This window comes from Periophthalmus magnuspinnatus, chromosome 23 (genome assembly GCF_009829125.3).
Source record: "Periophthalmus magnuspinnatus isolate fPerMag1 chromosome 23, fPerMag1.2.pri, whole genome shotgun sequence".
NCBI classification, from domain to species: domain Eukaryota; kingdom Metazoa; phylum Chordata; class Actinopteri; order Gobiiformes; family Gobiidae; genus Periophthalmus; species Periophthalmus magnuspinnatus.
Window position 1 is genome coordinate 6,848,644 of NC_047148.1, and position 72,089 is coordinate 6,920,732.

Below are 72,089 nucleotides of genomic sequence, written 5' to 3' on the forward strand. Positions count from 1 at the left end.
GTGCATTTGTGGCACCAATGTATTCAGTTTTGTATGTCCTTGAAATGTATTCTATTGTTGGGAAGCAAAATAACCAAATTTATTTATTTATTTTTTTTTTTTCACATTTCAATTCAAGTGCGGCCAGTTTTTAAACTTAGACAATCATGAGATTTTGTATTTAAAGTTCCCGCATCATATATGTTTAACAAGCAAGTAGTCCTTTATAAATACATTTTATACAGTGTCGTTCTCTTCTTTCATATAGACTTGGTAGTGCTTTGCTCAAGGACACAACTGGAATCGTGTTGTGTCATTATTTATTTTTAATTTTGGGACCATATATCACATAGAGCTGGGAGAAATGGTCATAAAAACTGAATTATGATCTCATTCCTGTGGCAATATGCTGTCTTGGTAAAATCACTGTATTGTCATCACTAATGTTCTCTATGTTTAAACAAAAATAAATCTCCTATCGGTCAGCCTCACCAATGCCCTGAGTGACAGCTGGATTTAACCAGTTACAATCAAGTGTGAAAACTGAGAAGAAGCAGTTGACTTCAGTTACCTCTTCAACGATATACAGATACTAAGTGTGTATGAGTCGTGATAAAATTGAAATAGTGATCTGACTCTAAGAATCTGACTCTAAGAAAACTGCTCATCCAAGCTGCTTCTTCAGTTCTGGTCAGATTACTGGTGGACACTGCGTTATATCTATCTGAAGAGAGTCACTAACTACATTGAAACTAACACACCTATTTCTTTATTTTTTGTTGATTAGCCAGGTCTGTTGAGCTACACTAAGCGCTAAACTGTGCCTGAGTAATATTTTGCATAATTATTCAGGCCGCTAATGCGTGCTCTCACACCTATTAGCACATTGGCTATCACTACTGCTTTCCTTGTTTTGATTTAGGTCTAAAGATGGAGTTATAAATAGGAGTAAATGATGTCTAAGCTCCCTATTTCTGTTCAAAGATGGATTGTCTTGTCTAACAAAAATGGCCTCTTTAACTCCTCTCTCAAACATTTCTTTTCTTTGGCTAAGATCTGTTCGTCACTATCTTCAGAGGAGTAGTTAGTGGCTTTGAGATGGAGATGAACAGCAGACTGGGATCCCAAGGGGCTCTCACGGCGGTGTTGGTACATTCTCTTATGGAGTGGCTGTTTTGTTTCTCCGATATAACGCTCACTCCAGTCTTCACTACACTGAATGGGGTAGACCACATTGCTTTGTTTGTGGCTTGGAGTTTTTGTCCTTTGCGTGAACCAGTTTCTGTCTGTGTAGATTTGAAATAGACCAACCCAAAAATATCAACCTTGCAAAAAATAAACACAAATTTATCAGAATTTACAATAATTTAATATGGTCCACTGCATTGTGCCTGTATCTGTGTCTCAAAATTATTGGTTCACAATTCCCCCCATGCATTTGCATTTTTCATGTTTTTCTTTGAACATATACACAGCGAGAGGCATCAAATCTTCATACTTGTTCCTCTCCCTCCTGCCTCCACGCCCCACTAAACTCACTTCTGTTTGTTTTCCCCTGCTTGCTCTCTCCCTGTGTGTTGAATTTGAACATGCATGGCGTGCGATCTGATGCCCCCCTGTGTCCTAGCCTTTCCCTGCATGACTACATCAGTGGAGAAGCCTTTTTTTTAATCTCGCACCCCCACGTGCCAAATAACCAATCCTCTACGGACTCCCCACACGAAAGACATGGTAATTACACATACAAGTGCTGCCCCCTGTCTGCGTGTTGATTAAAAGTAGGGGTGCAGGTTGGTGTGTTGGTATTTCAAGGTCAGGTACACAGAGTAATCCCTGTGATTTAACCTGTTAAGCCTCGCTACACATCCTTAGCCATTTTCTGAATGATTAGCTGTGCCAACATTTACAAAGAGCTGGGATCACAGAGGGTGGAGTGTCAACAGAATTGCAATAGGTAGAGGAATATATATTAGAATATGCTATGGTTCCTTGGGTTCCTGCTCTTTTTATTTGCAGTCAAACTATAGACTGTATATATAAAATGACATGGCTAACCTGCTAGCTGCTGCGTTCCAAATAGGAAGTGAGAATGAGTGTACTTCCGGCTCCATCGACTCTGGCTCCAATTCATTTTGAAAGTTGCCCCTCTCTGCGTAACTGCGGCTATCGAGCTCGTCATTTAGGTGTTAAAATGTCCGTATTAAACCGCTCTACATGATCCTGATATTTTAATTTTGCTATTGTGTCTGTAAATCAAGATATGAACATTAATAACAGACAAATCAGACGCCTTCTTTCCTCCTAGTTGCTCCCGCTAGCGTTAGCAACAGGTCTGATTGACGGTGTTGCTAAGTGCCCGCTCCGTGATAAACCAGGGCAGGTTTATCGCTGGAAGGGGCACTACCTTCAACAACCTCGTTCCAGATTGGCTCTTTGGTTGCTATGATACCCACGGTAGGAATTCCAAATATGGAACTCGGCTCCATACAAGTTTAAGTTACTCTTTCTTGTGAGTATTTCTACAAGTGACAAAAGCTTTAATTATTTGAACATTTGTGCTGATTGTACTACTCCTTCAGATATGTATTGTGGTCTGTCCTTTGAATATTCAGTGTTTTGTCCTTTAAAATTGTTCCTGTGTGGGTTGGGTTTCCTCAAATATTTAGTTGTTTACTTTCTTGGAGCACTATTACTTTAAAATACCAGTCCATTTAGGTTATTTGAGTACAATTTTTACGCTTCTCTACCCAATACTGTTTATATATATACTGTAAAACTGCATGCGGACTGAATACATTTCAAAATCCCAGATCAAGATTTGAAAAAGGCCCTTCACCACGGTCGCCTTCTGCTTCTGACAGGTACCCTTAGTCACCATGAAGGATGTGTCAAATGCAGAGGACATATTTCCCTGTAAAGTAAGCGATAGTAGTAATCAACAACAATGACAAAAAAAGGCTTAAAATATTTAGCACTTGCAAGTATTCCACTTGAATATGTCTCTGAATAACCAAACCAACTGGCTTTGGTTACAAGTTTCTGGGAGTTCTCTCTTACAAAATGTCAGCTAGCCATTTTCAAACAGCAGTACCATGTTTTGGACATTAGTGACAGCACTGGGATATCCGTCAAAAAATCTAATATAGTCCTAAATGACCTGTCACACTATTGATCTGACCCAATCGGGAAACATGCAAAAGGTACAAGATGGAAAGGTAGCTATAGGGCTTGACGATAACATCCAAAATAAGAAATAGGTCAGTTGGTAGAGTGTTTGTCCACCGATCTGAAGGCTGGAAGTTCGGATCCCGCTCTCGATATAAACATCATTGGGAGAGTGATCAGGTCCTTGAGCAACCCCCAAGTGTCTGTGTGAATGTGTGTGTGAATGGGTGTGTGGTTCCTTGATGTAAAGCGGTTTGCGTGTCTTGAAAATGGAAAAGTGCTATATAAAATGTGGCTATTTAACATTTACCTTCTCTTTTTAGACCATTTGCCACACAATATAAATTATACAGTTATGGATCTTTGAAAACCTGTGCATTCATTATTGTTTTATATAAGATTGGCTCTATGTAGCACTCAGAAGTAATGTGTGTATTCAGGGGTATATGTCACTTTTGATATTATTATGAATGAACTTATAACTCAAAACAGCAGGAAGCAAACATGTATTTAAGTGAATGAATGAATTGTTCTGTCAGTGCATGCCAATGATGTTTTTATTGCTGATTTGTTTAGGACACATATAAAATATCTTCCTAAAGTATTAAGCTGGTATCCCACACAATCACAACACAATTTCAGGTGAGCTGTTCTAATGGCGATGGGCTGTTTACTTTTTTCTGCAGCACACCGACCTTTTCCTATTGCGGCATTTCTAAACATTACATAAATGTCTGGATGAGGATATTAGCTCAACCTGCGTCTACATCTTATCCCTGTCCAGAATACCCCCTGTGAAACTTGGCTCCATTTAACGTCTGTACTTTGTGAGTTTGTGCATTACCCGCCAAGATCTGGCTGGCCATCAGCGTCTATTTGATGTAGAAGGTCACCACGTCGGACGTCCGCTGCAGTTGGCACTCGATTCTCTCTCATCATCACCTCCATATGGAATGCTTTCAGGAAATAAAGACACGAAGATATGGCTATTAATATTTCTATGGACATTTCAAGTGCACACGACAGGTTTATATTACCTGTTTTGGTGGGCTATGTGTGGTAAATATTGATCGTACTTTTACATCTGTCAAGTTTGCAAATAAAAATAGAAAACAAAAAATGGAAAATACAGGGAGGAGGGCTGTGTTCTAAAATGCTAAATATCATCAACTGCCATTAATTTCATCTAAAATGCAGGGTGGACACATTTTTCTAACTGTTTTTACATTGATTTAATTTACGCTGTCATTTATTCTCATTAGCTTAATGTGAAGTCATTTAGTTCTGGCCCTTTTTACAAACCTCTACATATGTCATATCTGTTACCCATGTCCTACTAGGAAGTAAAATTATAACTGCCACCAAAATTACAAAACGAGAACATACTAGGAAAGATTTTTAGTCAAATCTTTAATATAATGATGTGAACTGTCTGAGGAATGAGTAGTTATATGCACTTTAAGCTGGCAGTTTGTGCTGAATGGGATGTCCACTTACCCAGTACTTAAAAGTACCACAGACGTAACATCCTCATTTCATTAAGCCAGGGGAGTCACTTAATTGATTGACAGGGCTAACAGTATTCTCCTTACAGGTTTTAGGTTAGCTTGTGGGAGGAGTTTGAGCCAGACATGGTGCTATTATTGATGTGGGTAGAGGAGGTTTGACCACAATCAATGCTCATAGCCTTTATAGTTAGCCAAAAATCAATTCAAAAATAAGATCACTTTCAAATGTGCAAGGTTGCAGAATGTAGAGCAAATATGAGACAGTGAATGGAGTGATTCAGAGGATTACTGTACTTACATGGACAAAACAAATAATAAACGCGTAATTAAATAGATTATCGAAAAGCATTATATATTTGTTCAGATAATGAAACTTGTTTTTATATTTATCATGCCTGGACTTCAAGACATCAACGATAAAAGCTTTTTGGTGAGATTCTTGTTTCTATATTTCTCCAGTTGTTCCCCTCGTTGTAAAGCAGAGGTCTCAAACTCGCAGCCCGGGGGCCAATTGCGGCCCGCAAGATGATAATTTGTGGCCCGCAGGACAACATATGAAAGTTTAATGTTAGTGTGGCATTACCATATTGCATGTAGAAGGTAAACCCCAAACAAACACGTGTCACTTGCACTTTGTACTCGCAAAAGATTCAACAAATAACGATGTATATCCATAAAAAAGTTTGAGAAGATTTTAACAAAGCTTTTTTTGGGGGAATACCTGATGCTGCCTCCAGATAATTCGAGTTCGAGACCCCTGTTGTATAGCTATGTACACTGAAAATATTTGTATTTGCTCAATTAGTGATTACAAATAGATACACAAAATAAAATAAATGACTAAATACATCCACAAAAGTAATATATTAGCCCTTTTAAACATATATGTACCCAAAACTAATCAGAACAAACCTAGAAGCAGTTCACCCTAAATGACATTGCCTGATATACTACACTAAGGTTTTATCGACTTTTCTTTCATAGCTCATTAACTTTACTCCAAAGCGCCGTCTTGCATCTAATTCATGTTACTAGCCTGTTATTGTAATATACATGGGGTTAAACGGGATCACGTGTAGATGCTATTCACAGCGCCACCTGTGCGTAAAATGTGCCACCTCTCGATTCGTGTGCCGGGCGTGGCTGTGTGTCTTCTCTGCCTTGGGGGGCTCTTCCAGCGGTGTAGTAGTAGTAGCTGCGGGGCTGTTGTAGATGCTCCGTGATGGATGAAGAATGACAGATCGGGGTTAGCCGCCAGGGGAGTCCATTTTCTTTTACGCGGCCCCATCCAGAGCTGAGAAAGAAGAGAGGCGAGGAAGAGTCACTACAAGGCGCCACAAGGAGGAGGCAGGCACAGGCAATCGGAGAGAGTGGCGACCGCTTTCCCCCTTCCAGGACCACCCCTCCCTCTCACTCCCTCTCTCTCCGTGTCACTCTCCACAGCTATCCACTGTGTGCATCAGTGGGCTTCACTCGCTGCTCGCCGCATTGACGCCACTACTCTCCCCGCCGCTGCTGGACACAAGCCGAACAAAGTGCAGGTTTTTCGGATGCTATTTTTATACCTGCGGATTGGATGGTGCCCTCAGAGTGGATATGCACCGTTTCCAATTTGGAGAAGAGGAAACAGCTGCAGTACGCGAGTGGGCTTTAAGTTTTACGTTGCAGCAGAGGAGTTGTGAACGCCGTGCCGTTTTAAACATGGGTGTAGACTGAAGGAGGACGCAGAGAGGATGCTCGTATGAGGATTTAAACCGTTCTTGCTCCAAATATACTCTCGGACCATGCAGTTTTTGCCGCTCAGGACGTTGTTTGTTTTACTGGCTTATGCGCAAGTCTTGGATTCCCTGTGGACCGATGGCGAAGTGCGGACTAAAGAAAGCGATAACGTGGGCATCCACTTGAGAACTTTCCACTGGTCCTCTCGGGAGAACCATCAAAACAAGGCAAGAGAGCACCACGCCACAGGTGCGGCAGCAGCAATTAGCAAAGCTGCGCCCAACTCCACGCGCCCTTGGGGAAAAGTAAAGGAGACGAGAAAACCAGCGCGCAACAACAGTAACAATAAACCCAACTTGAATAGGACAGTGACAACCGTAGAGGACGCGAACGCTGCTTCACACTGGGACCCAACGCGACAACATAATAACAAGAGGATAAAGTTGAATGGCGGGCTTAGTGGTTCAGCAGGTGGACACTACAATGCGCCTAAGCCCTCTTCACTGGTTATGGACGAAGAGGGAGGCGACAGGCGTAAAAGCGTCTCCAAAGAAGAAGGGCAGAAGAAAGGAGTGCCTAAAAAGGGAAAGACTCGACGAAACAAAAGCGAAATAGTCATGGCACAAGCGCACTCCGCGTCTTGGGAACCCATGCCCAAGCCGGTGGCGCTTACTTCCACGGATCTGCCCTCTGACCTCTTCACGAGGAGGAACGACTACTTCTACACTTTTAGGGGCGAGGATAATCCGTGGGATGCGACCCCCATGACACCTCCAAGTTCTCTGGATTTTGTGGATGAAATCAAAAACCCGTTTTGGCCCGTGACGAGTGAGACCTACGGGGCGTACGCGATCACGTGCGTCTCCGGGGTGATATTTTTAGTGGGGATAGCAGGGAACATCGCTATCCTGTGTATTGTGTGTCAGAACTACTACATGAAGAGCATTTCCAACTCCCTCTTGGCTAATTTGGCGGTGTGGGATTTTGTTCTCATCTTGTTCTGTCTGCCCATGGTGGTTTTCCATGAACTGACCAAGTCCTGGCTCCTGGGAGAATTCACGTGCAAAGTTGTGCCCTACGTGGAGGTAATACTAACACTAATCTCAGTTTCACTTTCAACTACACTGTCTATTGCGCATGCGTAAAGGATTATCAATTAGCAAAACTAGACAGTTGCACAAATAAAGGGGAATAAAGGCAAAGGGAGGCTACTCAAAGAAGGCAGGGCACTGGAGAGGAAAGGATATATAACCTATTCATGTGTAACCCTTAGTTGGTCCACTAAAGCCTGCTGTCATGATAAATACTATATTGACTTAATGTTCAATATATGAAAGATGGGGTAATCATTTTTGGGGGTCAATATTTATCGTGTATATGTTTTATTTGTAAAACTGGGAAATATTGGTTATATTCCTGTGCTACAAATGGGATTTGAGCTTTAGAAAGTTGAATTATGAACCATGACTCATAGATGCAAACTAATTTATTTATTGCTGCTCATGTGTTTTATTTATTATTATTAGTATTTTTTTTGTATTTTTTTTTTTTTGTATTTTTTTGTTTGTTTTTTTTTACAATATTGCACATTTAGAATAATTATTTGGTGATAATTCTGCTTTATGTTTTGGTTTCAATATTATCATTTATATTTACTTCAACAATATATCACACTTCAAAATAAGTTTTTGTGGCAGGCCTAGGCCCACTTACCCATGCTAACTCTATGGTAAATAGTTCAATTTCAACAAATTCACTGAGTCCATGTCATATGTGTAATTGTCCGTTTGAGCCCATTTCTCACTTTTTATAATACAAGAAGTAATGACTGATAAGAGGGAATGTTTCTACGTAGGCCTGTCACGATAATACATTTTTGAAGTTTGATATATTGCTGAAGTAAATATAGGCGATAAACGATAATACTGAAACAAATTTATGCCGCATAATAACCCAAGAGCAGATTTAAACCAAAAAAACTATTCTAAAAGTACAAAATTGTTCACAATCATGAGCTGCATTAAATAAATAGTAGAATGAATCACTTAAGTACTTAATTTGCATCTGTAATGAGTGATAGAAATTATTAATTAAACATTTTATGGCTTAATCTTATCAAAAAGGCCAAAAAAAAGCCAAAAATTTGCCAGTAGTGCAAATAAAATGTACACACGATAAATGTTCAGCCCAGACATATATTGTTCCAGCTTTCACGATAAGTCGATATAGTTATGACAAGCCTATTACTATGTACTAATTAATTCTCCACCATAGTTTTAAATGTTCTCAGTCACAATCATAGACGATCAGACATGTTTTGGTTTTTGAGCAGCAGAACATGTAATTTTACACTCTTTCGGCCCCTCTAAACGGATTAAGAGTTTCGGTTTAAAATCCACACTGGAGATATAGCTATAGGCTGCCACCACACTCTGCCAGTAAAGACACTTTGTTTGTCACTTAAACACTTACTATTGGAGACTACCTCACCTAGTCCTCAAGGCAAGCTAGACACAAACATACACAAACCCATTAGAACCACTTGTAAGGCAATAGCTCCCAATTACTCAAACACTGTCATTCAATCTCATGTGCCCACTCACTCAATCATAGTAAATGTCCTTACTTGTCCGACATGTTGTAGTAAATGACTGAACAGGTACTTTACTGTTTTTATTTTCACATTTTGCATATGAATTTTAATTGACACATCAATCAAGAAGGGTAGAAATTCGCTTTATACAACATCATTACATTGACAATTAACATGGCTCAGTGGGACCACACATAAAAGGACAAAGGATTAGAGGTGAGCGGTATCATGACTCCGCCCCTCAGTGATAACACAGCAGCAGGAGTGGAACCATATTTCAGGCTTTTAAGCTGGAGACTGTCATTAGTTTGCTATTTTTAGTCTTTTGTCTTCATTGTATTCTCTTTGAATGCCGAAAACAACCCAGACATCTTAATGAGATCAACCACTGCACATTATTCAGAAAATGCAGCTTCAAAAAGCACTAGTGAATAAAGAGTGACCTTAAATCACTTAAAGCACCACATACTTGAATACATTTTGAAAAATAATAAGCTACCGCCAGTCTCGACTCTCGATTATGTACTGATTTACATGCACATGCATATTCAGTGTAACTCAAAACACATTAAGGCATATCCCAAATTCTGAGTGGCTGTTGCAAGAATTTTAGAGAATGTATTTTGTTCTATTTTGGCCTATGCTACTTTACTAAATGGTTAATACACTATATACTACACAAATGAAGTACTTGGGATTCTTCTATTTGCCATTTCATTTGTGCAAAAAGTGAGCAGAAAAGATCACCAAATGCATTTATAAATTCTTCCCATTTAAGTTGGATATAAATATGTATTTATACTATACACAGGCTGTGCATCTGGTCCTTATAATTTCACCTCTTGATGAGTACATATGTTTTAATCATAAAGGGATCAGAGGGAAAGTGTCAACTCCCACTGTTACTCATGCTCCACCCAATAACCACAGGGTATTATTTAATAACTCTAATAACACAGACCACATGCCTCACACTGGGGTACAGACAATATGGACACTACACATATTGTGCTACATTTTCATAATTTGCATTTTGAAAGATGCAAAGTCCCTAATCTAATCACTAATATATGGTATAATATGGTTAAAAATAGCAAATAATGAGTGTATAAAGAGTATGGAGTTATTTTTTGCACTTTTGTGATTAGTTCTTGTGCATGGGATTCACCTTTTAGTGACACTTTGGAACATTTCAAAGCAATAACATTATCTAAGACTCTCCACCAGAAAAGTTACACAGTATGACATTCAATTCATCTCCATGGAAAAAATAAGGTGACACTGTTTGGTCAAGTTAGTCAGAATTGTGGAAAAGCAGCACTGCTCTTAGTAAGAATGGACGTTTTGAAGAGATCTTTGTTCAGTAAAAAGACATGTAATACAAGGTAGGTATATGAAATGCCATAATATAACATTCAGGCAAAGCACATCTCCATGGAGACCAGTGAATGACGTTCCTCCATCAGGAAATACATAGTGCACCCATTGATGGACTGATAGAATATACTGTAACTGTTATCTTTGGTAAAAATCGAGAAAGTGAGATGATTTTTTTGTCAATATCACCGGCCTAGCATCACATCTCAAGTGTATATATTTGTGTGGTTTGTTTGTGTAAGACTAGCCTCAGGCCTGGTGTCTCTATGGAGCATTCACTATAACACACGGATGCACTGATTCACCCAATAGACGTTCATTCTTCACTTAACCCAAAAATCGGGCACTGAAACTGCAGCGTTTGGCCCCAAAATGCCCCCCCTCACAAACAGGCCCTTGTGGGATTTGAACACAGTGAAAATGTGAGCTGAAGTTTACATAACCGAATCAGGCTATAGATAATGTTGGTCAGTGAGGAAGAAGTGTCTCACAGTACAATGTTCAAATGTTTTATTCATAAAGGAGAGGTCTGAGCTTGGAGAGTCTTTGCTTATTTTGGATTGATTCTTGCTACACTTCTAAATGAATATTCCCTGCCACACATTTAAAAAAACAAAACAAATTTACAGTAATGGGAAATTAGTTGCCAATTAAGGTAATTCACAACAGATTTGGCATCAAGCTAGCTTTTATATGTCTTTTTTTTTGTCTGGAGTGTTCAAACTGTTCAAAGCTTACAACAAGTAGGGCACCTGGCTTAAATGAACGAGTTGAAACCCAGAAGAATTAAACACTGATGGGGTTAGTGTCAACAACTTCTCAACCGCTGATGCACAGAGAGCTGAAAAACCCAAATAGCTGCTAATAATTTGTGTTTTCACCTGCCTCCTAATTACACTTTATAAAAACTAACAAAAGGAACAAGTGTGTAAGCTGAGAAGGAAATATTTAATTTGTCATGGAACATTCAGAGGTACAACACTGCCACACAATGATTAAAATGATTCAGGCCCATTACCTTTCGAGACAAACTGTTGAGGCCGAAAGTACAAGAAGCATTAAGTTTGATTAAGTGTTTGCTGTGGGGTTTTTTTTTTAATCCACTAAATGTAACCAGACTCTACTTAATGTGTGAGCAAGCCACTTCAGACAACACTGGCCATTAGGCGTGATATTATAAATCTACATTGGAGCGCAGTCTCATAGGAAGAAAGTGCGTATACACCTAGGTCGCTATCGTCTTTAATCACTGCGGCTAGTGTACGTTTCAGACTCTCTTGTAATATTTATGGTTTCCTATAGAGTTTTCGCATGCTATATAGGAAGCCATACGTTCTGTTCGCTCCGTGCTTCGTGTTCCATGGTTTGTGCAGCTTTGAAACATCTGGCCCGTGTAGAGCCTTGCGCAGCCTGCAGTCAGAACTATAGACTGTCCTTGATATGGTACAGTGGGCTTCACAAGAGACAGAGAGAGGCTAACTACTGAGGCAGAGAAGAAGGGAGCAGGAGAGAGAGGGGACGATTGAAACACGGGCACTTGCAGCTTCGAATCACACAGAAAGAAGAATACACAGTGGACTTGATAATGTATTTGTAATGTATTTTTTAGTCTGACATGTATATTTACTGGCAAATGTCATTAAAAATAATAATAATGTCTTCATTCACTCCAAACTCTGTGGTGGTAAGCTACTATTGTAGACATTATTTGCCCTTGGGTAGACTGATGGAAGTATCACCCCCTCCAAGCAACACCAATCACTCACACACACATATAGCATTCATACAAGGCAAAGTGGATGAAGTATGTGGTGACAGCTTTCATGAGAGTGACTGCTGCCCCACTGTAGCTCCTACATTCTCAGCGGTCTCCCATCCAGGTACTAACCAGGTGTCTGAAATGTGATGAGATCGGTAGTTGACAAGCAGATGCACTTGCACACACACACACACACACACATAATTGGAACTAAACATTGGATTGAACCCAGATCCAAACATAGATTAGAACAGGACCAAACCAAGACCTAATCTGGACTCAAACCATAATAGAGTTTGCCATGTGAATTGGTGGTTTTCAGATTGTAGAATGGGATGATGCCATACTCCCAGATGGTGGAAAGAGCCAGTTTCCCCTATTGATTACATTGTACTTTGCCATGAAATGTCTAAAAGGTAAATTCACAAATGTTGCACCTGGTAATTTTTGTTAGTGACTTGAATCAAGAACACTGTATTACAACAAAAAAACTATTATTTAACAATATTAAGTTTAGCTGCCCCCATCTGTATTGTATTATTGACCTATAGAATGCTCTGATGTCATCTGAAACCCAGCACTATGTCATATGTTAGCGGTTTTAACCAAAGTTACAGCATGGTTTGGATCCACTCATTCACCCTCGTTACTATAGACTTAAGAAAATAGCACCACCCTTGCCTCTCATATTGGATCTAGAGAAAAAGAGAAAAAAAATAAATCTTAATATTAGATGAATTCCAGTCATCAAGTTGCTGGTGAATATGAATGAAATGCTACATGTCGCTCACATTCAAATGACACAGCTCTGTAAATACCACAATACAATGCATTCCCTGTGTGTTACAATAAGAACTTCTGAAAAAAATAGGCATGTCATGTTGTAATACATCACTTATCCAATTATTTAAGTTCAAACTCAAGAAAAACATAGTTAGGCCTATCACAATAACCACTATATCAACTTATTGCCCATTACATGAAAGCTGGAACAATATATTTTTAGCGCAGTATTTACCATGGGCACTTTTTCTTTGCAATAGTGGGGAGATTTTTGTAATTTTTTTTGTGATACATTAAGATTTGAGCTGTAGAGGGTTCAGTAAGTCAATTTTTATGCCTAAATTTTGCTTCATTCTGCTATTTATTAATGGCATCAGTGGCATAAAGTAGTTTCAGTATTATTGTTTATCCTGGTATTTCTTTATAGCAATATATCATGCTTCAAAATGTGTTATCGTGACATGCCTAAACATCGTCAGAGTTTACATTCTGAAATCCTTTCCTGTGTGCTTGAGATTTATTTCACTCAGTGTACAAGTGTTACAAAAGGAACTTATTTTCAGCCTGCCTGCTCAGCTAGCCGGCATGCTGCTCCCTAGACAGTAATGTCGTGGTGCAGATGGGTGGGATGGCCCTCTGATTCCTGCCCACAGCTCTACTCTCTGTCTCCCCGTGTCTTCCTCTCTGCATCAGCTATCTCTGATTAGAAATGAGCCCCAGGGGAACCACTAGAGCACAGTTACATAGGCACTCTACTTACACTATCAAAACAATGCACCACTACATACTGGAGATGGTACAACTACACACAAATCTCACAAACTCACAATGTCATGGCCCATCTTAGGCAAATGAGAGTTAATTGCAAGATATGTAAATTGCACATAGTATGTAATTAGCAGTTTTCCATTATGCATGTTGGCGAGTCCATTCAGTCAGTAGTCCAGTCAGTTCTGTGGGTATAGATGGAGACATAGTTTTGAATGGTGCTGACAAGGCCATGCACAAGGGAGATGTCGATTCATTTAACAACTTGATAATTGTCACACAAAATGCACAGCTGTTAGAACTGCATTCGAAATGAATCTGACAGATATAGGAGCATTAAGCTTTTTAAATTGTGCCACAAACCAAGGCATTGTTTTTGTTTTGTGTCTATGTAGGCCTGTCATGGGAATTACTATATCGACTTATTACTCAGTATATGAAAGCTAGAACAATATATATTTTTGTTGGGTCTCAATATTTACAGTGAGTACTTTTTTTTTTTTTTTTTTTTTGCAAAAGTGGGGAATTTTGGAGTATTTTTGTTGTAGTACGATAAGCTTTGAGCTGTGGAGGGGTGAATTAGTGTCTTTTATACATAATTTGTTGCATCCCGGGTCTTTTAATGAAGCAGACTATTTAAAAATGGTTCACTGGGATTATCTTGCATTATTTAAATTTTAATTAGTGGCATGAAATAGTTTCAATATTATCGTTTGTCATGGTATTTCTCTAGCGACATATATTGTGCTTCAAAATGTGTTATTGTGACAGGTGTGTGTCTATGCAACATTTACATTTTAACCAAAATATAGGCTTTTCGATGTTGTGTTTTCAGTTCGGTCCAGTCATCCAAACACAGGGGCAGCGCCAGAGGAGGGGCTTGAGGGGATCCTAGCCTCCTTGAATGATCAATCCTCCCTCATAGCTCCCCCAAAGATTTTTGCCCCACTTTCATAGCACATCCAATCTAATAAAAATGTCCAAATGGCAACTAGAGAGTGTTCAAAATTAGAGTATAATAATAAGAAAAAAAATTATTCCGTATTAGATCAGTACAGGGGATAACTACATTTAAATTTGTCTTGTAGGTTGGGGGTGCGCTCCACTGTTCAAAGTAGGGTTTCAAACACATTTTCACCAAGGGCCACATCAGCAAAATGGCTGCCGTCAAAGGACCAGTAAAATAAATGTAACTACTTTTTAAACTTGTTAATTAACTGTTTCTGTATTTATTACTTATTTAGGTTACAAATTTTGCATATGCATTTGCAAAGATGTAAAAATTATGGCTGTGTAACCGCATATCTCCTGATAAAACGACATTTTAAGACCATCATACCTTTTAATTTATCCCGTTGAGAGCCACATTTGGCCCGTGGGCCTTGAGTTTGACACATGTGGTTTAAAGGCTCTAAATTAATTGATACTTATTAAGTGAGCACCCACACTAAAAACTTTAGCACCACCTTAGCTCCACCAACCAAAAATGTCTCTTGCCGCCTCTGTCCATACAGCTGCAACAAGTCGTGTGGATGGAAAATATTTATAAAAAAATCTGAAAATGTAGTATTTCTTGCTCTTATATTTCTAAATGTATAAATAAAAAGTTCAATAGTAAAATCATATATCTCCATCTTGAAAAATTGCACAAAAAAAAAAGTGTTTTATCAGTGACAACAATGTATAGTGAATTTTATCAAGAAGGAATGAAATAATATTTTGATAGCAGTAAAGTACATTTGGTTGGTGGAAATATTGATACTAAGACTCCGATGACGTTCTCAGTCCATGCTTTAGCTTCAGTCTGGCCTCAATGATTAGTGTTTTATAGCAGCCAGCCAACGTACACTTTCAGCAGAATATATTTTTTATGTCCAGGGGAAATGTGCCGGTATCGTGTATAATTAAATGGAGCAGAAATTTATTGTGTGAGAGAAATACTGCCCCAGACGCACTGAAAAAGACTGAGGACAAAAGAAGCCATATTGGAGTATTGAGAAGAATATATGAGTGTATTTGGCATATTTCAGTCTAACACATATGCTGTACCTTGTTTTGAACCATGAGTTTTAGTATGAATGGTTAGCTTCTGTTCTTTTAGTCCCTCCTCTCACTTTGATATTACAAACAACTATCAACCAACCGCATGCCTGATTGGATATATGATATGCAGCCAATCACAGTGAGGTAGCAGATATTCCATGCCCATAGAAGTATGCAAAAATTGTGATAAAATGTAACTATATATATATACAGTATATAATATACACAGTAGCTATTGGCTTTCTGTGCTTCACCCTTTGAGATATTGTTGCGAGTAGTTATGTTTTGCCATTATCTTTCTCCTCAATCACTCACTAGCGCTTTTAAAATTGGCGATCTGCTTGTAAATCACCGCTCACTCACAGGTGTATGTGCTATAAACATGCTGGTGCAACTGGCTGAATGAGCACTAAAACACGCCTGTCCGACTAAACAGGGACACACCCTCAAAGATGCCTCCCCTCTCACTCCCTCTCTCCCATCCACACACAAAGGCCAGCTGTTAGATGGATGGGGGCTGTCACAAGAGCAGCGTCTCCAGTGAGAATTATGGTCTGAGGAGCTGGCTCTGGCTCACACTTAGCATGGTAAAAGCCACCAGCTTGAGACACCTCTGTCTCTGTACTGGATTCAATGTTAAAGTCTTCATTGTCTGCGATGGTAGGCCTGTAGAATGCAGTGCACAAGGTTCACTGACATGTGGATAATGCTGACATGGGTTGGTAGGATTATTTTTTTTTTCTTTTTACCAAAAAGAATCCATTCAATAAAAGAGCAACTGGTTAGTTTTAGTATGTTACAGGTGCTGTGTCTGATTTTAGTCTTTAAAACAGAACAGAATGTGAAAACAGAACTAGTTCATTTTAAGCATGCTGTAGTGGTCTAAAGTTATTCCTCCCTTACTGTATGCATTCAGTGCGTTTTAATTATTCACCATGATGAGTTTATAAGCACTTTTCACAACTCTCAGAGACCAGTATGTGTTTGCCATGGGAGCAAATACCATGTTAACATGCACTTCATGATTATAGGTTTGTAAAGCCTGTGAAATAAAACATTCAATACCTTAAAGGGGCTCTATGCAAAGGGGCACAAAGTAATAACTCCTCAGAGACATGTTAGTGACAGTGTATCTTTAAATCTTTGCTGTACCTCATTAACATATTTCTAAAGATTAATTGAAACATGTTTTATTCATGATGCAGTGCAAGTGCACTATAACATGAGACTGGAAGACTATGCATGACCTGGTACAGCCCATTACCTCTAACAGAAGTGCAAGTCACAACTTGGCCACACAAACCTCCAACAGGCCCAATTAGAAGACAATTAATAATACACTACTTCAGTGGCACCAGCTCACTGGATCTTTAATCAGGAGGGTAATGGAGTGTTATTAAAAGTGCAGTAAGGGAAAACATGGTTCATACCAACTGAGCAGACAGACACCGACAACATAATGTGTTACACATGAAGGATTTCTGAAATCTATGTTCTATATTAAATACATGTATTAAATAATATTGAACCAATGTACAACAACCACAACAATGTGATCTGTAGTGTACTCATCAAATGTGATAAGTTATACTATTATAATAAGTACTAAGGGTAGTTTTTTAAGCACATTATACCTTGCACTTGATTAATATTTTGAAGTATTAGTTCTGAGTAAAAAAAAACAAAAAAACATTTCAATACAATAAGGTTGTTTAAATAAATTTTAATAAGACTTGATGGATACTGATATGTAACTTTACGGTAACAGAAGTACAAAACCGATTCATTCATTTGATTCACTGCAGTAGACAGTAAGCAAATTTATTTTTTTGTTTTCTTTAATAACAAAAGTGTGTGCAGTTAAAATTGTGACTGGACCAGAGCCTTTCCGAACCTGCAGCTTTTGTTGGGTATTTTCAGTCTGTGTTGGTCAGTATCTAGTTCCAGTTCTGCACAGAAAAAACTGATGAACTGGGACTGGGTGATGTACCTTTCTTAACAAAAGGAGTACATAGCTGTGAATGTATTTTCCTATCTGATGAAGTTGCCCAAATCTTGAAAGGGTATCCTGGGTTATCTATAAGCAGACAGCTGCACATGAATCCATTACTTTGAAGAAGATTCACTTCCTTAAACTGTTTGAAAGAGATGCAGGACTCCTTTAACCAAAATCTCACCAGCTGCAAACTTGTAGATAACTAGGAAATGCCATGACCGTGATGAAGTACTGTAAATTAATGTTCCACAACAATCCACATCCATAAACAACAATATTGTTGTTTTTTTCCCCACTGTTCAAATTATACCTATTCTAGAAATGACATGACATTTCACTTTTTTCATGTTTCAGGGAAATTTTAAAACCTCATAACCTGTGGCTGATGTTCATATTGTCAGACAGGGTCAAGCTGGTGTTTAGAGAAATGACACTTAAAAGCCTGTATTTCTTATGGTGGAAAATTAATATTGAAATCTTTGACCAAAACTAATCTGATCAAAATATATGATCCATCAATATAAGAAAAGAAAAGTCATAAACTGAGCCCTTCTTATGGCCATTGTTTTTTCTTATTATAACATTTCTGCTCTCTAGACCTCCCTCCCTCCTACATGTCTACAGTACAAAGGTCTAATTGTCCACCCAACCCTTACCCACACACCACAGTGATCAAAGCTGAAGTAGCACTCCTCTGTGACAGCCCTTACAGCCACATCCAGCCCTGTTGTTCCATCCATGAAATATTTACTGCATTCACTGCACCTGCCTCTGTCTGTGTGTTCACTCACATTGGAAGTACATAACACATGAGCAGCCAGTGTGTTTAAATGGGAAAACTGGGTCACATGTACCATAAGATATGCTGTAACTATGATACAGATAAATAAAAATAAATATAAATAATAAATAAAAATAGACTTTATAGCATCAAGGCCTTTAAATCTCTCAAACCTATCATCTTATTTATTAATTATATTATTAATTCTGGAGGACGATCTATCATAGAGAAGTTATTTGACTTTGACTAGAATGTTCCATAGTATGGCATTGAGCTTGCTGATGTTACCTGGTCAAGTTATAGGTCAGATCTGTGGAAAGGCGAGCCTAGTCAGAGGCTGATATTTAGGAATGTTTTTACAAGTTTTTTAAGTATTAAAAGTGCACCTTAAAGATTGTAGATCAGGGAGAGTTGGATAGACTATGCAAGAATAGTATTTGGAATGAATGCATGTAATTATCGAATGTTAGGTCTTCAGAAAATACAAGGCATTGTTAACAATGCTTTTTCTCCCAATTGTACATGGTTGTGTCTTGTTCTCTGCTGAAATAGTTGGCAGGATGTCATCTTGTGGAAGGTTTGAGCTACCATCAAACATCCATCAAACGAAAGCGCGTTCCTGTCAGATCCTGCGAAATGCAGCTTCCCCTGAGGCCCACTGTGCTTTTCCGCTTTTGTTCACACAAAAAAAATTGCAGTCAATAAGCACTATAAAACAAGAACATGCATATAGTTAACCTTTATAGGTTTTCAATGTACATCTACACTTACAAACCTGAGGTCTTTTGTAGTCTAAAAACCCAGTTAATCCGTGCCGTGATCAGTGCATACTGTTGTGCACTTTGGGCAAGTCACATCACCAATGATTCCTCAGTATGATTGTGGATTGTGATTGGTGTTAGTCAAAGAAACAGCTGACACAGATTGACAGCCACTGTTCTGTAACACTCCCAGGCAACTGTGGCTGTAATATTAGCCTAATACCATCAACTGTGGGTAGCGGATGAGTAATGCAATATAAGGATCTTGAAAAGTGATATATAAAATAAGAAATAAAAATTAAATTATCTTTATTAGTTTACAAAATGTAACTGTAGCTTGTCTGCCTCTCAAGGCCCATAGTTACCATAATGGTCTCCATTCACCCATGACTCCTGAGGAGAAACACAGACAGATGAATGATTGAATCACAGACAGGCTACGCTAACACAATTACAGGCCTGTACTGTGGCATCATGTCATGACTCACCAGGATCATTGTTAGCGCTCAGGGTCAGCTGCATGTTAGCCTGCTAGCCGCTCGTCTGGCCCAGATTTTCCAAATGGTCAGTCATCATTAGCCTGGTTAGCTGCTTCCTGTAAGTCATGGGGTCACTGAGCATGAGCTAGCAGCCCCTCTATAGTTATATTTCATCTATATACTTCCATGCAAGCTAAATGTGATTGGGGCTCTCAAACCAGATTCGCCAGGGCCATCTGGGAAGCTGGCGGCTGTAATTAAATCAGATATGAGGGATGGGAAGAAGGGACTAAAGATGTGCAAATGGGAATCAATGGTGAGAGCAGATCTGAAAAGGAAGAGATATAAGAAAGGTAGCCTGGGTGCTGCCAGGTTTAGCGCCTGAGGCAAATTCAGGAGAAAGAATGGTTCAAATGAGGACACCAGCCCATAGACTCAAAACCGCTGCTGTGGCTGCTGCTGTGGAGTAGGCTTGCTTACCAGTGCCCACTCTGCCAAAATGCTAATCCAAACACATGCTGCAGAAACAGGAGTCCTTTCCCTCCATTTGTCAACCTAGTGTGGAGGCGATAATGGGTAATTAGACACTGCATGCATGTTTTCAAAGCACAAAAAAGGTAAATAGAAACACTCACAATTAATTTTTGTTATTTGCTATTTCTGGCAATAGGGCAAAACAACAGATTGTAAAAGCCATAATGTGTTTATGTCCTTTACAAGTCGAGTCTTAAGTACAAATCATCTTTAGTCTGTGGATAAGACCTCACATGTGGTTTTGAATGCCATAAGATTATTCGTCATTTTTAACATATGTTTTGATATTTCAGTTTCATGAGTCGTCAAAAAATAAAATTTAAATAAAAACACATACGCAGATGGTGATTGATATGAAAAACGGTATCATATTTGAGCAACCTGTAGACCACATGTGTCAAACTCAAGGCCCGGGAACCCAAATGTGGCCCGCCATGTCATTTTATGTGGCCCGCGACAAGGTAAATTTAAATGTATGTCTTAAAATGTCAGTTTATCGGGAGTTACGCAGTTACACAGATATATTTTTTATATCTTTGCAAATTTGAGACAAACCATTTTGCTGATGTGGCCCTCGGTGAAATTGAATTTGACACCCCTGCTGTAGACCAAAAATTAAGTTGGACATTTCCTGATCAGTCTAAAAAATAACTCCAATACGGCCGCATGGAACTACTGGAGAAACTTATCATTTTGTGTTTAAATTGCAATATCTGTCAGAGAGAGAGAGAGAGAGAGAAAAAATAACACTTCCAAATATTGTCTAAAATTGCCCAAAATGCTGCTTTCTCATGATTTGGAGTCAGACAGGATGCAGCTCATCACCATAAGCAGCTTGCAGTCCTTTTAGCGCCTGATCATAACGACTTAAGAGCCCTGCGCCACTTGATAGCTCCTATTCTGACCACTTCTCCTTATCACTTGGCCAGCTGTTTAATAGAGGGGCTAGAGAGTCAAGCCTTATGTCTGCATCAAGTGTTTCCAAGATGGTGTTGTGTCTGTATAAAAGCACTCTATGCATAACAGTTAGTGTCATCCACATGAACTGAAGGAAAATAGCACTTCTTAAAGAAATTGGTCACATAATTTTGATTCAATCTTGTGTTACGTCTAAGCATTCAAGTGTACCATTAACACTTAAGCTATTTTGGTTTGTTTATGGAGATGTAATAAATGTGTTATACAACTTTTTGTTTCAATTATGGGAGGCAGTTTGGTTATTTTATGATTGAGTTCACATTTTTCCTGGCTTGCATTTTGTTTTATACTTGTTTAGTCCTGATGTAGATTTGGTTTGGTCTTGTTCTGTCTAAGCTGGTTTGGGCTAGTCCATGATTAGTTCCAGGTTTTGGTCCTAATTTTGAGGTAATATGAGTGGGAATGTATTGCGTAGGGCTGCAGTCCACCTATGACGTTCTTGTTATTTGCTTCTCCAATTGATACCTTGGTTATAGTTTAGGATATAGAGTTTCAGCTACTGCTTTTATTCATTTCGATTGTCTTTTCTCAACAGGTTGCCTCATTGGGTGTGACTACGTTCACTCTCTGTGCCCTCTGCATCGACCGCTTCCGTGCCGCCACCAACGTCCAGATGTACTACGAGATGATCGAGAACTGCACCTCCACCACTGCCAAATTAGCCGTCATCTGGATTGGCGCTCTGCTTTTGGCACTGCCCGAGCTCCTCATACGACAGCTGGTGGTGGAAGACACTGGCATTCCAGACGAGCCCCCGGTGGAGCGCTGCATCATCCGAATTTCCACCTCTTTACCGGACATGCTTTACGTTCTCGGTCTGACCTACGAAGGCGCTAGACTTTGGTGGTGTTTCGGTTGCTACTTTTGCTTGCCCACGTTGTTCACGATCGGTTGCTCATTGGTGACGGCGCGCAAGATCCGTCGCGCGGAGCAGGCTAGCGTGCGTAGCAACAAGAAGCAAATCCGATTGGAGAGTCAAATGAACTGCACCGTTGTGGCTTTGGCTATAGTCTATGGAGCGTGCGTGGTGCCAGAGAACATTTGTAATATAGTGTCTGCATACATGGCCGCTGGGGTCCCGGAGCATACCATGTCCGTGCTCCACCTTCTGTCCCAGCTTTTGCTCTTCTGTCGGGCCGCGGTTACTCCCGCCCTGTTACTTCTTCTATGTAGACCACTTGGAAGAGCCTTTTTAGACTGCTGCTGCTGCTGCTGCTGCAACCACTTGCCCTCCTCCGCGACGGGTAGCGATGACAACGAACATGAATGCACAACTGAACTAGAGTTGTCGCCTTTTAGCACTATCCGCAGGGAGCTGAGTAACTACACTCCAGCTGGCTCCAACTGCTAAGGGGCAGAGGGGGCAGGAGGGGTACAGATGTTACTGCGTAAGAAGGTGCCTCTGCCAGATGAGGGCACATAGCCTTAAATCGTCTGGTCAAATGAATGGGTGCATGAATGAGCAATGAGTAACCACATTCAAACAATATTATGGAACATTTACGGTGACTTTTGAACCCTTATATATAGGGAAAACTACACTCAGAGCTTGGAAACTTGGAGTACATATCTTTGCAATAAGACGCACAGGTTAACATCACAATCTTTACCACTTCTGCCAATACAAAACCAACAGTGGCATGGTCTTGTGTGTTCAATACAGATGCACTACTAGACTCTTGTTTGTGGTCAATTGTTCAAGTTGCTTTTTTCTCAAAATCGACCGAATCTCCCAAAGGATAATTGTACAGATTAAGTTGACAGAACTCGACGTTTACTGCTGTGCAATGTACATATAGTTTCAGTAATGTTACAGTGTGGTACTTTACATCTGTGGCCAGTAATCTAATATTTATGTACTGTAATTTAAATGGTACTGGTACTAATTATTGCCAATCAGCTAGTTATGTGTCATTGTTGGGGCAGCCTTGTACAATACTTCTAATGAAGCTCTCAGTTACACAGTGGCACTGCCTATACAATGGAAATCCTCCGTTTACAATTATATAGTTCCTGTAATGGTGCACACACGCTGAGCCTTTGTGACTGGGGACCTAGGCTTTGGATAATTAAACAGTGAAGTCTTGTGTTTGTAAGAGCAGACTGAGGAAACCAAGGGATTAAAGTGTGCTCTTTATAAATCTGTATTATGTCGAGGTGTGTCAATTCTGGGCTGGTCTCAGAAGAACTCAAATGGACTTAAAGGGGCTTTGTTATGTTTTATTTGTAGTTTGGGGTGTTCAAATATCCTCATACTAAATTTCTCCTCATACTGTTAACTGATGGCTGATGCAAAAATGAAATATACTTGTAAGGAATTGACTAATGTGGAAAATTTGAAACAGAGCTGTAAGTCGTCTGCATAATTGCAATACAAATCTAATGGGAACAGACTGCACATGGAGCGTGTTTATGAAAGGAACAGAGAATACAGGATTATTCAGACAGAAGATATTAAAAAGTAAAAACATACAGTAGAACATGAATGCATAATACAGCCCCTTTAACTGAGTTTCAATGTGCTAATAAATCCAGGTCAGAAATTATAGGTGTCGTACCTAATAACTGAATAGACATAATGGGCTGGAAGTGGAATAACAGCTAAAGTTGGACTGAACTTTAAGTAAGGGTAAATTAGTGAAGTCTAGAAGCCCGGTGTCCTGTTACATCTTACACTATGCCTTGTATATAGTGTACAGTTACTCTGGTGCTCGTGATGCTTGCACTGTAGACAACATATCCACTGGTTTCAAAACAAAATAAAAGAAACTGAACAGTGTTGATACTGGTCGCGATGACAGATTACACCACAGCACTCCAAGAAAATAATCAATTCAGTCCAAGGCTGAAAACGACACAGATGTATTTTTATGACGATCCTTTTCAGTTCTTCACTTGATCATTTTGTGTTTGGCATAATTTAATTTACAGCGCTGTGGTTGCTCAAGCCCAATCTTATTCATTAGGTAATTGCATTTTTATAGTAGCTTGGATCTCTTTCAAATTTGTTGGATCCATATTGCAGTAGTACTGTTCTGAAAATACAATCTATACATTCAGTTTACTTCAAATGTACTAGGGTTTTGTTGTTGTTGTTTTTTTGTTGTTTTTTTTTTTGTTTCAGGGCCAATCAAATGTGTCTTGTGCCATTTGGACCACACTTCAATCTCTTTCATTTTATGTAAAAACCAATGAAGTCTGAAAATGTGCACGTCTTTGTACAGTAAATCTGTTTTTATGTTGGAGTGGAAGCTAATTACTGCCACTGTGATTAAAAACAGTTTAGTAATGATATAAATCTATTTACTTTACGATTGCATCACACATAATCTGTTTTGTTTTTTTGTTTTTTTTTTGTTTGTTTTTTTATCACAGTGGCAGACAAAAATGCTATATATTTCAGACCTTGGTCAGGACAAGTTTAAATATTTTTTTGTTGCTATTTTCATTTTAATATTTAGTTTTAGTTATCATATTATTGCTTTATACTACACCATTTGGATGTTTGGCTGGACTAAACATAACCAGAGCATTGCAGGTAAAAAAAACACATGCCAATTTAATATATATATGTACGTTCCAAACTCTTTTGACCTTGGTCTGATCTTGTTGGTGACTGGTATACTGTACATACCACTGTAAATCTCCATAGGGTTCTGCACTGCCAAACACCTGTCTCTTCTCTTTGTTGTGCTCTTGTGGTAGTAGCACCTTTTGGTTGTCTCTCTCTGAAGTTTGTGGGTCAGCTTGCTCTATCTAAACAGCAAAAATGAAACAAATTATCTTACAACTGACAGCAAGCAATGCCAGTTTACAGCTGATAGCAAAAAAGTATGGATGCTAGTATTTTATGTCCCTTTTAGCTTGAGGCAGTCCTGTCTTTGTGTCTAACGACCTCTGTTTTATGAGAGGGGAGGGATCGGGGTGAGTGGTGAATCGGCAGTGGTGCCACCTGCTGTTCCAGGACTTAATAGAGGGAGCATAGCGGAGCAGAGGCACTGTGCTCCCTGCAGGCCGTGTGGCAATTCTTTTTATTACCAGGGAACTGTGGCCAATGTGTAAACCTGTCCACAAGCTAATTTATATTCCAATGCGCCGATCCACGATTTCAAAGCAGGTTTTGGAGTCAACTGAAAAAAGCAAAAAAACAAACCAAAAAAACATGTATGAAGCATAACATTATGACCACTCCCTCATATGCAACAACCTGCAATGTAGTTTGACTCACGCACTCTCTCTGATATCAATAACTTCAAAATAATATCTATTGGGTCAAGTTATGGTTATAGATTAGCGTTTTTGTTTTTGCAGAACATTATTTGTCAGATTCTGAATTCATGAAATAACTAGAAGGCTTACATATGCGTTTAGCTGCAAAAGTCACTCAAATGCCAATGCAAGGAAGGAGGAAATGAAATGATCCCACCTGGGGCTGCACGATATTGTATAACAGTGAAACGCGTGAGTACTGCAGAAAGACTTCAATATATTTTTTAATTTACTAGTGGGAAAAAAAGAATCATGGCTAACTAGGACAATGTGCAAAATCATTAATAAAACCAGCCTTATTTTAAAGTTTTCATAATCATAATCACATGAAGAACTTTGGTGTTATTGAGATTTGTGGCGATTTTGCTTATTGTGTTAGCCAATATTGTGATGCTGATACTTTTGCATTATATTCTGCAGTCCTAATCCCACCAATTAATACAGAGATCATTGGACTATAGAGAAGATGTCTGGTCATAATGTTATACGTGGTTGATGTACACAGTGCAGTGTTTTCTCCTTGTTTTCAATGGACCAATGGATACCAAACTGACCTTTGAACCCTACCTGTCTCTTCCTCCATCTTCCTAGGACTATAGCTCTTTCTAAATGGCTCAGTGTGTTCGTTAACGTGGTTCGAACTATTGATGACGTCTTGTAAATCGATTCGTGAGACATTTTCTTCTGAACTTTTGTGAACAAAAAGTGTCTGTATTTGATACCCAAACAATGTAAGCACATGACCACTGTCGTCTCCAAGTCTAGTCACTGGTTTCTAAATAGCTTTTTATATAGCCAAAAATGTCCCTTTTGTTTATGAGAGAACTCTATCTTGAGAACTGTATTAAAAACCTAAATGTACCATCACTTTGGAGTTTGTGTGCTATTTAAAGACTCAACATTTCTTTTGAACACAAACTCACAGCTCCTACGCCTTCATCTTAATCTTTGATCTCCCTTCACTCACATTTTACAGGCTGAAGAAGTCGCTCTATTCACAGCAACAGGAAAAAACTAGCCTTCGACCAGAGATGTTGCTATGGATACAGATAAAGGAGCATTTCAGCAACTTATATGATTTAGAAAGTGAAATAACGGTGATGAAGAAGAGAAAACCAATTATAGTTTGCAGCCACACTGGTTGATTCTGACCTACATGGCTTCTAAATATTAGTTTAATATTTGACATACAGCATATATAGAGAGTTTGAGAGCTGAATATGCGTTAGAAAAATGGTTCTATTGCTATAGGAATGTTGAAAGTGGAAGTTAGATGAACAAACAGTGTTAAAGGGCTTATACCATGCCATTTTTGAGCTATGTTATAATGTTGTTTACTCATCAAAAACATACCAGGAGTTGTGTTTTGTTTCGTTCACACATGTTTAATACACAAATCCTGCATATTTAGACTGTGTTCTTCACTCAAACAGAAAATACTCTGTTCCACCTTGTGATGTCATCATGTGGTAATACAGGAAGTGCTGCACTGTGGTTTTAAACTCCGTACTGATCCACTAGAGTCATTTGGATAGTTTTAGTCTTGGAATTTCCAATCTCTACTGAACTAGCAGTGAAAGGAAGCTGTAAACATGGAAACAACCACTTCATGACATCACAAGGTTGAACAGAGCATTTTGAACTTTGGAGATGTAGACATGTAGCCCTTGATTTTCAACCAGTATCCCAGGGAACGCAGTTGTGCCTTGGTGTGCATTGATGTGTATTGACAATATGTCCACTTTAGATACACACATGGATTGAATTGCATAAGTTTCCATTGTAGCATTGCACTAAAAACGATCAACATTGCAAAGATGTATTGTGACTCAAAAGTTGTAAAACACTTGTCTAAGCAAATGACAACCACCATGATCATGATGTTTAAAGGCAATAAAAAAATAAATAAAAAAATTGAATAGACTAGTTTCTTTGGCAACAATGCTCATTTTTCATGTCGCTGAAACCAATACAGGACCCCCTTCATCTGAAAGGAAACATGGAATCATGAGCCAAGAAAAGTTTTTATTTTAAACTGCACATTCGTAATTCTTAAACAACTCAACCACTTTGAATCTATCTTGCTTTTTTTTAATCCCATGGTGCCAGTACATCATGTTAGCATCCTGTGTAGTTTATCAGCTCACTTCCTTCCAGGGAACCAGATTAACAATTTGTCTGTGGCCCGTTTCCTCCTACCACATCTGAGATACATCAAAACGGTCTCCATTTTCCTTTCTCTCATAATGGCGGGTCCTCTGAAATATTCATGGCTGATGCATCACAGCTCTGTTCTCGGAGCTCTTCCCACACGTCCCACACACATACATATACATATAAGGCCCGATGAGGAGCGGCCTTTGTTTCTGCAATCCAAAGAGTTGCACAGTGCTGACGACAGTGAACCCCACGTCCTTGTTCTATTGCTCTGCATTTGAAAGAACGCCCAGTGTCTAAGGAGGGAGCTTCAAGGACTAAATAGCATCACGGAAACATGTGCAAAAGAAACAAAGCGCATCTCCAGGCAGGTTTTGGTAAGTATATAGCATTTTAACATGATGCAAATTTTAAGTTTATTGGGATAGCATAGTGCAAAAGCAGGTTCAAAAATGGTCATTCACCAGCTTGTCTCCATGGAAATGTTACTGATTTGCCTAGAATGTTCCACAGTACAGTATTAATCTTATATCTCCAGTGAGACAAACAGGTGATGCCATCAAGAGTTGTATTTGTATCTATATTTAGGGTCAATGCATTAAAAACAAGATAACACAAGCAGGCATAGCTCTAAATATGCCTATAAAATTGTATAAGATTCTACCCAAACTGAGCTCTGTCTGGACAGTAAAGAGGCCAGGCCTAGCTCAGTAAGTTTTTCATCAAAAAGTTGCATAGTGCAACTTTAAAGTGATCACTAGGAAGACCAAATAATTAAAGTGCCTTGGGCTCTTTGAAATGTCACCACAATAATAGATTCAAAATCCTTTCTCCACCCTGCTGCCATAAGATTCACAGCTAACAGTGTTTTCTATGCATACACTTTCCTCTGCACGCTCTTCAGACACTGACAGGTGATATGCCACTCAATACGGTAATTTCCCTCAAATATCTGGACCCCTGCCAGTGCACTCAATCAGTCCCAATCAGCAGCGAGCTCTCCAAATGCCGACTGAGACTTTCTGCCTTTCTGTTGTGTCTATAATTAGACAGTCTCAAATGATTATATTTCCCGTTTAACTTCTGAACACATGGAAGAGTCTGTGATAGAACACTGTGAAGTTATGCTCTGTAGCATTTTTGCAAATGGACAGTTTCTGAGACATAATTGATTAGATTTATAAAACGCTACAGTGCAGACCAACCAAGTATTGCATTATAATGACTGGTAGAAAATAGCAAATTATGTTGGAACATACAGTATAGGCATTATTTATAGGCATTTAGTATTCAAAAAGATGAGATATACTAAGAAATAATGAGCGAGTCATTTGACGGTTTAGAGCAAGCCCGACTCCTTGACTACTGTGTTAGGGGTTTTTTTTTTTTTTTTTAATAATACGCTGTTTCTTGTTCCTGGTTAGCAGTGAATAAAGCTTGTGTTAATAGGAAAAGATTCATTTATGAAGATGTAGGCAACTATATAGACTCAATCATCTGGAATAAACACATGGTCCACATTCATTAATATGAGGTTATAAGGTTATAAATTAAAATACACTGGTCTTGTAAAACTCCCCTCCAACCAATGATTCACTGCACACATCACATTTCTGAGAAAGGATGAAATGTCTTGCCCAAGGATTCAACAACAATAATATGCAGCGGACAGAGATGGGATTGAACCACCTACCTACTGCGTGCGTAGGCAGCTGCTCTCACCACAGAGACACTACACCTCAATATAACTCGTATTCCTTTGACATATAGTACACGTGCAGTATTTGATGGACTGTTGTTTCCTATGTGAAAAACAAGAGAACGTGTCAGACGATGCCACGGAAACAGGAATAACAAGGAGGTATAGGATTTCCACAGTGATGCGCAGGTGACAGCATGTATTTATTGTGTAAGACGGTAAGAGATACACCCTTTACTGTTGACTGGAGGTGACATAAACATACTGAAACCGGAGAAGCAATGAGGAGATAAGTGGTATAAATGAAGTAGGACCATGAGGTTATGAGCAGGAGGAGAAATGACATAATCTTTCACACCACTTAGACTAAATAGGCCATATGCTAAACAGGATTCACCCACTGCAGCTATGTGTGTAGGTTAAGTAGGTTATAAAATACAACGGAATCCTATGAATGTAGCTTTCGACTGCGTGTTACTGTCATTCAGTGGTGGAAGAAGTACTTAATTTTGTTGCTTGAGTAAATGGACTGGAGCAAAGAATACTCCAGTAGAAGTAAAAGTATCACATGAAAAAAAATCTACTTAAGTAAAAGTCTAAATGTACATAGAGAGTAAAAAAGTAAAAGTTTTGTTGCACATATGAGGTCTTATAAGGCTTCAAAGTATAATACAGTACAGATACAGTTCTTACATAATACAGTTATAAGAGCTACAGTTTAGAGTCCATAAAGCTTGTGTGAAATGGGGTTAAATGGACTTTTGTACCAACATACCAAGATCTGCAGCAACTATTCATAATACTAATAAATAAATCTATCATTTGCTTGAAATCTTCATGTCACTGTTTCTCTGACTTGCGCAAATAAACAGAGGCATGATTAAAGACAGACCAATATACTGGGCCGATATTTGAACATTTTAGCAGCTCGGCTATCAGCCTTAAATCTTCTCCATATGCCAATTTTGTTTGTCAATCTGCTTTATAAATATAGAGCTTTATATTAACACTTTAACACAAAGAGATAGCTGCATAAAATGTGACTACATGACTCTCTTATAGGTTTGAGGTTAAAAAAAAAAGGGCTTGGAGGGAGGGAGGTTGTAGTAAATTAAAATGAGATAATTTGGGGAAAATAATCAAACCCCAACCCAACATTTTGGCCAAAAATATCGGCATAGGTTATCAGCCATCAGGTGCTCTGAAAAAGTCCATGTTGGTCAGTCTAGACACGATGGTGAACTGGTTGTTCTAAATGAAGTTATCCATTTATACTGTGTTTAACCTGGATAGTCCCGCTGAAACGTGGATCCTCATTTGGGAAGTCCTGAACACTGAAGGGCCCTTTTCGTACACATTTTAAGTGAAAGTGGAAACTGGAGCACCTGGATGGAGATGATTCATATTCCACACATGATTGCACTGCAGAAGGACTTTCTTACTGTGAAGCTGAAGATCTAACCACTAGACAACCAGAGTAATGTGAGGCAAAAAAAAGACAGAGGCTCCAGGCCAGTCAAGTCTTTAAAGGGCCCTATGTTATAATCCTTCCTCATCAGAAACATACCTGGAGTTGTGTTTTGTTTCATTCACACGTTTAATACACAAATTCTGCATATTTAGGCTGCGTTTTTCTCTCAAACAGAAAACACACTGTCCCACCTTGTGATGTTACACCTTCCCTAGAATCATTTGGATAATTTCAGCCCTGGATTTGCTAAAAGGTAGCTGGGTATCTCAAACATGTGTGAATGAAACAAAACACATTTCCACATATGTTTTTAATACAGTAGAATTATAACATGTCTTAAAGTTCACAAGAGTCAATGCTGCATAATATGGGACCTTTAAAGACTTATAAATGAAAAGCATTACCACCGAATAAAGTCTATATCTGTGTGTTATCTGTATTTATTGTCCTTGTATAACGTTCATTGATCCAGAACAGACCAATCAATTGTATCATCGTTCCAGTCCATAACTTACCAAGCCTTGGATATGATTCACCCTCGTCTCCTCCGTCTTGTGCTGTGACTACACAAAATGATCCCTGATGTCTCACACAGATCTGACTTCTTCAGCTGAATAATCTTTTACAGAAGTGTATCCCTGTGCCATCTGCTGCTAACGCTCCACTTTTGCCTTGAGTTCATTTTGCTCCACGCCTCACTGCGCCCTCCTCAGACAACCACCATTAGACAAGATACAGAGAGATACACTCTGTTTCACACACTCTTCTTTTAAATTACACCAGTATTGTCGTTTTACTACACTTTTCGCTCTCAAAATTGAATCAAGGTGGAATTAACAATTTATAAATAAGACAATTGTCAGATGTATGGGCTGCAGATCTAATAACAGATTGTTGTAGATGTTGTGCCATGAAATCACAGTAAAGGTCCTATACAGGCATTAAGGCTTTTATTAGAACACGTCATAATCTACTACTTATTGGGCTCTCCCTGTATAAATAACGATAAATGTAATGACATGATCTCTAAAACATGACTATAGGGTTAGGGTTAGTTTATTTAGTTTATTTATCCAGGACCATAAACAGAAGCATTAATAAAAAAAAAAATAAAAAAAAACAACAACAGTGATTCTTTGTACCAGGCTATCCAGAATTATATCTCTATGTATGTTTTATACAGATTGATATCAGTCTGATCCCGACGTCCTCCTTTGCCTCTCAAACCCAGTCAAAAGTGATCGTGCAATCAGATCCATTTTTTGACACAAGTAAAACAAAGGAGTATAATTTATAAAATCAAACCTCATCACCTCAGAGTTTAGTGCTTCACCGATTGATTCTGCAGAAATCCACAATGTTTTTCAGCCCCCCGTGATATATTTTTTCTTAATTTTTTCCACTCTAGATGGACCATGCGTGTCCCCAGTTGGTTAATCCACCTGTCAATCATGCCCATTTGAAAACGAGCAGATTCATATCTTCATAAAGTATTGAATAAGTGTGTATTCTGAATCCCAGGCAACCAGACTATAGCTTTCAGAACCAATTTCCATCTGCAGTCCCTGGAATATGATGTTGACAGTTGTTATGCATTACTTTTATGAACAAAGCCTCTGCATAATCTTAAGAAGATTTGCTTTGAAAACATAAGTCTAATATAATTGACAGACTCAAGGTTTATAAAACAGTTTGTCTGCATGGCATAAAGTGTGTTCTACATATTCATTCCTGGTCTTCTCTCTGTAGTGGATGGTGTTTAGTAATGATGAGAATAGGGTGCATTCATTAAAACTAGGAAGTGTGAGCAGACCGGTCCGTCTGGCTGAGGCTTTCCTGCTGCTCTGTATGAATGGTTGCTAGGAGACCGGAGAGTTAAGTTTCACGTCTCTGCAACTTTCTCCTATTTTCAGCACCTGCTATGAGAAAAAAAAAACATCCCATACAATACAGACGACATGGAGGTGCAGCTGTGTCCCTCCGTATTTCACTATTGACTAAGAATGAAATGTTTAAAAAGAACTAGCAATAATATGTGGTAATGTCAGGTATAATAAATCTTGTTAAATGCAAATTTTTGTTGTAATATAGCAAGTTCCACGATGTCGTTACTAACAGAAATAAACAACTTTGACATTTGTCAGTTTAACTTTTAGATAGAAATCGATCGACATTGCTTAGTATTTAGAGGAACTAATGGACAATAAGATCTGCCAATATCTTTGTGCCGATATGTAAGGCTGATTTTGATTATTTTACCCAAATTCTGTCAGTTAAATTTCCTAAACCTTTAAGAGAGCTGTGTAGTCACATGTGGAAATGATCTCTTTGCAAAGTGTTCAAATAAAGCTTTATGTGGATTCTTCAGACAGCAGGTCAGTTTGTGCTTGAAATTTAAGCTAATAAGGCAATTTGTTAAAAAGCACAAATATCGGCCCAATATATTGCCCAACCGATATCGGCATATATGTACTTTTAGATATGTCATGATGTAGAAATACAATGTTATCATTAGGAACCATTGGATCTTGCCCACCACATGGGAGTGTGATATCAGATGCTAGAAAAAGGGGTTAAGATGGTTGCACCTTCTAAGCTTTAGTTCCAAAAAGTACTTCTACAATGAATGCTAAAATATTCTGTGAAATGCATATAAATTTGTCAAAAATGTGCAATTAACTCAATAATATATATTCATTATAAAATGTCAAAATCACATCTCTCTCTTGTTGAAATTGTGTCTCGTCCCATCCCTAGTTTTTATCTAAGACTCACAGCTGCAGTTTATGAACACATTTCAAGCCCAAACTGACTTTTGAGTTTCAATATTAGACTATTTACTGAAGCGGACTTTTCATTTTGAAGATTGAGTGTTATTGGAAACATAATATTGGCTTTTTTCTCTGGGGTTTTTGCTTGGCTGTAGTTTTACCAGCATCTGTCTGCCTCACACTTCTCCATTCATTCCTGATGGTCTCAGCCTTCTCTCATACATTTTAATAGCAGCAGTTTTGATCCAAGTGGCCACAAAACATTCAGAAGCATCCATGGGTGTGGAATAAATGCATAATTTAACAACACCAGTCAACTACTGCTCAACGCACTGGAAAAGACAAGATAAATATTGGGCTTTTGACAGAGCAGGAAGGCAGAGGAGAAGCGTGCCGAGTCGTATGTGGTGAGCATGTTTTTACAAAATTGGTGACTAGGGAGGTTCAATACAACTTGCAGTTTAGGGGTAGATAAAATTGAAACATTCACAAAGTGAAACTATAAATATTTAAGCTTGGGTAAAATGTTTCTTGTAAAGCATTTATTGAAATACTCCCAGTGGAAAGATCACACCCAAAAGGCAAGTGAATGTTTCCTGGGATAGACAAAATCTGTGGCTTTCCTTGGCAATGAAGACCCCAATGGAATTTATCCCAACAACATAAAACAGGACATGCTCCACAGATACTACTAGCACCATGTGTAACTACAAAAAGGAAAACATTCAGACGCCAAGTTGGTGTGATGTAAAGTCAGAAAAGAACACTTATGTGAGTTAGTACTTAGACTAAACATTTTATATAGCGCTTTTCCAACTTCAAGGCACTCAAAGCGCATTACATCAAGGAAATACTCACCCCTTCACACACACATTAATACACCAGTGTACGCAGACATTGAGGAAGGGAGGGGGGGCGGGATTTGAACTGCCAACCTTTGGATCAGTGGACAAACATTCTACCAACTTAGCTACTGTCACCCATGCATCTGATACGAGGCATCACAAACCTGCAGCCAGACGAGAGCCCACCTTTTTATAACTTCAACACCATGTTCCAAATGTGGATTAATATTGTATTTGTCTAATATTTAATAATCTACACACCGAAAGGCTTCAAATGTCACTTAATGTAAACAGAGACCTTCTTGCCTCGGTGCCAAAAGTCTGACAGCCATACAGCATCTACCCAAATTAGGTTTAAATTCTTGTAAAAACATCCTTTCCCTTGCCCTGAGGTGAACTGTGCTGCATGCTTGGAATTGATTTTTCTTTCTCCCTTTTTTCTTTTTTTTTTTTTTTTTGATAACCAATCAAGATGCAGCTCCTATCTGCAGAGATTCAATCTAAAGCCAGAATAGTTTGTCTGAGGTATCTGAGCTGGCCCCTCCCTCACACAGGAAGACTTTGAAGTTGGTAAATTGAGTTTTTGGGCAGTAACACCTTTAGAGACTTTACACTTTATTACCCTCCTAAATCTTGCCTCCCTTTGCCTCCAGTGTCTGTTAACAGCATACCAATGTGATAATGTCCTTCACTCTGTCAACTCCTTAGTTATTTTTGTGCCTTTTTTAGAATTATAAAACATCTTTCATCTGAAAACATTTGACATTGCATTCACTCCCCACACTCTAGTTTTAGTAAGCAAACTTTGCATCTGCTGCCCTGGGGCAAACTGAGGGAAGCAAGGCTGCCAATCTGCGCCAATAGCTCTTGTAACACCAATCACTCAAACACACTACATGTACACGGGGCAGGCAAGGGTGACAAAGGACACAACAGCCATATGCACGGGTCAAACCTGCAAACTGCATATAGTCAGTAGTGGTGAAGGTAATGAAGTACAGGTAGCAAAGTACTGTACTCAAGAAACATTTTTAGGTATTTGAACTTTACTTCAGTACATATTGCAGTGGATATTGTTTACTTTTACTTCACTACATTTGACAGTAGGTATCTGTACTATCTACTCCACTACATTTTTTAACTGGACTGAATAGTAAAAAGTACTTTTCATATGGTTTGAGGGGTTATTTTTTACCATATTTGCAGTAACATCCTGACTAAAGTTTGAGTTCAAGCTTCGGCTTTGAGCAAACAAAATTAAACACACAAAATTCATAACAAAAATGAAGAAATTGATTTGTATTGCCACTGTTGACTGTTGTATCATTTTTTTTTATATCTCTGCTTTATTTTAATAAATTACCAATACTTGAAATACTTTAACTTTTTTATTGTTAAAGTACATTTTTAAACAGATACTTAAATACTTTTACTTAAGTAGTTTTTTTTTGTCAATTACACCTTTATATTCACCACACTGCAATATTGTTCTTCACATATATGTTTCTCGGCTGGCCTGGGAACACCTTGGGGTCCCCCTGGAGGAGCTGGAGGACGTGCCTGGGGTGATGGAAGTCTGGGAGACCCTGCTTAGACTGCTGCCCCCGCAACCCGGCCACAAATAAGCGGAAGAAAATGGATGGATGGATAAATACAAAATCAATATTTACAATAAGACAACACGCACAACACACACAACAGACACGAGGAGGTGGAATAGCAGTGGAGGATGCACATTCACCTTACTTTATATTCAGACTCTCATTTTAATTATGTAATTATGTAAATGATTGATATTGATAAATGTGATCAACATTATGAGCCTATGTATAAGCATCAGCATCCACATAGGGGGTGTTTTTTTGTTTGTTTTTTTGTTGGTTTTTTTATTAACTTTTCTGTTTTGGTTGTTTGTTTTGTTTTTTTTAGTAAAGTAGCATCCTGTCTATTCCACTAATCATCCATTAACTGCAGTAATCTCTTGACGTTTGTTTATAAAGGTCAATATCGACAATGTGCCCCATAAAAGTGCTTTTACCAAACCTGCAAAAGGTCATCACAAACCAAATTTATGCTGAGTGCAAAAGCGATGCAATAATATTTGACTGTTTCTGGGTAGTGAGAACCATCCCTGCACTTCCTGTCTGTGGAAAAACACAAAACAACTGCTCCCTCCATGACTTTTTTGTGCATTTGATGGAAAATTGTTCTGTTGCTGCCTGCACAGATGAACCTTTGTCTATAGCACCGGAGATTTTCCCAGTCACTTTCTGCTCTTCATCTTTATGTATAGGGCTGAGGCGGTGGGTCGAAACCTCATCCTCAGCCTGTTTTTAGTGTGCAGAGGGCACGTGCCACTGCTGTGTAAGCTCTACGCAGAACGCCATGTCCTTTCATTGTCCCTTTGTTGGGATAAACACTCGATTCCTGTCCCCAATTGCTCCTCCAGGACGACAAATAAAGCCAAAGACTTAGGTGTTAGTGTGGTTTAAAGGATGTTCCAGGCTCAAAGCGGTTCTGTTTAGCTGCGCATATGACTGAAAGGTTTTTATTCTACACTCTTCTATTTTAATGGTAATTTTACAATGATTATTTATGTTTTGATTTGTTTGTATTGTGAATTTAAAGCTTATGGTTTGGAGGAGAGTCCAAACTTGAGGGAAAATGTGACTATTTTGGGGTTAAATCTAAGTCTTGTTATGTTCATGAAATCAATATTGAAAGTACATTTTATTGTCGATCAATATTTTTTGCCATATAACACAGCTCCAACAAAAGATATGACCAAAATCAGTCTTTATATACAAGAATTGACCGTGGGGATGCTTATGCCGACAAGCTACTACTATACAGTTATAAACGCCAGGCTTATTTCCATCTTCTTGCCACATTACATCATCCTTAGAGACTTAGAGCAAATTTGTTAACATAAGAGAACCTGAGAGTGAGTTGCCGTGTCTGCTACTGCCCTGTGAAGACCAGGATTGTAACGTCACACCTCAAACACACCCTTTTAAGATTCCAAATACTTGATTCAGGTATTCTGACACTATACTTTGAGAAATCTATTTACCTGTAGTGACCCACCAGTTTATTGGGTTATTTCACAACTCTTTCCATAGTTTTGAAAGATTGTTTTGGGTAATGCATCTATACTCCAGCTGAAAGAAATAGGGCAAATCTGTAAATCTGTGTAAGTCTATGTCAGACAAGTCTCGGCAATCAAAAATCACCAGTACAATAAACAACCTTACTTACAATTACCTACATCAAATGCTGAACGCTAAGAATGTGGAAATTATGGTCATGGATTTGCATACCCCTTTTGATGATTTGGTTTTCCATCAGGTACATCTTATTCAAACAAAGCTCTAGTTGTCTGTAGTTTATTTCTGTCCATGTTTATCCCGAACTGAAGTGGCACTTGTTCCAACACAAAAAGAGGTATTTTTCCAATACACTAACTCACAAAACCACTCATATGGAAGAGAGTATTCTGGAATAATTGCATACATTTGTGCACGGTGCAATTAAGTTTGTTGCTATGGATACAAAAAATAAAAGAACATTAAAAGCTATCTAGCATGTGGCACTTGGATGTTGTATAGTTTTTTGTTTTTTTAGTCAACTAATGAAGATATATGTGGTCTATTAGAAACATGATGGGCAAATACATTCACACTAATGTAGTAAAATCTTTTGGTAACACTTTATAATACTGCACTGTTTACAACCAAGTCAACATCAGGACAAAAATGCGCTCCAGCCATGATCAAATATTGGCAAGTGTGAACGTACCCTTCGATTTTAAAGACGATTTGAGGAAATGTATCTTTTTTTTTAAATGGAAACGTGTATATTTTTAGATTCACAGAGAACATCTTAAAGGCCTTGTAACATAGTAGTAGCATTTCTTCTTCCAGGGACCAAAACGTCTCTTGCATCCACTTATTTTTAACCTTTACTTGAATGTTACACTCTAGATTACTCAAGACACTGCCCCACCTCAACACAGCACTATATTAATCACTCCATTGAACATAATTTAATCTTCTAGGACTGACATTTGTACTATATATTAAAATTGTGGTGGCGTGTGCTATGGGGACGTGCGCACACTCTTAACCCTCCCTAAAGCAATGGTCTGTTTTGGCTCATATTTGTTGGTGGTCTGTTTCTGGGTCAGTGGGAGAACTGTAACGGCTGGCTGAGCTTCAGACGTGATCACTGGGGGGGTTTTCATGTGAACCTGTCCGTGTGTGCGCAAGTGTGAGGGCATCCAAGCAAAAAAGCAGCACCTCAAAGCTCCACATACAAACTCAAACATTGCCCTGATGCACAGAACAGAGCCTATAGAAATAACTGACTGTAGCTTTACCTGACCGACTGAGAGCTGCCCCTGTATGAAAAGCTGAAAGATTGGCTCCGTTTTGGTCGTGGCATGCCCCAGGGCACTGCATGAACAATGGATCTGCACTCTTTACGGTTGTTACTAAGGAAAGAAGCGATGAAAAAAAAAGATTTAACATTTTACATTTTTACTGTTGCCTTGCCAACCAAAACCACACACTTTTACAAAACTTATGGACATTATAGTCTGAATCCATATCCTGTCCTCTCTGATTTCCGATGGGCGTGACTGAAAGGCGAGAATGGACCGTCCCAAATAAGGTCTTTATGGTTTATTTCCAAACCCTACGGCATTTGAACAAGCAGTACGAGGGATTTGTCTGACATTTTTTATTCTAGCATATCTTAGCAACAAAGCCTTGAAATGAAATTTACATTATTTATTGATTGACATGGCTGAGACCAGGATAGTTCTTTCTTCTGAATTAATGTTAGTAGCGGTAGAAGTAAATGCTCACATTTTTCTACAGCACTTTTCCACCTTCTAGGCACTCAAAGCTCTTTACATCAAGGAGCATCTCACCCACTCACACACACATTCACACACCAGTGTTCGCAGACACTGGTGTGTGAATGTGTCTGCTCAACCAATCATGTTTATGTCAAGCGTGGGTTTCGGACCGCCAACGTTTGGATCAATAGATGAACGCTCTGCCAACTGAGCTACTGTCGCCCCCAAGTAAGAAGCAGTAGTACCAGCAGTAGCATTGGTATTAGTATTGACAGCCTGAAATAAGTGAAGGTACTTAGAAATTAAATTACACATTCAATTACCTTGTGGATAAGTATTTCTTCCGCCAATGACTCCATAGTGAAACAACCCATACAAATATCAGTGGTCAAACAGAGTCCCAAAGAACTGCTCACACTTTATTTCATGCTACTGCAGTTCATTGGGCTCTTTATTGAATCTGACTGATCCGTTCTGACACAGTAAGTATGTTATGATAATATACTCCAAAGGTCTCTGCACATCTCATGTTTTCAATGAAGGTAATGAAGCCAGAACAAGACCATTTCTGCAGCCTTCTCTGAGCACCGTTTTGAATTATGTATAAAACAGACAGCATAGGTTAAATGACTGGGTGCTGCCACAGTTTATTTGCTTTGATGCTCTTTTATGGCTCGTCTTTATTGCTTTGCCTACAATATGGCATTAAATGTATCAATCTCCAATACCAATACAAGCAGGTGACCCCACCAGGCCGAGTTACAGATGCGATCTGTGGAGAGGCATGCCTGCTTACTGAAAGAATGCATAATATTTTTTGTCAATAAAACACACACTCGCACACATGTAATAATAAAAGCAAAATGCCATTCCGTGGAACATTCCAGACAAAGCAATGACAACTGCATAAAGACAAGAGGATAGTGAACTCCAAACACAGTCTAATGTTAACTTCTAATAAATGACTTTATAACATCAAAGACACCAGTCAGACTCGGAGAAAATTTGTCTGAGGCTAATTGGGCGATTTTGCGACTGGACTAAAAAGCGATTGTCTAGACCAATTCTTCAAAGTATTAGTGTTAGCATGTTTTTGCTGAGAGTTGAGTTAAAGTGAGAGCCTTTGTGGTGTTGCTCCAATTACTGAGTCTTGGTCCAGATTAAAAGATCAGAGAGAAGAGCCCTCTTATCAGTACAACACTGTGGGAATTTATTTTAAAGGGATTTGTTTGAGCACCAGTGGTAATGGCATCTATCTGTCAGTCTAAAAAGAAAACAATTGGAAAAAAAAAGATTTTGAAATCTTTGGGAGAGAATTTCATTTATTTATTTATTTTCCAAATCACACTTTCCAATTGCAAAACGCACTCTCGTGAGAATGTCTGAGATTGTTCTCTGCTGAAGTGATTTTTTTTTTCTTCCCCTCAAGTTTTGATGCTCACAGGCAAAATGTGGTTCAGTCAGCGTACTCTCTCAACATAAACTTCATATTTATAGCATCTTTGTATGTAAATTTAAACAAAAACATAATCTTAATAAAATAGCAATGCATTTTATACTTGAAATCTTGTTTATTTTCCCATTTGTCTGCAGTTTCTTGCTTAAATTATGTTTCCTCGTGGCACTCTATAATTTCTCTCCTATTTGAGAAGTAAAATGTTGGTCCTGGTTGTGCCTCTAAATCGCTCCTTTTGAACAGTGCTGTGCTCCAAATACACCAGATGGACAATAAGAGTAACTGAATGTGTAATAAACTCAAATGGACAAATCATTATGTAACTAACTGGATGTGAATTAAGTGCTGGAAATGTGACCTCAAACACAATCCTAAACTAACGGGATGTGGATTGATTTCAATGCATTCAATGTGATAAACTGACCTCAAACTCAATCTTAAACTAAAATGTATAGAATAAGTTTTCAACAATTTAATGGAACGTGAACGGACCTGTGAGCCTTCTATTTATTTCCTTTGTTTATCTGTTTTGGCGTTGTTAGTTTTTGTTCATTTATTTTAATATATTCCAAGCTAATTTAAAACTCACAGCGCTCGCCATGCCACAGACAGAATGCAGAGAGGAGAGGAACAAGGGAAATGTTCTGCTTCACTTAAAACTCCTGTCTCCTCTGTCAGGCTCGTGTCATTCATCGCCTTCTCCTCTGAAGCTGAGTGACAATTCAAAGCAGCGTTTGTCAGCACATCACAAGCAAAACCAAGAGTCCACAGAAAGAAAGGTCAGACAAATCAGCCCAAAGATGCTCCGATAATATTGTAGCGTTATAGTGTAAGAAAACACGTCAAATTTCTTCTGGTTGTTTATTTTCTAAACACAAGGGTTACTCTAGGCCATAACCCATGCCAAAACAACAGTCTCAAGTCACTAGAGCCAGTCTCCAAAACAGACCAGTAGCTAACGAATAGAACCTTCACAAGAACTTAGGCATTGCAACCAAGATCAAAATATATTTAAGAAGGGACACAGGAGAACAGATGCAAGGAGTGGTTCAAAGCTGTTTATTATTTCCGTAACTTCTGGTTCTTGTTAAGTTTGAAAGCTGTTGGAAGAAAAAACCCTTATCAAACCCTGTACCCAAAAAAAACAACAACAACTAAGTAACAAAGAAAAAAGACCATGGTGACCTGGCCAGCATAAAATAAAGACGGTGCGATGGACAGGCCAACTTTACACAGAGCCGTAGGAGCTGCCACTACACCCCTCTCAGTTACATTAACAACAACAACAACAACACATAAACAGTTACAAGAACAACAAAAGGTGTCAACTCTGAATTAAACACAAAATATCAGATTATCACAATATATTTGAGTACCACAAAACCTTCAGGACATGGGGTTCTACAAACACTACTATTTTTGCAACTACTAGTGTAGCATTTGTCACCTGGGCCTTTTTGTGCAGAGTTTGCATGTTCTCCCTGTGTCTGACTGAGTTTCTTCCGGGCACGCTAGTTTCCCCCATCTACCCAAAACATGTGCAATAGGAATAATCCCGCAGCTAAGAATGTCCTGTCCAAACCTATAGCTCAAGATCTGGAGGTGGGTCCTCAAACGCTGCACGGTTGTAGCTCACTGCTCCTGACAGGTTAACCCAGCGGCAATGGTTGAAGGATGGGTCAAATGCAGATAATGAATTTCCCTCACCATACATGTATAAAGTCTTACTACTCGGATCTTTTTGTCTGAACATTCTAGGTCAGGGGTGGGCAAACTACGGCCCGGGGGCCATATACGGCACGTTGTGTTTATTAATTTGGTTGAACGTGACGAAATTACGGTGCACTTCAGCTACATCAACCTTGTATTGCTCTCTTATTCTCTTATCAGCCCTTCTGCAAAAATGAGCTTATCAAAGAAAAGAAAAGTGGATAGTGTTTAATACGCAGTGGACACCAAAATATTTTTTCACCGAAGTCTGATCAAAGTACCAAGGTAAGTTTTTTTGCTGATGTTCAAATCGGCAAAAGCTAGCAAGCCTTCCTCTGATGGCGAGTTTTTAAAAGAATGCATCTGGAAAACAATTTGTACAATGATCCTTGAATATTCATGCTTTGCTACATATTACAGGCCAAATCTCCATTGTAATACAGTATTTACAAATATATATCCTGGCCCGGCCCCTCTGTCAAATTTTAGAACCCAATGTGGCCCATGTCTCAAAAACCTTGCCCACCTCTGTTCTAGGTTCTTCACCACCTTCGGATGGGTGCAACGCTTCCCCGAGAATAGACTAAATCTCCAGCTAGTTACTCCTGACAGGTTACCCCAGTGGTACTAAAGAATGGGTCAAATGCAGAGGACAAATTTTCCTTGGATACAATGAAGTAAGCCTCACCATACTCATACCAATAAACCGCTATTTGTTCTACTACCTTTACTGCTACTAGTAATACTAAACTCTTTTGTGTACTGTGTTGAAACTGCAGTGCACGTACAGGTTGATCCCGAGAGTCACAATTACAGCAGTGTCAGAGCAGCTCCACTCATCTGAAGGTAATTACTCTCTTAGATTCACAACCTCAATATGAAACCCTCCTCTCTATGACAAAACATTTATTGTTTAGACCAGTAACAAGACCAATAGTACAATGAGTTTCAGAGGGAATACAATAATGACTACCCTGTGCAATCATGAAATAAACACATGTATCGAGAAAAGAGAATCATTAGTTGGATTCATACAGAGCTCTTTAGGGAGGGGTGAATAATGTTAGGGTAGATTTTTTTAGGCATCCGCAGTGAGGAAATATGCTTAGCTGTACTTGTATAATAAAAGCCAATATTTATGGCATCCTTATTGGGTGAAGTGTATCGTTAGGCCCGTGATAATGCAAGCTCCGTATATATTGTTTTATGTTCAGCCATATAGGAAGTGTAGTGAAACATTTTATTGACCATATGGACCAGGCACTCAAAATATGTGCCAGCAGAAGTAGCCAACAGTTTCAATTTCCAAATGGTTGCTTGTGAGAAGTGACACCACTCACAGTGAGAATGCATATTTTTCAAGGCATTTTTAGCGATAAATATGCCTGTAAAATGTAAGAGACACATTTAATGCCATACTGTGGAACATTCCAGACAAAGGAATAACTTGTCTTTGGAAACTGCAGAGGTCAGCCCATCCACCAGAAAAGTTAGTGCAACTTTGGACTTTTGAAAATCTGGTCATCCTATGATTAAAAACTGGGATGCACTCGGCTGGGATGGTTGGCATGAATACACTTGTGAAAAGAGAGTGTAACATTGTCCATTCTTGACTGTCTTGTGTCAGTCATAATCTGAGGGACTTCTCTTCTGTTTAGTTTTTTTTTTTTTTGCTTTATGGTCATTTTCAAACATGCTTTTCTGTAATTTATCTAAACAGAACAATATGTTACTTCCTTTACTGTTGGTGAGTATCAAATTGGTCAAAAATACCTGAGACATTTTTTATGAAAGTTCTTTTGGATAAATCTGCTGGGACATGGGGCAAAGGGTTCAGAATTGGGACTGTCCCAAGTAAATAGGGACATCTGGTCACCCTATCATCATTTTAGACAGTAGACCTACCATTGTGTAATTAAACTAGATTGTGTTCAATATGTACTTATACTACTATTACTGCCACTACTACTAGACATGTCTGATTATAGTATTCATGTCTTACACAAAAGACAATGTTTCAAAGATGTAAAAGCTGAAATGACTGGCCTTAACTAATACTTTGTCATTGTCAGTCATTTCAGCTTTTACATCTTTTAAATTTTGTCTAAAGCACAAAAACATGACAAATGTATAACTCTTGATCAGTGGTGGAAGAAGTACTCAATTTTCTTACTTAAGTAAAAGTACAGATACAGTAGCAAAAAAAAAAAATTATATATATATATATATATATATATATAGATGCGCAGAATGAGTTTTTCTGTTTCCCCCATGACTGCCTCTATAAACTCACTCAGTCAATTATATGAGAGCAACTCAGGTTTGAAAAACCCGCGCTGTCTCAGTGAAAGTGATGCAATGTGTGTCCTCGGTTCATTGGATCTGAGTTCCTGATACGCCGCCATGGAAGATGGATTCTGTATGGTCAAGTAAGACCCCGGCCCCCAGTGCTTCCCGAACACCATCAGAGACTCCACGTAAAATAAAAAATAGGAAGCTTTTATCTAGTGCAACCAAAAGGGCAAAATTATAGTCTGACCGGCGCCCGAGTCGGACAAGAGTAAACATCAGAGCAGCATTTGAGAAATGGATCTACAATGGGTATAAACAGGGACACATAGTTGTTTTTTTCTTTGGTTGAAAAGGTAAGATATAGTAACAAAATAAGGTTTGGCTTATATTTGTAATGCTAACATATCGTGCTTGGATTTGGTTTGGCAGATGAACTGCACATTATGCATTTAGTTAATTTGTAGTATATGAATAGTAAGATTGTTGTGAATTGGTCACTTACTGTTCTTTGCAGCATTACCAACAAGATAGTCATGATTATGAAGTAATGTGTGATTTTTTCGCAAGCTGCATTTATGTGAGCCATGATGAAATAGTAATAACTGTTTGTTAGGAAAAGTAAAGATTATTATCAATTAACCAGCAGAATGAAATCAAAATAGAAGTTGATCAAGTTGTTTCTGGAGAGGAAGGCCAAGGACGCGTCTTTGAGAGTTGTTTTCTCGTACAAGCTGAACACTGAGCACGCACAACACTGCAGTTACAGTTCCACTTCATGCCAGATGTGACAAACTAGTACAAAAACTCAAATACTTAAAAGCATTGTGCAAGTTACAAAGTACACATTTAAGTACTTAAGTATTTAAGAGTAAAAAGTAAAAGTGTTTGAGAGCTAACGAAACTTCAAATGTAGTGATTTTGATAAAGATTTGTACTGAATACTGAAAACAAGAATTTTTTTTTTGCTATTTTTTTCTTTTTATAGTTTTTGTTTGTCCCAGGTCTCAGACAATTTTCTTTTCAGTCCTACTCCAAAATAGGGTAGTACTTCACTACTTTTCTTTGTAATCTTCCACTACTGCTCTTAAGTATGGCTTACTGCGGTTTCATGTTATTACACCCCATTTTGTCCAAATACATGAAGACCAAAGAAGTTCAAATCTGACTAATTTAGCTTGTGTGAATAACTGCAACAAAAGGATTTTAATGAACACTATAGTTCACTGTGAAATGGCGTCTATATTTCTGCTGCTTTTGACAAATGCTGTGATCTGGCCTGATAAGGGTAGTTCAAACCAGATAACTCACCCTTGCACAGCCCGATGGGGAATATAATACGATGTGCAGTCTTCAAATGAAAGGTCTGCTTCTGTGTTAATCTGGCTTTCTGCTACGAGAACAATGTGATGCAACCAGACAGCGGGAGCCACAATAATTTACACTTTTTAACAAGCAAACTCCCACAATGCCTTTGGAAGCAATTACTGTGTTATTAAAACGGGTAAGTGCTGATTCACTTGATACAATTTCAGCCAAAATCTTCCATAAAGCTTGTAATCAGGCTTCAAAAGTATCATTGATTTTTGCGTGAGTGCTGCAGGTTGAACACATGTTGGGGTGAGCACAAAGGACCCCAATACGCCTGGCACAGTGGCACATGCATATTTATGAGGTTGTACAGAGACATCGGGGCATATGGGACAACAACACCTGGGTAATAACTGTTGATTTGAGTGTTCACACATCTCAGAGTCCTACAGGCCCTCAGCCAGGTTTTAATTGGACCGGTCTCTTGTCGATCCAGCGTTTGTGCGGATCTGCAGGACTCACCCTAACAGTACCTCAGCTGGTAGAATGTTTGTCTACTGCTCCGAAGGTTAGCTGTTCAAATCCCATAAATGCGTAAACATCACTGGTTGACCCGTCTGACCCACTGACCCAGCTCCCACAGATGATTTTGTCGATTTGTCCTTGGACAAACACTTAACCTACCTCACCCGAAGTGTATGGATGAGTGTGTGTGAATGGGTCAGCGGTTCCTTGATATAAAGCTATATATATAAAAATGTGACCGTTTACCATTATCATAAACTCAAAGGTTGGTGGTTCAACATTTGAGTTTGACTTGTCCAGATTCAACAAGTTCATAGGCGGATTTCAGATTCTAGAAGATTAATTACAGGGCATGAAATATTCAAAACTAAATTCATTAATCTTTAACCTGATAATATCTGTTGGTGACTAGACACTAGATCTGGGTATTATTATATTCATTTTAGCTGCCCCCATATACACGTTATCGGTAGAATACTGTGATGTCATCAGAAAACAAGCAATTCTGCCGTTGTATCCTTGACAAAGACACTTTACCCACCTCACCTCATCCATGTATATGAGTGAGAGGAGGTTCACATTTGCAACTATGCTTCTAAAATTCTACCCCAGGTCATTTGTGGTTACAGAAGTAATTTGCCCCACAGAGTGTAGGGAGGGAATGAATAATGCATGAAATGGTTCAGAGTCATTAAGGGCCCCGAAAAGCCATAGGAAAAATGCAGTATTGCAATTATTAAACATATATTCACTCCTACAACTTTTTGTACAGTTGACAGATTTGATTTTTTCCTTTAATAGCAATTATTAAACGTATATTTATTTTACAATTACAGTTTGCAAGTCTAGTAATTCATAGGTTGTGTGTGTATTGATATAGTGTGTAATGGGACGTGTAGTGGAATAATCAGATTACCGACCAAATGAGATTATAGACAGCACAAAAGCAGACCAAGACTTGATGCTATCACAGACAAATATATATTCTACCTCAATAGAAGAGCATGAGGCATGATTTGAGCTATTGTGTCTATCATTGAGCATTATTGTCCTTGCAAATGTGTTCGATACCATAATGTTTACTGGCTGTACCAATTGATTGAGGCACTGACCAAAAGGTTGTTGGTTCAATACCTACTCGTACCGGCGTATTGTGTCCTTATCCACTTAAGTTACATCGGTGTCTGCGTACACTGATGTATAAATGGGTGTGAATAAATTTGGTTCCTTCATGTAAAGCCCAATAGAGACCTGAAAATAATATAAAACCATTATGGCCATTATCATTTCATTAAATTGTACAAATATTTTAGAATTTAACCGCTTATGAGCTTATAAATAGACTTCAAAAGGTTTCATTCTTAAACAAAAGATTATCTAAACGACCTCATTTCACTGCGTCAGGGTTAGATCGCCCCCACTGGCTTGTGTTCAAAGCCCTGTAAAGACCCTGGCTTCCTGACCACATCCTTGGGCTCTGGCTCTGCTCAGGTCTGTAGTAAACAAACACAAGCAGAGAATAGGCCACTTCTGCTGTTCCACTCCACCTGTCTCTGCAGCATTGGCAGATGGATTAGGACAAATACTCACAGAGAAATCCTACACTGCACAAAATGAAAATCCTCATTGTTGAAATTTCTTTAGAATCTGCATATATGCGCAGATTTAGAGTTATTTTTTGTTGTGTTTAGCCCAAAATCAGTCACATTGTGCAAAGCCTTATGTTATTAAAGACGATGAAATAGCTAAAAATCCAAGACATGTTCCAGGAAATCTTCACCTGCAAAATTGCTTGTAATATAAAATGCAAAACAAAAACACATCCTGGAATCAAAACACACGATGTTTTTTTCCTCATATTTCATTTAAAATAACTTGATAAATAATGGTCGATTGTCCTATTGGATTGGAGTTTCGGGCATTTGCTCCGAGTTCCGGGTTTAGGGAAGTCTGGGAGTTGCTGCTTAGACTGCTGCTCTCGCAACGCAGCCCTGGATAAGCCAAAAAAACCAACAAACTGATGGATGTTCTAATCAAAACTGTGGAACTGATAGTCTAGTCATTTTAGAGTAAATTCCCCCATAACGGGCAGTACATTTTCAGTGTTCAGTGTTTTTACATGTTTTTAATTGTTGAGAAATGGTTAACACTTGGGGGTGGACACTACATGTTTGACCCTAAGATTTACTCAAACATTTAAAATACAACTGACAACAACAGTTATTACATCGTTAAGTCAATTTTAAAGAAATCTAATCTTGAGTCACATCACAATTATTAATACAAGTTTGAGTTCTTGTATCTGATGTTGATTGTTTCGCCTTTTCCATTTCTAGCCACGTAGGACACACAAAAGTCCTCCTGACTCCTCTTTTCTTGAGTGTGTGTACCTGTGAAGTGAGTTGTGATGGCGTCTGGTGATTGATAGATTACTCACGGTGATTTGGTGGGGCTGTCAGTGGGGGGCCCGCAGACGAACACCTGCTGAGGACGACTTGATGGGACCCCCTCCCGCTCTTCCTCCCTCCCGTCATCGTCATGGTAACTCACCTCTACACACTCGCAGCGGATCATTAGTGTCTAGTGATCTTTCTCCTTTGTGTCCTGTTGCCGTCCTTCAGGATCCGGGCAAATTGCGCTTCCCCCACCCCGCGTCTGTCCGTGGCCCCTCAACGCAGTTTCATCTTCTTATCGCACATCCTTCAATTTTTAATATCCTTTTTTTATCTGCGCATCAATCAAACACGCCCAATTTCTCACCATTATGTGTGGGTACATTTGATTCTGTTCATTCTGTTCTGTCTGTCACTGTCTGCACTTTGAGTCCTTGTGATTTCAAAGCCTCCATCTTGCGCGATAATTTAAAATATATAGTGTGCTTTTTTTGTTTGTCTTTTTCTTTTTTCTTTTTTTTATCTCAATGGGCACCCAATAAAGCAATCATTTACCCGTTCATCCTCATAAACATCCATCACTCACAAGTGTATAGAGACACTGCAGACGGGAGTATCTACCTCAAGGACACGAGGACAAAAGAGGACACAACTACCAATCTGCCACCAAAATACTTCACAAATTACTTTAATCTTTAACGCAGAGGCTGTGTAAGATATTTTGAGGCGACGCATTGTCTATATTTATTTAAATATTGTGCTTCTGGTCCTTTCTTTCAATAGACATTTAACTGCTTATTCATTCTTGGATTTGGAAACCGATCTGACAAAAGTTTTACGCCAGATGCCCTGTCCATCCATTTGTACATGCTATTTGTACACTTGTTTAGATTCTGACTTTTTGATTGCATTGTGTTATCAGATAGGCCTACCTGGATACAATAAACAAATCTGGTTCGCAATTAGTGTTGTCATGATACTAAAATGTCAACATTGATTTCATTACCTAGGAAACGGGCCAATACTAGTTAGTAATATCAACACCATAATAATAATAGGATGAATGATAGAGTTATAATATTTCAAATAACTACTAACAGTATTTCAGTTAGGGTTATTTTATATGTAGATTAAAGACTTAGAACTCTGCCATGTAATTTATCGTCTTGTGGCTTTTTCAGCTGTATCTACAAACAGCTCTGTGATACTCCCACCTATTATATGAAGACATTTAAGCAGTTTCCTCTCTTCTCCCTCAAAACATTGGTCTTCTCTTCACTCTCCACTTCCTTCTAGTGCCATAATTGCCCTGTTGGAGGTTTTAATTACCAGGAGAGGAGTGTCTGGAGCTGTGGAGCACTAATTCAAACCCCAATTAGTCTCCTATGGTTCACTTCACTGTGTTCAAACCAAACCAGCCCTGTTCAAAAATCTCATTTCTATCAACTGAGCAAATTTTTCCAATGATTAATTTGAGTTTTTATGAAATATGTTGCAACCCCTCTCTGAATAATAATTAAGTTAAGTGTTCTAGCTCTGCCTTAGAAAATTAAGAGCAGGAAATGGGGACAAAGGAAACCAGTCTCAAATGAAGTCAACTTGTTGCCTTGGAGATCGTCATGGTTACCAGGAAGTTGCAGGAAAAGCTTTTTGGAAGAGGTCGGGAAACAGGAAAACAAATGTGGGATTTAAGGCTTTGTGAGGACTAACCTAATGCGCTCAGTACGGTTTGGATTCACAATTAGACCACTGGCTGGGAGCCTAAGTGCAACAATTACACACATACATGCATCCATCCCCAATGACGAGAAGAAAATCACAGAGTGGCCTTATTTTCTGCATACAAAACACAGTATGTTTGCTACTTTCCTATGTATATGATGTTTTAAGAGCATCATCTACTGTTCCAAATCATGTTTTGGCAATTATAGTGCAAACTAGATAAATTTGCAGCTTTGTGGTAAAATATGCATACATCTGAGTTTGTGCTGCCTTCATTGGCTTCTGCAACTACTTGTACTTGGTGACATCATGAGAGATTGCCCTGATTACAGCCCGGGTGAGGCGTGGATCTGCAGAAAGAATCCACAAGAGTCTATTTTCCCAGTGAATGCGTGAAAGTGCGTATGTGGGTGTGCCTGAAAGAGACTATGTGCGAGCTGGTGTCGTGGAGGACAGCAGGTGAGAGGAGGAGGGGAGCTCAGGTGACTGTATTATCACAGGACAATGACCACAGGGAGGTCTAAGACGTTTAGTGTCGTGCATTTATACCTCTGAAAAGTTTCTATGCATTGTTTTGACAGAATAAAGCAGGTTCCCTAAAGCAAAAGCCTTCATAAAGCAGTGCTCTGCTTCTTCTCTCAGGAACCTGCAGACTGTGGCAGACTGTCACTCCCTTCATCATCTCCAACTTTGTCCCATGACTGATGTCACTCTGGCGTCACAGTGACGTATAGAATACTAGAATCAAGTTGAACATTCCTCGAGATGGAAAACAGCCAGGCGCCTCAGATCACGCAGAGTCCAAGAGGAAGGACAGACCTCACATTGAATAAAACTACTTGAAACTTTGTGCCTGCATTCCTACATCATTGAGATCACACTAAAGTTTGCACATTTAGGCTTAGTCTATAGTCAGTTTTAAATAAGTTTCAGCTTAGCCACAAATTGTGTTCCAAAAGTTCTTCCACTTAAAAAAAAATGAGAGAGGCCTGTAATTTTTTATTGTAGGTACACCTGAACTACGAGAGACAAAATGAGAAAAACAATCCAGAAAATTACATTGTCTGATTTTTAAAGAATTTATTTGCAAATTATGGTTGAAAATAAGTATTTGGTCAATAACAAAAGTTCATCTCCATCCTTTGTTGGCAATGACAGAGGTCAAACATTTTCTATCAGTCTCCACAAGGTTTTCACACACTGTTGCTGGTAGTTTGGCCCACTCCTCCATGCAGATCTCTGGAGAAGTGATGTTTTGGGGGTGTTGCAATACGGATTTTCAACTCCTTCCAAAGATTTTCTATGGGGTTGTGATCTGGAAACTGGCTAGGCCATTCCGGGACCTTCAAATGCTTCTTACAAAGTCACTCCACTCCTGGCCAGTGTGTTTGGGATCATTGTCATGTTGAAAGACCCAGCAATGTTTCATCTTCAATGCCCTTGCTGATGGAAGGAGGTTTTCACTCAAAATCTCACGATACATGGCCCCATTCACTCTCTTTTACACGGATCACTCGTCCTGGTCCGTGGAAAGCATGGCGTTTCCACCCCCATGCTTCACAGTAGGTATGGCGTTCTTTGGATGCAACTCAGCATTCTTTCTCCTCCAAACACGACAAGTTGAGTTTTTACCAAAAAGTTCTGTTCTGGTTTCATCTGACCATATGACATTCTCCCAATCCTCTTCTGGATCATTTAAACACTCTCTAGCAAACTTCAGATGGGCCTGGACATGCACTGGCTTAAGGAGGGGGACACGTCTGGCACTGCAGGATTTGAGTCCCTGGTGGTGTAGTGTGTTAGTGATGGTAGCCTTTGTTACTTCAGTCCCAGCTCTCTGCAGGTCATTCACTAGGTCCCCCACTGTGGTTCTGGGATTTTTGCTCACTTGTGATCATTTTGGCCCCACGGGGTGAGATCTTGCGTGGAGCCCCCGAATCGACAGAGATTATCAGTGGTATTGTATGACTTCCATTTTCTAATAATTACTCCCACAGTTGATTTCTTCACACCAAGCTGCTTACCTAATGCAGATTCAGTCTTCCCAGCCTGGTGCAGGTCTACAATTTTGTTTCTGGTGTCCTTTGACAGCTCTTTGGTCTTGGCCATAGTGGAGTTTGGAGTCTGACTGTTTGACAGGTGTCTTTTATACTGATAATGAGTTCAAACAGGTGCCATTAATACAGGCAACAAGTGGAGGACAGAGGAGTGTCTTAAAGAAGAAGTTACAGGTCTGTGAGAGCCAGAAATCTCGCTTGTTTGTAGGTGACCAAGTATTTATTTTACCGAGAAACTAAACAGTTAATTCATTAAAAATCCTACATTGATTTCCTGGATTCTTTCCCCCTATTCTGTTTCTCATAGTTGAAAAGTACCGAAGATGGAAATTACAGGCATTTCTTATCTTTTTAAGTGGGAGAACATGAATTAGTGGCTGACTAAATACGTTTTTGCCCCACTATATGTTTAAAGGAAATATGAAAATGTACGGAGCCCTGCATAGTTAAGTTAATTATCTTGCTCTCAAGATTATTCTCATTGGGAATGAGTATCACAAGATGATCATTTTAAAATGTTTAAATGAAATGTAATTATTTGTTTTCTTTTCCATCATCTGCAGGGCTCCGTAAAAATGAGACAAATTTTGGATGTGACAAATAATCTTTTAATATAACTGATGATGCAATGGGCAATTATGCAGTGCCCTTTAAGAAACAAGGACACTGAAATGTACATTAAGAGCATACTCATAAAAAGGTGATCTCACTTGGTCCATGGCTTGTTAAGAAAAAGTGAATCTGTTCTTGGTATTGATGTAAAGGCGCACCATGTAATTTTTCTGGTGAAGGGGACAACAAATGTTTTTACACAGAAGGCTATTGTGAGACTGTATTTTCTCACAATATGACATTAAAGGTGCGCTACACAACTTTTCTGGAGGGTCTGCCACCTGCTTGTCCCTGTGAAAATGGCTTCATCCGGAATGGTCCACAGTACATGAACCAGTTCTGACATGTATTCATCAAGTTACACATTTTTTTGTTCAAAAATACCCAGTTCTCCACAGATCTGACTTGTAACGTGGCACCTAACCATCCATCTGGCATTATTCAATTAGAAGTGTTTTTTTTATTATTTTTTTTATCGATAAACAACAGTGAAGAACCACTTTCAAAGACAACCAAGGACTGTTCTAAATATTATGTTATGTTGTTCAATTGAATTATGACTCATACGTGCGACAATAAAAATGGATTTGGTTACAAAATCAGACCAGAGCGTGTGTCATGATTATGTTTCTAGGACACAAAAAGCTGTTACCATCACCACTCACAATTACACCAATTAAATCTGATGTATTTTTATTGTTCTGGCGATGCCTGTATATGTAAAATGGGAACACATCACAGCTCCATTTACCATTTATGCCTGCCCTCTTTCTACCCCTTTTTTCATCCTCACACCCTCCCTCTGCTGCCTCTTTAACTCCTCTTCACTTCTCTCTCCTTCCTTCTGTCACTCTCTCTCTCTCACACAAATCTCTCTTTCCACCCCTTTCCTCCCTTCCCTTGCCCTTTATCACTCTCCCATTTCCATCTCTTTTTGTCATCTCTGCCTTCCCTCTCTCTGTCCATTTTATCAGTCTCTCTACCTCCCTCTATCTCCCTGTACACCATCACTCTTTTTTTCTTTCTTCCTTCTCTCCCTCATTCTTCTCTCCACCCTTTGTTCAAACTCTTTCATCATTTTATCCTCTTTCCCATTCTCTCTCTTCTTTTATCATTCCCTCCCTCTTTCCCTTTGCTCCTCTTCCTCTCAGTCTCCCTCTCTACTCCTTTAGTTTGATCCTCGTACCTGTGCACCTGTACCTCTCCCTTTCATTCTGTCTCTTTACCTCTCTTCTGTCTGTCCCACTCTCATCCTGTCTTTCATCCTCTTACCTTCTCTCCCTCCTTCTCTCATTCTCTTTCCCTCCTTCATTTCTTCTTTCTTCCTTCTCTCCCTATTTATTTTCACCCCCTCTTTCTTCTGTCCGCCCCTTGTTCAAACTCTTTCATCCTCCTTTCCATTCTCTCTTTCTGTTCCTCTTTCATCCTTTCTTCCATCTCCTTTTACCTTCTCTCCCTCCTTCTCTCTTTCCCTTGTTTTTTCACTCTTTGTTTACTTTTATCCTCCTTTCCATTCTCTCTATCTCTCTCTCTCTGTCTCTCTCTCTCGCTCTTCTTCAGTCATTCTCTCTCTTTCCCCGTTTGTCTTCCTCTCCCCTCCGGCTTCCTTTCTTCCTCAATCACAACTCCTTTAGTTTGATCTAATCTGTGCACCTGTACCTCTCTTTCATTCTGTCTCTACCTTCCTTCTTTCTGTCTGGCTCTCATCCTGTCTTTCATGCTCCTACCTTCTCTCCCTCCTCTCATTTTCTCTCCCTCCCTTGCTCCTTTTTTTCCTTGTCTCCCTCATTATTTGTACCCCCTCCTTCTTCTCTCCGCCAATCGTTCAAACTCTTTCATCCTCCCTTCCATTCTCTCTCTCTCTTTTCTTCTATCATTCTCTCTCTATACCTCATTCCTCCTACTCTCGCCCTCCGGCTCCCTCTCTACTCCTTTAGTTTGATCCTCTTACCTGTGCACCAGTACCTCTCCCTTTCATTCTGTTTCACTACCCCTCTTCTTTCCATCCCTCTCTCATCCTGTCTTTCACCCTCCTCCTTTCTCTCCCTCCTCTCATTCTTTCTCCCTCCCTTGCTCATTTTTTCATATATATTTTTTTCATTCTTCCTTCTCTCCCTCATTATTTGTACCCCCTCTTTCTCCTCTCCGCCGATTGTTCAAACTCTTTCATCCTCCCTTCCATTCTCTCTCTTCTTCTATCATTCTCTCTCTACACCCCATTCCTCTTCCCTCTCTACTCCTTTAGTTTGATCCTCTTACCTGTGCACCAGTACCTCTCTCTTTCATTCTGTCTCACTACCCCTCTCTCATCCTGTCTGTCATCCTCTTACCTTCTCTCTCTCTCTCTCTTCTTCTATCATTCTCTCTCTATACCCCGTTCTTCTTCCTCTCACCCCCCGGCTCCCTCTCTACTCCTTTAGTTTGATCCTCTTACCTGTGCACCAGTGCCTCTCTCTTTCATTCTGTCTCACTACCCCTCTCTCATCCTGTCTTTCATCCTCTTACCTTCTCACTCTCTCTCTTCTTCTATCATTCTCTCTCTACACCCCATTCCTCTTCCCTCTCTACTCCTTTAGTTTGATCCTCTTACCTGTGCACCAGTACCTCTCCCTTTCATTCTGTCTCACTACCCCTCTCTCATCCTGTCTTTCACCCTCTTAACTTCTCTCTCTATCTCTTCTTCTATCATTCTCTCTCTATACCCCATTCTTCTTCCTCTCACCCCCCGGCTCCCTCTCTACTCCTTTAGTTTGATCCTCTTACCTGTGCACCAGTACCTCTCTCTTTCATTCTGTCTCACTACCCCTCTCTCATCCTGTCTTTCATCTTCTTACCTTCTCTCTCTCTCTTCTTCTATCATTCTCTCTCTATACCCCGTTCTTCTTCCCCTCACCCCTCGGCTCCCTCTCTACTCCTTTAGTTTGATCCTCTTACCTGTGCACCAGTACCTCTCTTTCATTCTGTCTCACTACCCCTCTCTCATCCTGTCTTTCATCCTCTTACCTTCTCTCCCTCCTCCTCTCATTCTCTCTCCCTCCTTCTCTCACTCTCTCTCTCCCTCTCTTGTTAAGCCCGGGTCCTCTCCGCTCCCTGTTGTGCGGTGCCCAGACGGAGTCATATCTGGCCCTGGTTTCAGACAGCCCCTGCACAGCACATCCCGATAAGCTCACATTGATTGGCTGCACAGTCGCTGAAAGGCTCAACGCATAGTCCCCTCCCTCCCTCCCTCCCTCCATCCATCCATCCCTCTCTCCCTATCTCCCTTTCTCTCCACGCTCACACAAACACAAATTCAAGAATGACAGGGAAGAAATAAAATGCCAAAAGCGTCTTCAGATTTTTTGGTTGAGTCATCATCGCTCGATATAGAGGCAGGATGGACAGAACAGCGCAGGTAGGTACATAAACCGGTTTGGGTAAAGGAAGACGGAGACAAAGAGTGATGGACAGCTAATCGCAGGCCACCGGGCGAGGAGGCTGCAGACACAGAACAGCAGCACGAGAAGCCATTAAGTTAAAGACAGGTTGAAAATGAAACCATAGACGTCAAGGATAATGATATACGTAAAACCCTGCCCCTTTAAATAATGCACTTACAATCATGGGTAATAATTGAAGGCCATAAAGACTATAATTTGGAACCACTCAAGAGCATGGTAAAGCTAACTTCACATTCTTAAGAAAGGGTAGGGTGTAGTAATACTATTTAGTAGCAGGAATTAACTGGGAGTAGGTTAATTTATAAGCAGCTTTTTAATTTACTAATGCGTTTTGCTTAAAAAATACTGTGCAACTTTCTGTGCCACGTAATGTGCGTGATTCAATGGAAATAGAAAGTTAAAACCATACTTCGGAACATTCTTCATGGAAATAGATTGGCAATAATGTTACGAAGTAGGGTGTGAAGCCCAAGGAACATCGTTTACATGGAAATTATCAAGTGGGGTCCCTTCTTCAGGCCAAGTAAGTCAGGTTTGTGGAAATGCAAGCCCGCTCAAGGTACATGCAAATATTTTAATGGAAAAAAAACAAAAAAAAACAAAAAAAACACATGCTTTTTTTGGCTAAATTACATATTGGGACATGAAGATATCTCAAGAGTAAAAGGAAAGGATTATTTTAGATATTTATTTATTTATTCGGTCATTACATTCAAATCAAACATTAATCAACTTGTGTAAGGTTGTACATAACATCTCGATCATGACTGAAAGGGTTTAGGCTGAAGTAAAGAGAAAAAATACTTATAATGCCTAATCCATTTTAATAATAACACACAAGAATTCAAAGAAAAGCAGCATCAGTTCCACAACATATGACGAAATATGTAAACAAAAGAAAAACTACAAACCACGACTTCTATTTTGAAATCGCACACAGATGCATTACTGATGCTTGTTCGTGAAAGCTGACACTCAAACAAAACAAAAAACATTACCTACTTTTATCATATACACATACAATATATTTCATTTCTAAAAGATTTTGTTGCTTTTTTTGTTCGTGTTAAATATTGTATAGTTCCCTTTGTCATCCATGGGGCTTAATAACACAACAATTGCACACAACGTGACTCTAAACAAGACATTCTCCTCCAAGTCCTTACTAACGAATAGCATGGGGCAGGTGGTTTTGGCACGTGGACATCTCTTTCATGGGGAGTTTGGGCCCCTCCTGTTTCCTGAAGTGTGAACGCTGATTGTTGCACTCACCGCGGAACACTCGCCTCCTCCTGGACACGCCGTGATGGAGGGACTGACTGCATTATTGCACCAGCAGCAGGAGATGGGGAAGGGAGGGGGTAAGAGGGAGCGAGCCAGGGAGCAGGGGCCAAATGTGCAACTCCAGAGAGGACATTGTTATTAGCCTCCTGCTTAGAAAAAAAAAAAGCTTGGGATCCATTTGCAGTGAGGACAAAGAGAATCACTTCTATCTATTTTTCGTCAGCTGTATTTGTAATATCTGAAATGGTAATGGTAAACAGGCCATATGATACAGAATATATAGTGGGTTTTACAGTATATCCATGGGTTTTAGTGTACTGTAATGACATTTCTGCAGCGTTGCCATAGCAATAACAAATATAAAAACAAAATATCTTTTGTTCAGTCAATTGTAAAAAAAAGAAAAGTGCTCAAATGGCTCCTGTAAAGAGGAAAAGAACTCATACAAACTCATAAGCAGAAGTTCAAGGGCTCAAAGCAGTATTACGTAACAAAAGCAAACTGTACAAGTCAACGGGTTACACTGTATACAGGGAAATGCAGTTTGGACCTTGTGCGGTTTCAGTTTGCTGCAGAAATGAGCTGTTGGACCATGTAGACGCGATACCTGTTCATATTCTGATGTTTTATATAGCAAGATTTTGGAACTTTTTTCTCTTTTTTTTTCATTTTTACAAAGCACTTCCAAAAATCTGCAGTTATAACATATTCCTGGCGAGTAATCATTTTAGTCAATGACAATTTTGGCTAAGTAATCCTTCTTATTTAAGTCAGCAATCCACTCTGAGCAGCATCTTAAGCAAAGTTATAATTGTGTGCATAAAAGTCAATGTTAAAGTGGAACAGTGCGGTGCCCTGCAGTCACAGCACACAGCAGGGAGCTCTGGCATCACCTCCTGGATCCTCTTTCTCCCTCCTTTCCTCTCTTGCTCCTTCGCTCTCTCCCTTGCTCTCCCTCCTTCTCTCTCTTTTGCAAACTAAAGCGTTTCTGCCTGTTCCCCCACTTTATAACCACCAGCACACACAAGACTTGGATTTGACTTTCTCCTGGCAAGTACTGGAACAGGGCGACTACAGCCAAAAAAAATATAAAGTAAAAACATTACCAATAACACATGCTGACTTCTACCGCTCAAAGTTAAAATGGTAAAAGTGCTTCATGGGGGTAGAAATTTATCTGACAAATAACAACTTATCTTTTGATGCTGAACTTATTAAGCCACATTTCCAAAACAAATTTCAAACCAAGCCAAAAAAAAATGTTTGTAGCACTGCCAAAACAATCTGTATGATCCCTGGAGCCATGCATTTTGTACAGAAAACACTCCTAAAATGTGCCAATAAAAACTAGCTTTATCTCACTGGAGTGTACTAGCTGATCTCAACATAGACCTTACCCGTATGTGTTAAATTGTGTGGGGAAACTCCATATTGATACGACATTAAGTTGTGCTTTATGGAAGAAAAAAAAGTAAATAGTAATAGTAAAATTCAAATCTGTTCACACCCAATTTCCCTCTGAGTGGATCATTTACTCCTACAGCTTTGTGTGCAGTTGACAGATTTGAAATGCTCTTTTACTATGGATCATACCTGGACACCTGAGGGATCACACGAACCTTTCCAAAAACCTGCGTAGAACTCTGCCAGCATTTGTACTCTCATTTCATAGGGAAACATAAACCAGCTTAAAGGTATGAAACAAAAAACAAACTCAATAGCAGAGGCAAATATCTGCACTGCTGCTGCCCTTGACATTTCAAACTTCTACAGCCTGCAGCCTTTAAATAATTCCCCTTAATTATAATGCAAGTTCACCATTCTGTCTCTGTCTCATACCTTTTCCTGTAATGTTCCCTGGCAGTGCACTCTACCTCTGGACTTTGCTTTGCGTACGCTGGAGAAAAAATTGTCTATTGTTTGAAAGCTATCCCACAATGCCTTGCAGCAGCTTGGGAGTCGAGTGAAGGTACATTAAAAATATACACCACGGGAGAGTCCGGTCCAATTTAGATAAGAGCTTTTTAATCTACTCCAACATAAATGCATCATAGGGGCTTGTGTTGTAGCTGCTGTTTTGAATGGTCAACAGTGTACTCTTTAGTGTTATTGAAGACGTGTGTAATCAGAGGGAGAGTGGATCATTTGCTCTATCTCCCTTTGTTTAAGTGGTGTGTCCGTGTGACCATGTGGTTGTTTAATGGCACCCAGGGTGAACGAATGCACTGTGGGATTCACTGTACTGTCCTGGAAAGAAGAGAGAGAGATTGGTAATTGCAGTTTTCACAATATGAGATTAAAATGTATGTATGTTTATTTGGAAAACTGCTTTGGGCACCATTTTGGAACTTGCAAACACATTAAAGAAGACGTGTGAAGCTTCATGTTGGTGTTTGTTGGCGCACAGTAACTGAAACGTGCAAAACTGAAGCAAAATGCAATTCCAGGTATAAACAACATTGTGGGTTGATTTTGTATATGTAACCTTCAAAGCTACCGTCCGTAATTAGATTGCCCCCTGTGTTCTACCTTCGAGATACTCAAAATTCTTTACATCAAGGAACAACTCACCCATTCACACACGCATTCACACACCAGTGTACACAGACACACGGGGCAAGGTCCAGGGACACAGTGACAGCATTCGTCTGTGGGAGCGGCATTCGACCACCAGTGGACAAATGCTCTACCAACTGTCACCCTTGTTTTCTCATATATTACCACTAGATGCTATTTACATTAGAAGACCAGAGAGCACAGGTGACCCTGAACAGTGGCCAGGTGAGGACGAAAGGGTGGAACAGGTTTCACATCTGCCACCTACTGGTGATTTGTTTATTTATGTTTAATCAAACAAACCTGTGGATGATAGGCTTAAAATCTTACCCGAAATTAGAATGTAGGACTTAATCTGCTCGCATAAGAAGGGAAGTAGTTCACAAATCTTAAAACTATCACAGCCATCTCAAAATAAATATACCTTTTTATTTTTTTAAGCTAGTAGCATGAATAGTAAAAGCAAATCTCAGGGTAAGTCAACAGATACCAGAACAGATACCATATTATTAAAAAGTATTTGTCTTTGATTATACAGGGTGAGTTGAAGCACTCGCATTTTCCTGTTCATCCTGTTTAACATAGGTTGTATTTCTATCAAGTAGTCCCTTATACATTTTATACAGTGTCCTTCCCTTCTGTTGGTTGGGGGTGGCCTATTTTTTCATAGTGCACAGTGACAGATTTAAAAATCATCAAATGCCATGGAACAAAGAGCTGAGGGAAAAAGTGTATTTAAAAGTTTCAAAGTGGATGCTGAAGTCTGCATGTAAATTATATCTCCGTAATCAAGTACAGAAAGAAAGGTTGCTTGAGCAGTTTATGTTTTGTAATTCAATTGGATACAGTATTTTTATAATAAAATGATCAATGATCATAAAGTGATCGATACATTTTTGTCAAGCCATAATCCAAGATATTTATAGGTAGTGACTCTTTCAATCAATGTACCATTTAGAGCATAAAGATTTGTAGCTTGCACATCACAAAAAAATAAATAAATAAATAATAATAATAATAATAATAAATAAATAAAAAATAAATAAATAAAAATCATATACATTTTATTTACATACAATGATAATTTAAAGATGAGGAAATTTTGAATTTCATTAAAATCTTGCTATAGTTTTGCATATAAAACAGCATCATCTGCATATAAATGTAAGAAACTTTCTCTTAAATTGCAACTAATGAAATAACTTTGCTTAAAGTTATTCAATTTGATTTAAACCTGTCGGCTACTACTGCCTGGGTTCTGTTTGGAAGATAATTTTGGAACCAATTACAACCAATTTGGGACTTATTAAGGATTTTATGATCTACTGAATCAAAAGCTTTAGTTAAATCAATAAACAGTGCTACACATTCTTGTTTGTTATCAAGGGCAGTGAAAATGTCATTTAAAACTTTTGTGGTTGCAGTGACAGTGCAGTGCCCTTTTCTTAAAACCGACTGATAATAGCGCATTCATTTCACTAAATTATAACTTCATTTGCAACTAACTTTTCTTAAACATTTGCAAGACAAGGTAATTTAGATATTGTCCAGAAATTATTTCCAGTTTTAGTTTGTTATGTAAAGGCAAAACTTGTGCTGTTTTAATTCTGGTATAACTGCCATTTGAACTGAAAATATGTAATAGAAGTTGAATTAAATAAGTGAAAGGTCTTAAAGAGAAAATGTGACTGATAAATGTTTGTATGCATGTTCAAGACTACCTTGTAGAACATTCAACTGAGCCATTTGGAAAACGTATCCTCTTTGAAGAAGTCCACATAAAACAGACAAGTTAAGTGTAAATTGCATCAAGTGTGACAGGTGCTATAGTCACAGTTTAATTAAAAGGCTAAGACATGCCAATCCTGGAATAGAGCTAATTAGCCGTGAGTCCAATCGAGGAGGAGGGAACACTGCCATATTGAAAAAGAAATATGTCCTAAATCTACCTCCCACTCTCTCCACACACACACACACCCGCACACACCCACACACACACAGACACCCCAACCCACACGCACACACACACAGACCGGCGCAAATGTCAGCCAATATTTCACATTCTCTATGCCCAAAATGTCAAAGCCTCGAACAACCCTGGTTTCCTCCTTTATTCCTGTCTCGTGGTGAGCTGTCAGTCTGCCCAGCTCCAGCCTAAATCCGTTGTCACTAGAGACATTTTACATGACTGAGGTCAAAGGGCAAACGCAGCAGTGCAGAGAGCTGTCTCAGAAACACAGGTGTGCGGACAAAAAAGTCACTGCAAAATATTAGCCCGGTAGAATAAATATGTTCTCCACTCATCAACTACTTAAGAGTATTTCAGAGTGTTGAACAAAATATTCAATCTCTGATATTATATTCTTTGATAGAGGTCATTTTAGTTCCTTAAAATATGAACAAACCAACTCCCAACTCTACTAGGCGTTATGGTAAAAGGTATTATGTAACATTTTCACAGTCCAACACTGAACAATTAGATTCACAGGTGAGATTTGTGGCGAGGTAACCCCACTCATAGTAATATATAATCTTTTTTCGGAGTATTTTATAGCAAACAAAATAGCTATAATTGTGTACCGGTAAATGCACTGTTTAATGCCACCCTGCAGAACATTCAAGATAGCAATAAAGCAATTATATCTTCATGGAGACACACAGATGTCCCTCCACCAGATAAGTTATTCACCTTTCAGCAACATGCATATGGAAAACAATAATTAAACCAGCAACTGACATTCCTACCAGTTGATTAAAAAGCACCATGAATCAAATAACTCGGGGTTCGTAGCATGCAATTATACTAAAAGAGAGTAAGGGTGCTGATGTGGGTCACAAAGCACCTGAGACGACAGAAAAGTGGAGCCAGCCTTGAGCTCGGCAGATTTATTTGTGTCATGATTTCTGCAGCTTATTTTCCTGTGGGATTGTGACTGCGTTAGATGAGTCTGCAAGACATACCTATTCATGCCCCAGGACAGAACACTGGCCGCACTGCATTATGGGGAATAGGCAAGTAAACCAGGGCTGCCTTTTCCATTACTGGGCTATAACAGATGTTTGTCCATATTCAAATTACTATTAAATGCAATGTGAGGTAAAGGTAGCCTGTGTGAAAGGTCTGTCTATGTGGATTATAACTGAAAAGCACACTGCCAAAAATAAATATGCTAATGAGGACGATGCCATTTTTGCTCTGGTGAACAATATTTTGCCCCATATACCCAATTTACTATGGGCAAACAACAGCAGATGTGCTATTCTCAAATGTCCAATGTAACAAACAACAACACAATTATTTTTTTTTTGAAATTTTGCTAGTTTGCCGTGTCACAAGGATGAGGCATTTGCCCCCAAGTTATCTTAGAAAATGATTGGCTACTTCTACACCAAATGACAGTGTTTTATCATGGTTTCTGTCTCGAAAAGTATTATTTGCAATGTTTCTGGAAGCAACATACAGGCTTGGTTTGAGGAAACAGAATATATCACATGGAAGATAAAGAAATTAGCATTAGCCACATGATTTAGCTGCACAAAGTAAAGGTTTTGGCTAATGACATCTTTTCTCAGTTTTCTGCTAACACAACACAAACAATTAATCATGTCTTCAAATGAACTTTTCTGGATCATCTTTATCAGATCACACTTTGGTTTTGATTATTAGCTATCTTATATTGCTACTGCTAATATCCGGTACTTTCATGACCTTTGCTTTTATCTGTGCCCTTGTCCAGAGCAGAGAGTAATGCTTTTTTGACTTGTAATGAAATAAAAAAGTGATGGTAAAAGAACTGCGGACTGAAGTGTGACTTGAAATTTGGATTGATTAGAGAAGAAAAAAACAGGTATGCTTGATTTTTGGAGGAGAAAATGTGGTGGGCGGGGACAAATGGGCGGAGCAAAGGAGTAAGACAGCAGGATTCTTAAAGGGACACCAATTGGGACTAAACGCATAAACTCCTCACACAACCACATTTCAAACTGACCTTGTTCCACCCCGCCCACTTTTGCCATAAATGCGACTAAACCATGCTTTCTTTGTGGTGGCTCTTCCCATTCATTTCAATGGAGATTTTGAGAAAAGGTTTACAGATAAAATATGATATAAAATAAGTTGGTCTGTGTAAAATGTTCAATGTTCATGTGACCAACAAGTCAACACTGCACCAATTCTCTAGGAGGCTTTAAAACGACTCTGTAGTCCCTATAGAACTTATTTGCTGTCAAGATCAGCAGCCCCCTGCAAAATAATACAACCGGAATGATGATGGCGGCACTCACGGCAACTTACGGAATAAGGTGAATAGAGCTGCTAACTTGGGCAGTACCTGGAGGACTAAAGGGGAGAATGAGCGGGAAGGAGGGGCGGGGTGCGGCGGTATAGGAACGTTGTGATTGGTCTAACAGGGTTCACTTCAAACTCCGCCCCTGCAGCCAGGTGTTTGTAATCAGAAACACCTGGCAGTACAATGTGATGTCACACAGCACTTAAAATTGCAGTGGTCATTGGAGGTAGCACACACTTTTCATAGTTTTACAGCTACAAATACCTAGTTTGCACTAAAATTGCCAAAATGCAATTAGAACATTATATAAACAGATTAGTAGCAACATTTTTTTTTCTCTTTAGTGCCACTTTAGCATACAGATGACTACAACAAGCACATAAGTCCTGTGCTCAGGTCTCTGCACTGGCTCCTGTCGCTCAGAGAATAGACTTTAAAGCAGCTCTGTTTGTGTAAAGTCTCTCCATGGCCTAGCACCAAAGTACAAATCAGACATGCTAGTGCTATATGAACCATCTCACACCCTGAGGACTTCAGGGACCGGCCTCCTGCTGGTGCCAAGAGTCAGGACTAAACGTGGAGAATCAATGTTTCAATTTCATGCAGCTAAAACCTGGTCTTCCTGAAGATATGAGACAGACCTCTACTTTGACAATGTTTAAATCCAGGCTCCAAATTGTTCTGTTTAGCTGTGCATATTCTTCACTCTTCTCTTTTAATGCTCATTTTATGATGATTATTTATGTTTTGATTTATTGTATTGTGTCTTTCTTATTTTGTAAAGCACTTTGAATTACTTTATGTATGAACTGCACAATACAAATAAACTTGCCTTGCCTAAATACTTCTTTTTTTTTGTAGTAGAAGTAGTAATAGTTACAACTACATTACAACTTTTACAACTGCTCCTAATTGGTCTGATAACGAAGCAGATAATTAGATTGAATCACAGGCTGCACTGACATAGGCCAATAAACATTTAAACTAACGAGGAAACACAGGCACTAATTGCTCTCAAACTAGAGGTTGGATCTTATCTAAACTTCCCTATGCTAATCTGCAACTGCTATTGAATAACCAATATAAACGTATGTAGCGTATAAAGTGTGTTATCCTTTATCAAAAAACTTTTTATTGAGATACTTTTATTTCTATTTGACATAACATAAAAATCAAAGCATAAGTTAGAGTTACAAATTCAGTGGGTTAGCTTAGAATACATCTATCCATCTTACAAAGTTATGTAGTCCAATTGTTATTTATACTCTTCCACATTATACACACAGATCTATTTAAGATATTTAACCTGGCATTTGTATTCAGTTTTTATGTAATAGTGTTATTTTTAAACCTGTGTGATTGTTTCATAATGTGTTGGATTGATTTTCAGTTCCCGTTGTGATGATAAATGTGTATTTTTGTTTGAGTTCAGTCTTGAGTCAAAGCAGATGTGGCAGAAAGAGGTGAACTCTGCTCTTCCTCCTTCTCACACGCACTCGCACACAACGTCCTACATCCTACTCTCAACACTATAAACTCGATTCTGAAACTTGACTTTGCCCATAAGCAGTATTTGGGGTACGGTACACATTTACTGTTCATGTTTTTCTTCCAATAACTAAAAGAAATGCAATATCACGGCTGTGGACTCACTTCTATGGATCTCACTGCTTTCTCAAGAAGACGACTACGCTCAATATGGTGGAAATATCAACAGTTACTGACCAACTTCTCAGAGCTGTTCTGGCATCATCAGAATACACAGGTGGTAGATATTGAAAATGCACTAAAAAAATTTAAGATGTGTTTCATTTTATTTATTCATTTTATAAAGTTGTCCATTTATATATTTACAGATCCCAATATAAAAACACAGAATTTAGTAAAACTTGAAAGAAAAACACACAGACATAACACCAAATCAGACAATTTTGAGTTTTTATACCATTATATGACTAGACACTAAACAGTATAGTCTTATTTGCAGTGTGTTTGTGTGGGGGGGTGTGTGTGTGTGTGTGTGGGGGGGGGGGGGTATGTATATATATATATATATATATATATATATATATATATATATATATATATATATATATATATATATATATATATATATATATATATATATATATATATATATATATATATATATATATATATATATATATATATATATATATATATATATATATATATATATATATATATATATATATATATATATATATATATATTTATATGGGTGTGTGTGTGTCTGATTGCTATGGCAACGGTGTTCCATCACTCTCTCTCCTCTGGCCTCACGAGGCCGTGATGATGTCATATTCTAGAATCAGAGGTTGTTGTAGGGGTAAGTTCCCGCGCTCATTTGGCTCATAACTTCTCAGACACCGATGGAAACACACGCAGAAAACGATCGCTCCACGACTTTCACCATGAAGCCTTGGTACTTGTACACGTATGAGGACGACATGTACCTCTACGATGAGGACTTCAACCTGGAGGCTCTGCTCTGTCCCACACCATCAGGGGACGATCAAGAGCCACAGGAGACCCACCTGGAGTCTCCCACCACCCAGGACTCCTCACACCCAGAGGAGAGAGGTCCGGCCCAGGTAACCCTGGACGAGGTACCCCTGGGCGAGGTACCCCTGAACGAGGTATCCTTGAACAAGGTGCCCCTGGATGAGGTACCCCTGGGTGTGGTATCCTTGAACAAGGTGCCCCTGGACAAGGTGCCCCTGGACGAGAGCGCTCTGGTCAGGGCGCTCCGCCAAGAGTTGGAGCGAACGAGGGCCGAGCTCACAAATCAGGCCCAAATGAGCCAAGCACTGGACCTGAGGCTCAAGAATCAGGAGAGGATCGACCAGGAGAAAGACCTGGAGATCCAAAATCTTACTGATGCCCTCCAAAAGAAGGAGGAAGAACTGCAGCAAGAGACTGAGGACCATCGGCAGAGAAGAATCAAGCATCTCAAGTCAGTGATGGAGATGATGGGGGTGAAAAAGGAGCTGCACAAGCTCAAAAAGGCCACAGCAAACACAGATTTGGAGTTTCAAAAAGTCAGTACTTTACTCCAAGAGAAAGAGAAGGAGATGGTTTCCCACGTCAGCGCCCACAAACAGCTGAGAAACCTGTACATCTACGCAGGACAGGAAAACAAGAGGCTTAAACAGGAGCTTCACAACACCAGAAACCTGACAGCAAAAATGGAGCTGGAGGTGTATAACATCAAGCACAAGCTCCATAAGAAAGAAAAAGAGCTGGATAATGTCACCAGTGTACATAATAATATCACACAGCAGTTTCACAGTACACTGAGAGACAAAACACAGCTCACGCAGGAACTGGCCTTTGCCAAAAGAAACAATGAAGCGATGACCAGTCGAGTTAAAGAACAGGACACTGCCATCGCTGCCCTGAAACGACAGGACTGGCCCGATCCAGAGGCCTCCAGTCGGAAAGGGACAGGCCAGAGCACGAGCGGCACGAAGGACGACAAAACAACGGCAACAATGGACATAAACACAAGCATCAAAGAAGATGCTACATTCAAAAAAATACGAACTGTCCAGAAAGGTGCCATCTTCAAAGCTGCAATCGCTGCAGTCGTCCGAGAAAGACGTGAGCTTCCTAGAAATAGAGAAGACAAGTCTTGAATCTGCTGTTGAACCCTGCATTATAACTCAATAAAAACATTTTTTAAATGTATTATTCGTGTTTTATTGTTTTACTGTCCACACCTGACTTACATGCAGCCGTACAACTGGTCACTATTATGAAGGATATGGGTGAAACCTGAAGTAAAAATACAAAAAATACACAAGTAAAAGTAAAAGTATTAAAGTACCTGTTTAAAACTGTATTTAAAGAGTAAAAAGTAAAAGTGTTTAGCTGTTTTAAGATTTTGAGATCTTATAAAGCAGGAGTGCCACACGGAGGGTCACAGACCAGTGGTGAATACAGTCAATAATTCAGATGGTGCATTTAACATAGTTTTGACTTCATACTTTAAATAAGTATGAAGTCAAATGTACAGTAAAAAGTACTGTTTAAGGCAGGGGTGGGTGTGCAGGGGGGGGGGGGGGGATGTTGTAAACCATGCATGAAGTAATGGTGAATCTTATATTTTAATATTTAATTAGAATTTTGTCGTGGTAAGGAAAGTAATTCTATTTTATTTTTTTCACAGAATGAATACTTATCTCTTATCGCAGCAGAGCCTATAATCAAATGAGCCATGTCTCCCACTACAAGGTGCAGCACATGAGGCACACATTTCTTCCACTTGGTGTAACACAGAAGCTCCAGTCAAACTGTTATCCATTTTTAATGACTATCAGACAGCCTGACCCACATCCAGCTCAAAGCAGCTTAGAACAGCACAGTACAGCACAGAGCAGCACAGAACAGCACAGAACAGCATAGAGCAGCACAGAGCAGCACAGAACAGCACAGAGCAGCACAGTACAGCACAGTACAGCACAGAGCAGCACAGAACAGCACAGAGCAGCACAGAGCAGCACAGAACAGCACAGAGCAGCACAGAGCAGCACAGTACAGCACAGAGCAGCACAAAGCAGCACAGAGCAGCAGAAAACAGCACAGAGCAGCACAGAACAGCACAGAGCAGCACAGTACAGCACAGAGCAGCACAGAACAGCACAGAACAGCACAGAGCAGCACAGAACAGCACAGAGCAGCACAGAGCAGCACAGAACAGCACAGAGCAGCACAGAACAGCACAGAGCAGCACAGAGCAGCACAGAACAGCACAGAGCAGCACAGAACAGCACAGAGCAGCAGAAAACAGCACAGAGCAGCACAGAACAGCACAGAGCAGCACAGTACAGCACAGAGCAGCAGAAAACAGCACAGAGCAGCACAGAACAGCACAGAGCAGCACAGTACAGCACAGAGCAGCACAGAGCAGCACAGAACAGCACAGAGCAGCACAGAACAGCACAGAGCAGCACAGAACAGCACAGAACAGCACAGAGCAGCACAGAGCAGCACAGAACAGCACAGAGCAGCACAGAACAGCACAGAGCAGCACAAAGCAGCACAGAGCAGCAGAAAACAGCACAGAGCAGCACAGAACAGCACAGAGCAGCACAGTACAGCACAGAGCAGCACAGAGCAGCACAGAGCAGCACAGAACAGCACAGAGCAGCGCAGAACAGCACAGAGCAGCACAGAACAGCACAGAGCAGCACAGAACAGCACAGAGCAGCACAAAGCAGCACAGAGCAGCAGAGAACAGCACAGAGCAGCGCAGAACAGCACAGAGCAGCACAGAACAGCACAGAGCAGCACAGAACAGCACAGAGCAGCACAAAGCAGCACAGAGCAGCAGAGAACAGCACAGAGCAGCGCAGAACAGCAGAGAATAGCACAGAACAGCAGAGAATGGCACAAAACAGCACAGAACAGCACAGAACATCACAGAACATCACAGAGCAGCACAGAACAGCACAGAGTAGCACAGAACAGCACAAAACAGCACAGAACAGAATAGAGCAGCACATAGCGGCTCAGTGCGGGCTGAGGTCTGCAGCAGAAATGGCCATACTCCAGCATTTGTGGAACCGGTGAGTTCGTGTACAGGCTCTGACTCAGAGCCCCTAATGTTAGTGGATGAGTTCTGAGTCAGGGCGCGTCCACTAACATCAAATCAGGGATAAAACAGGAAATGTTGTTACCTCAATACATTCAAGTGCCTCTCATCATGCAGGACTTACTCTCACACAGTAATGTAATGAACTATTTCAAGAAGGGCTTTTTTAAATCAAATGTAATGTAAAATGATCAACAAATTAAACATTAGCACTAAAAACTAGATACTCATTTGAGCAAAAAAAAAAGTCGCATTCATTCATGGTAATATAAAAGAAAGTACTATGGTTTAATGTTGAAAATGACACTAACATAACAGTGTTTTGTTTATTTTTTTTATTTTATTTTATTTTTAATAATCTACTCTCAATTTCTGAAATATCAGCACTGACCTTACCTTCTCTCACATCTTGATATCTAGATTACATTTAGTCTAGTTTTCTTTTGCAAAATATCTTTCTCACTTTACCTTAGAAACTAAGCTAAAATACCTCCAGCCATTCACCATATTTCAAATCTCAAAGGACTGTACTTTTACTCTTAGTTTCACTTTCATCCATATTTAAACCTTTATGAATGATGCATACACTACAGCTGTGTGTACCCTCCAGTTGACCTCTGCAGTTTCCCCTCTGGGCCAGCCTCTATCTGTTTGCCATAGAGAGAATTAAAAATGGGTATTCTCTTTTTTTTTTTTCTTTTTTTTTGTAGTGATTTATTTTCAGTCAGTTTATCAAAATTTGATGAAGATTGAAATCAAAGTCAGTATCTATCCCACATTTGCAACTGCCATCATAGAGTGATGTAATGTTGTTTATAAATAGAAACTTAATAAGCTTTCCACTGGCCATGCCTTAGGAAGAATCTAAGCAATTAACCCCTTTGTCCAGAAAAAAACTGCAATGCCCGAGCCAGTCCTAAATGAGACATCCACATTCACACAAGGCTAAATACAAAATGCCACAATTAATTCACTAAATGAACCACATAATGATTAGAGAGTTTGACAAATGCTCCTCTGTGAAGCAATTAACAAGGTCAGATGTGAACTGTGCTCATTTGGGGATGTTTGGAAAGTTGAACAGTTACATTGAATAGTCACATTGACTGATGGAGAAAGGCGTTTTCTATTGTAACCGTGGACATATTGATCTGAGATGGTCCAGTTGGTGAGTTTGGTACAAAGTAACAATAGCTGAATAATTGGATAATTGTACCAGTGGTGGAAGGTAACGAAGTACAAGTAGTAAAGTGCTGTACTTAATGTGGGTACTTTTTACTTTTACTTCACTATATTTGAGAGCAGGTATCTGTACTTTCTACTCCACTACATTTTCAAATTGGATTGAAAAGAAAAACTTACTTGGGTTTGGGTTGTTTTTTTTTTTGTTTTTTTACCATGTTTGTGGTAACATCCTGATTAAAGAGGAGTTCAAGCTTTGGCTTTGAGCGAACAAAAAATAATACACAAAATTCATGAGAAATTTAGAACTGGATTCATATTGCAACTGTTCACCAGTTTGTTTGTTTTTA

The 72,089-nt window shown here is 39.2% G+C and overlaps 1 protein-coding gene across 1 annotated transcript; it reads left to right on the forward strand.

The window, feature by feature from the left end:
* The first annotated feature begins 6,158 nt into the window (after nt 1-6,158).
* gpr37b (G protein-coupled receptor 37b) lies at nt 6,159-23,426 on the forward strand. The gene is made up of 2 exons (XM_033988938.2): nt 6,159-7,456; nt 21,759-23,426. The coding sequence occupies exons 1-2, from the start codon at nt 6,437-6,439 to the stop codon at nt 22,572-22,574; spliced, it is 1,836 nt and encodes a 611-aa protein (XP_033844829.1). The 5' UTR covers nt 6,159-6,436; the 3' UTR covers nt 22,575-23,426.
* The last annotated feature ends 48,663 nt before the right edge of the window (nt 23,427-72,089 follow it).

What these genes read in the sequence shown, in the direction of transcription:
- gpr37b (XM_033988938.2), top strand. Translation starts at nt 6,437, where the DNA reads ATGCAGTTTTTGCCGCTCAGGACGTTGTTTGTTTTACTGGCTTATGCG. An exon ending in AAGTTGTGCCCTACGTGGAG is followed by an intron (nt 7,457 to 21,758) that starts GTAATACTAACA and finishes TTTTCTCAACAG; the next exon opens with GTTGCCTCATTGGGTGTGAC.